Source organism: Eubalaena glacialis, chromosome 1 (assembly GCF_028564815.1).
Source record: "Eubalaena glacialis isolate mEubGla1 chromosome 1, mEubGla1.1.hap2.+ XY, whole genome shotgun sequence".
Lineage (NCBI taxonomy): Eukaryota > Metazoa > Chordata > Mammalia > Artiodactyla > Balaenidae > Eubalaena > Eubalaena glacialis.
Window position 1 is genome coordinate 208,582,232 of NC_083716.1, and position 72,089 is coordinate 208,654,320.

A 72,089-nucleotide genomic window follows, 5' to 3' on the forward strand; every position below is an offset into this window, starting at 1 on the left:
ATGACTTATTGCAATGGTATATTCTGGGTGTCAGATCCTTCTACAGAACCACATGATGGAAGATTCCACAGGACTGTGGTATTTTGTTTACCAACAAGACCAGTTATCAACCTGTTCCAAGTCTGGACAGAGATGTCTGACCAGCATCTGCTGCTGTGACAGGACTCAGGCTCTATGAGACCACAAGCCTTTTTAATGAGCAGGTCCTTTGGGATTCCAGAGTGCTCCTCCTGAGAAAGAATCTGTGGCTTACAGCTCTTTCAGCTGTTATCCACTGTTGTAATAGTAGTGTAGAGGCAAGGTGTGGAAGAGAGGGCATGTTCTATATTCTTCTAGTCAAATCGCAGTATTTCAGTGGGTCTGTGTCTTGAAACTGTGACCTTCACAAGTGTTTCTCCAGAGGTCTAGCTTTTATCCCCCTGCATCCTACTCCTTTCCAATCTATTGCCTTGAAGCTCTGATCCTCTTTGACTTTGTATTTTTCCTTCTTTAAGTGAGGCAGGAAGGCTAGAGGGGATTGGGAGGGGAGGAATGCTCTTCCCCAGGGTGGGGATAAGGCTCTGGCAAAGTCTTTCCCTTAGAGAGTAGGACTCTGCTATGGAGAAGGCTCTGGTGTGTTTCACAGTAATGACTCTTTTCCTCCCTAGAGCCTAGACAGTATCTTTCTCAGATCTTCATTATGAAAACCTGGTGGGGTTCCTAGAAGGAAAGCCTATCAAGGTGTGGAGCCTCTAAGACTCTGACCCCTGGGAATTTCTCACTCTCACATTATTCCACACTCAGCCTCTAGCAATCCATCGAAATTACCATTTAAGTGTTCCTACCAGTTTATGGCTCCAGCAGCTTCTGTTCTTGATGATTCAGCAGATCACAGCTGTGTCTCTCTGGATGCCCCCATCTCTACAGAGTTCAGGATGGCAGTTTGCCCTGCAACCTGAGTTCCCTGAAAGGAACAAGAAAAGTCATCGATTTTCCATTTGTACAGTTTTTTCTTGTCATAAGAATAATAGTAATGACTTCCAAACTCTGTACATATTGTAGTTGAGGCCAGAGGTCACAAGTGAACTCCAGTTTGCCAGTTCCTTCTTGGTCCTCCAACCCTTAGCCCCTTTCTTGTTATCAAGCAGCAGGAAGGAAAAGTACATGGCCACAGCCTTCACACCCCATGCTAATGACTTATTGGGTCCCTGGGAGGCAGACACTTTGGTGGAGTCAGTCAAATGTTGCTTCTCAGCTTAACATTCTGTCCTCACTAGGGCATACACCAAGTCATCATCAATCCTCTTAAATTCCCTTCAGCACTTGCCAAGTCACATCACTTTATTAATGAGGCAAAACATCTTCTACTGTAGCACCAATTCTGTCTGATAGCAATTTACCCCCAAATCACTCCTCTCTCTCCCCTTTCACCACAGTCTTCAGTTTGGTAAGTTTCTCTGCCATTTTTGTTAATACACAGCTCTAGGCTTATAAAGAAATACAACAGCACAGATCACAGAGGGACCAAGTCCGAATATTTTACCTTCATGGTTGATCAGCAAGATACATATGACTTGAGAGTATTTGGGAGAAGTGTGATGTCTGGGATGCCTTGAAATGATATGAACTGCCAATCATACTCAAGGGTATATTTAGCCCTTAGACCATGCAGGTGCCCTCACTCATGATTCATTCAAACAACTTATAGGATGTGCAGTTTTTAAAGGAGCAATCTATTGCCGACATATTGGTGAAAAGGGAAGGTGAAATCAAATTGAAATTTACTGCAGATGAAATGCAGTCTTAATCATTGTAGACTTGTCAATTAACTACAGTGGTTGAAGGATAACTCTTTCAGTGTGTGTGATTTGAGCAGGATCCTACTGATACGTTCAAAGCTCATATGCTCTAGAGCATGGGACAATTTTTTTTTCATATCTTTGAGGTCAGTAGGTTGATGGCTAACCCATTTTTCAACTATTATGAATGCTGGAAGAATGTGAAAAGAAGTGGAGAAGAACAATTTTTTAATATTTTTAAGCACTAGTTTCTCCCTGCTCTCCTCTTTTTTATTTAAAAGGTTAATTTTAATCATTTTTCAAGGATTTTTTTGTATCTGGGTAAGAATGAAGTTTGAAATGCTAAACCATCAGGAGCAGAGTAACTGTTTAAAGTTATTGTGGCTGTATTTCATACTAGCATGTTTCATATGGAGAAGAAAATACTGCTCAGGTTTCTTTATTTGCCACAAAGTGAAAAGTTGAATTATACCCATGATGATAATAATCTGAACTAACATACAGCTTACACAGTGTATGATTAGGAATCCAATTCTGGCTTACTATATGAGGAGCAGTTATATCCTAAACTAGGATATGAGTGTTATCTGTCCTCCTTCAAACCCACTCTAGAAAGCGAATCACACTAGAACTTGCTGGTTCCCCATTACAAGCCATTGGGCAGACTTGTGAGTTATAGTGTGACTTGTGAATAAATTATATTATCTTGGTAATGCTCTCTAATTGTCCCATACCTAACCATTGAATCTTCTGCCTACGTAGTGAGTGCTTTGCCTTTTCATTAGACCATGAAATTGGTTTGGGTTCAAGGATGAGAAAGAACAATGGCTTAGACTGAGTTCTAATCTTCTTTTCATAAATGTTCTTAGCAAAACAAGGGAAGGATGGAGGTGATTGCCTATGATTCTCCATTTCACCCACGTTTATCACGGAAACATGAAGTTGGTAGTCTTGGCTATGTGGGTGGAGTGAGAAGCCCACCAGGGCAGAACAGCAGAGACTGCCAAGTTTCCACCCAGAAACCACCTGTCACCATGCAAAGCAATGATTCTGATACTCAGGACTAATAGAGAATTTAAGTCTTGAAATTCTTATTGTGCCTGAACTGGAGTAAATTGCTCCTTAACTGCAGCTGTACCGGAGAAGCCATGAATTTCCCATGTATATCCACTTGGAGACATTCCGTGAATGCCATAACCATTCACAATAGGCAGGTAGTGGTTTCAAGGAGGAGTTCGGCTTGGCTCCTCTCAGCTAGTTAAGCTCCATCCAAGCATATTCTGTTCTTGAGAGTGTCTGACTTCAAGTTGCTGCCAACTGTGGGGACTCTTCCAGAGATCTCACCTTAGAAAGGACGTGTTTCCTCAATAGCATTAACTTCCGAATGTCTTCATTAATGTCTTGGCATGTCTCTGGGTAAACATGTAGCTCACCTCCATGCAGAAGTAGACTGGCTTCCCACTGGGCATGGGCGACATCTTGGTCACCCCTTCAAAATCCTCTTGGTTCCAACCCGTGCTGTGGCGGTTTTGGCCACCTTCAGGGAGTTGTGACTGGACAGTACTGGACAGCCCTGCCCTTCAAGCCTGTGCCAAGTACTTCCCATTGTTTTGCCTTGAGGCCTCTCTGATTTTGCAGCATGGAAATCTCAGAAACTGGCTCTGCATATTTATCCTGGAAGTGCAGGCCATGCATGAGGCCAATCTCAGCAGCTGGGGGACAGGTGCCATTGACACATGCTTCCCTCCTGAGCCCCTGGATAGAGGGTCTGAGTCACATTCATGAGGACCTTCAGATGGTCTTGGTGGGATCAAACACCAATTGCCCATAGTCATTTCAATGGCACTTCCTCACACTGACTTTCTTTCTTTCCCTGTTTTACTCTCTCTGCCTTGCACTTCAGCTTCCTGAGGTCACATTCAGAAATAAACTACCTGCAAGCGAGCTTTTGTCTCTTGGCTTTCAGGGAAAGCCAAGCTCAGATACATTGATACAAAAGATTAAGTTGGGCTTTTTAAGTCTCATACTAAGATGTCAGCATTGCCACTTCTGTATCTTCTATTTTCTGGAGGGTAAGGCTCTCCTTTCAATCCCATTGGGTTGTCTGCCATAGAACCCTTGTGAAAATCTTCTGAAAGAAATAACCTACAAGAGGTGGTTGAGAGGAAATAACCTTGACAGGGAGAAACTAAGGGGTATGATGACTGTATCAGGATCCTGAGGGAAAACAGATGGCATACTCAGATCAGAATAATTCAAGGATGGCTTATAGACAAAGGGACTCATTCCAAAGGTGTGGGCAGGACGGAGGGAAAGCAGCAGGAACCCGGGGTTAGCAGCTGACAGTATCCTTAGCGTTGCGTTGCCAGATGAAATACAGGATGACCTGTTAAATTTGAATATCAGATAAACAATGAATAATCTCTGAGTGTAAATATGACCCCAAATATTGCATATATTGCAGTATATATTTGTTTACCTGACTTTCGTGTTTAACTGACCATCCTATACTGGTCTTCGTTAAATGTAGCAACCTTATCTTAGACTCAAGGGAAGAGAGAACATTAGAGAAGCCGCAAGAGTCATGTAGAACAGGCTGTTCTGGGAGGAGTAAGCTTCGATCTAAGGATTCAGGCAATTCAAGCAAACTCACAGGGAGGAAACTGGAGAATAAAAACTGTGATCTCAGTCTCTCCTCTCCCTCTGATCTTTTGCCCAGGCTCACCACTGGCTGAACCCAATCAGAAACCAGAGGGCAGGGGAGCCTGTGAACATGAACCAATAGATCAGCCTCTGGGCATGGGGCCGGGTGAAAAGGGTGGCTAGAGCATCTGGAGGGGCAAGTGGGAGAGATATAGCTCAGTGGCCATTCTTCCTGCTCTAAGTGGACCTTCTCCAAGACTTATCTCTGATCCAAGTGAAATCTCAGGAAGTGACATTCTTAGACTGGGAGCCAAGCTACCTGATTATAATAATTCCCCCCCCCCACCCAGCTACTCCTTTTCATGATTCTTCTCCCTTTGTCTCAATAGCGATGGTTTTGTTAATTCTGTACCTTTTATGATAAAAGCCTTAAGTCTTCTGTGGGGAGTATGTGGGTATGAATACAATAAAAATAGTTTCCTCACTCTTGGAGCTCTTCTAAAGCGAAGGATCTGCCCAGTGTCATCATTCTGCAAGTTCTTTTTCCCTTTAATTCTTTAACTTTAATCCTTTTATTACCTGTGGATTTTGCTTGCAGATCATATGAAATACCAGACCTTTAACATTTGTAAATGATACATTGAGAGCCATCTGAAAATGCTCATGTTTGAAATGACTTCTGTAATCTATAGCTTCCTCCGCATGGAGCATATGGTGGCTCTGCTCATGTCATGGTTCAGAAACATTAGCATAATTTTAATTTTCTAACTAGGAAACTTCATTTTATTCCCTTATGAGGCCTCTTAATATTTTCTTTATTACTGTCACTAGCACTGGCATTTGCCTTTTTTTTTCAGAGTGGTTTTTGTGAAGAAATAGCTGATTCACTTTGTTATACAGCAGAAACTAACACAACATTGTAAGCAGCTATACTCCAATAAAGATGTTTAAAAAAATAAAATAAAACAGAAATAAAGACAGAGAAAGACATATATTCAAGTAACAATGCAAATAAAGAATTAATGTTAATATATAAAAAAAAAGAAAGAAACAATGTTTTAGTCATATCATGAGTGAGTTACTGCCTGAGCAGAGGACAGCAAAGTGGCACTGGAGTCAGATGCCAGAGTCCCAGACTAGCTAAATGACTCAGTTCTCCTCAGAGGATGTGATTCGAAATTCACACTTTAGAACATTCAAAAATAATAACATGCTGAGGAACTTCCCAGGTCACTTTTCAATTGTTGAAACTGACTGTTAGACACTAAAATGTCAGGCATCCTTAATGAGACCCATAGTTTGTGGAGGATTTACTATGTACAGGTTCCCAGTCTAAGTATTTTGCATGTATCATCTCATTTGACACCCACAACAACCCTGTGAATTAGGTGCTATTATTACCCTTATTTTGTAGATATGGAAACTAAGGTGTTGAGAAGTTAAGTAACTTGCCAAAGGCCCACGGCCAGTATAATAAGAATATTGCTCTTTATTTCTTTTTCACATAAAAGAAACCTAGCAAGAGGCAGACCAGAGCTATTAGTGGTAGCTCCTGAGTGATTTCAGGGACTCCAGATCTAAAATTTCTGTGCTTCATCTGAGCACAGCACTTCGACCTCATGGTCACCTCATGGTCCAAAATGGCTGTTGAAATTCCAGCCATCACATACACATACATTGGAACCCAGAAGCAGGACAAAAGCCAGAAGGGCAAAAAATAAGCCACTTATCCTACTTAAATCTTGGCTAAAGTTTAGTGCCAGGCCACGCACTATTCCCATGGCCTCACCTAGCCACTAGGGTGGCTTAAGGAAATAGTCTTTTATTCTAGAGGATGATATGCCCAGATAAAAATTTGTGGTGTTCTATTCAAGGAGAAATAGAAGAACAGATATGGGGGTGGGCAACCACCCTCTTTGCTACGGTGGTTGCCTGGGTGTAAACCCTGATGACCTGAATGTAGAGGAGCCCCACTCTTTTGTCTGCCATTTTCTAATATGCCAAAATCCCTTGCCATGGTATTTTCCTCAGTAAAGCATCCGTCTTTTCTCTCAGTGTCTCATACACCAATCATAAGCATGGAGAGGGTAAGGGCTTTGATAAAGGCTAACTTCTTAGTTGAATGGGAATTCTGGCAGATGACCAGTGAGGGCTTGGGGTAGGGGCTGGGATAATAAGGAGGTGAAAGCCTGAAAGACCTGCCTGGCTATGTCTTTGTAGAAGAAAAAAGCCTTAAATCTCAGGCCCACTGGACCTCAAAGAAACCAAGCACATTAAGGCCTATCATTTTTCCATCTTCTTTTATATTAATCGTTCCCTTAAATAAACAAATTCTCAAAAGAAAATATAACATGCAGAAATTTCACAAAACCCATGCTGGCAATGGTTATGAAAATTCTATCAGCAAAAGCACATTTGATTAATCATATACATGCGTGAATATTCTCTTATACCATCTGTTTAGAAGATGAAAAATGTATTCTGCTGGTAGTTTGGCATAAAGTATATTTATAGAAAGATTTTATTTATAGTCTGCCAGTGAATTCTGAGCCTGCCATGACATAGCTTTCATAACTAGGTAGGCTGAAACGTTCAAATATTAATGCCAACAACATTCTTATCATTAAAACATGAAAGTTAAAATGTTTTCATATTCAGTTCATATTTTGGAGTCAGTGGCTGCAGACTGAACAATCTATTTGGAACTCAGTTTAAAAAATATTAAAATAGAATTCTCTAGCCTTGGTTAATCTCTGTGATTGATGGTATCTAAATGATTCTGGTTAGCCAATTTTATTTTCTGGCTATCCAGCATTAAGAAACATAAGGCTTATCTCAAAAAATATTTCCATGGAATGGAATATATACAAGTAATCACTGATTTTGAGTGATGAAGAGACCACGTTATAGGAACTGCAAAGTGATCTAGTCAATGGGGAGAACTCTTCAGAGTGAAATTGAGACATTGGATCTTTGGCTTTAACATATTACAAGCAGAGAGATGATTAAAATATAACACTAGAGGCTCTTAAAAAAAAAAAAATGCCCTAACCCATTGTCACATCCTTATTCAAGCACATATTGCATACTGCAATTGCACTTGATTGTATTTTAAATTTGAATGATGCCCGTGTAAGCTAATGAACCACTGGAGGCAAAAGAAAACCCCGTTGCTTTTGTGGGTTTTATTAGAAACAGAGGGGGTAGTTAGACTCTAGGGATATTCTGGGAGGTAGTTATCCTGTTCGTCTTGGGTACCTGCCTCAAGTATCACTGATACATAGAAAAACTGTCCCCAAGTAGACTTTTTGTGGTTTCTATTGTTTTGAAATATTTTTATAATAACCCACAGGATGAGTCAGATCTGCAGTAGATGAATTAATACTGAGATATGAGAGGTCAAGAATAGAAAAAGTGGACATTTCTTATTTTCAACAAAATCAGGTCTTTTCAAGCAATAAGCCCAATGAACAAAAATACTTTCACAAATAACAATATGAGGGAAATAAGCTTTATGCTGTATCCAAATCTAACCATTTTTAACCTCCAGAAGATTTAAGGCAGATCCACATGGGCTTCTGGAAAAAAAGAAAAAAGAAAAAACATTTGCCTTATTTAAAATGGGAAAAAATCTTATTCATGGAAAGTCTCTTCTCTAAGAATACTGAATTGCATTCATAAAATAATATCCTGTCCCATTTGCACATAGCAACTAACTAACAGGCACAGTTCTCCAGGTGTTTGTCCGCAGTCTGGTAGGAAAGGAGATTCTGACACATGTAAAGAGGGATTCCTTCTGGCCCTGTTAGGAAAAGAGCCTAATGATTGATAGAGTAGAGGCAAGCATAGAAGGCATGGCCGTGGGCAACGTCAAATACTCCTCGAAGAATCTCAGTAGCAGGACCTGGGAGCCCATGTTGAGACAGGTCCTGCCAGAACAGAGGTGGACTTGACTTGGTGAGCACTGTGGGAGACACTTCAGTCCTCTTGTCTGATCTTGCCCAGACTTAAAGGGACAAACATTTTGTCCCTGCTGGGATCTGCAGGGCCCTTCCCTGGATAAATACCTCCCCATGAGCACCATGCCCAAGAGGTCAGCTTAGCTTAAACTTAGTCCTTTGCTTCACTTGCTGAGATATTTGCAAAAGAGCCAGAGATGAAATGATGACTAGGGATAGTGACAGATATTTATTGGATACGGTCATATCTCGGACCCTAGGCTGAACACTTCGTTATCTCATTTAATCCTCACAACCACTCTTCGTGGGATGTTTGAAGGGAATTTTTGGTCCAAAATAGGAGCAGATGCCTTTCAGTTTCCAAGCTGATAAGTAAATTCTTTTCATATGACTGAGCAGGAGGTTCAGAATTTTGAGACAGATAATAAATAGTCACAAGGCTTTTTCACAGCAAACTTCCTTTACTTTGACTAGAGATCATATTACATAATAAGACACTACATGACCTGGTTTTTCAGCTTTCTGATGGAGACAAGCCTCTCCTTAAGTGACGAAGGTTTCCAAGGCTGTCTGTCACCACCTCCGCCACCACCGAACACCCATTCTCTCTTAGGGAGATCAGGCAAAAATACGTTTGTCCACAAGCACCGTGTATAAAGCGCAGTCACAGTTTCCCTTCCTTGAGGTGACCTGCTTCCCTGCAACATCTAAGAAGACTGACACTGATGGAACCAAGCTGCAACTTCTCACTTGGGGCACTGAGAGGTTGCTATAGAGCAGCAAGGATGCAAAACTTGGCAATTATCTCATGATAATTCAAAAGAAAGATAAAGAATGCCTTATGCCATCCTATGGTCTGTTCTGGTTCCCTTATTTTAATACTGTTTTACTGAAATGGAATGGTTTAAGCTCCGCTTTTCTTAGGATAGCTTTGTAAATTTGATGTGTTCAAAGATGTAGAAATAATTATTACATAACAAATGACCAAAAAGTAGCCCTGGCCTGTGTCCAGAGGACTGACCCAGGTTCCTTAGCACAGGAAGATACTCTGACCATGCCTGTTTTATAGATGTGGAGACTGGACCAGAAAGCTTAAAGTAACTTGGCTGGGATGTAAGTAATTAGAAAGTGGCAGAGGAGAAAGTGAGAACTCAGGTTATATAGTTTTAAAACTGGTTCTTTGATCTACTAGAGTATATGGTCTCTTGGAAGCCAATACGCTTACATCTTTATCTTGACCAGTCCCAAGAAAATAAGAAATTAGAGACAAGAAATATATACAGGTGGCTCTTAAGTCTGCAGTTCTGCTAAGGATTTGGGTAGAGGCAAACTTCATTCTACAGTATTAGACTAGAACCCCAGAGAGTCTGTTGCCAGCAACTGTTGGAATGAATCAGGTAAAATGCTCTGAAAATCTCTTCAGTGGTCTGGGATGGTTCATTAGTCAGTTCGTTTTCTTTCAAGGAAACTCTGAAAAGGATTCCTTAACTTGGGGGCTGAGGGTGGAGATGCTAACTAAACATATTACCTGTCTTCTATAAAAATATCCTCAAAGCTCATGATCCTGGAATTAAAATTAGGCAGAAAACTGGACCGAGTTCAAAGAACTCTAAGACAGAGGATTAGCAGTTTGTCAAAAGTGAATAGCAAGGAAAGAGTGACATTACTGAACGTGCACAGTTAGATTAAACCATAGTATAAGACAGGGAATGAGAGCAAGATAGATGCAGACTTTTGAGATTTGTGATCCTCAAGTTCAGCTAGAAGGGGTTGGATGGCAAACATTCCATCAGAGTAACAGCGTGGATTTAATCATCAAAAATTGTTCTTGACCGTGAGCTATATGAAAGCCAGGGACCCACTGCTTCATCAAAATGGCATTACCTTGGAAAACACGCTGTAAATAAAAAGCAGGAGCAAAGCAGGCTATACTTACAAATGTCAATATATGTGAGTTTGTGCCAGAAACATTGCAACAAGTTTGTTGGCCACATTCTAGCAAAACCCAATTGTCCTTTGAGGTAGATTCCACTGGAAGCACCGAGTATCTAAATATTCTTTTCTTAGTTTCCCACTGCTCCCTTCCTCTTTCTTTTCCCTCTGCCTTGTTCTTTCTTCCTCAAGAGGGCACCAACACACCATCCCTGGAAAGGGAGCCGCTACCTGTGGGTCTCACACTGACTGTTGAAAACATCTCTCTACAGGGAAGAACCTGGTTACAGACCGGTAAACCAATAACAAGACTTCCTATTTTAGTTTCAAATATCTCTAAAAACAAACTGCATTTTGTTTAAACCCAGACTGGTCATTAAACAAAAAAAGCTGGCGTATCTGGGAGAGGAAAACTGTGAGACTGGTCATGGTCTCAAAATGGAAGAGATAAAGTTCAGCTGAACGCCAACAATTACACAGGACTGTACATTCACACTTGCAGGATATTTTTCTTACATCTTGGTGGGAGCATGAAAAGAGACCTTATTTTGTATGTGGGATTGGTATACAAAGCAGCAAACACACAGTAGCAACAAGCAGTCCCTGTTAAAATTCAGGCGGTGGACACGTCAGAGGTTTGCCAGAGAAAGCTTCATGTTCTGTTAAACACATAGCACACACTTTTATTTTGGTCAAGGAATTTTCTATACAAAATGGTGCATCACCCCTTAAACGTGCTGCATTCTTCCAACATACACTTTCACACATAATAACATGCTTCTTTTCTCCTAATCCTTACTATTAAATCTAGACTTGGGTGGTAAAATCCGTAAATAGCATGATATTGTGTCATATTTTCTGTACTTATTTGACTGGTGTGAAGCACGGTTGCCTAGAGTTTTTTTTTTTTTAAGTTGTGGAGCTAGTGATCATATTGTAGGAGTCACTGTTTATAAAGTCTATTTACATAGTTTACTGCTTTGATCAAATAAAATTTATAGTAATTTAAATCTAACATTTAATGATACACATAATCATTATTGTGCTACAAGGTCATTAGGCATAAATGGTAAGCAGTTTGCATAATTAACATTATTTTATCCAGCAGAGCCAGATTTTGGTGTTTTATTCCTCATTCTACCTTGACTCTGGTTATTGATATGAAGTCGCTAGCAGTGCTATCATTTTTCTCTAAAATCCTGCCTTCTCCATGTCTCCTTTCTTTTGCCTTTTTTCGTCTTCTGTTCTTCTCTTTTTCTTTATCGTCGTAACAACTGGAGTCATCACTGGTACCATCGTCATCTTCCCCCACTCACTGACATACTCTGCTATCGCTTGTATTAGAGGAGCAAGGCTTTGGCTTTGACTCCCAACATTGGGGGATCCTTTGTTCCACATCCTCTATCCTCCTGTGCCCAGGGGTGAGGTTCTCAAGCCTTTGCTTTGTCTGCCAGTATTTAATCACTGGGATAATCTGTATTAATTTCCTGGGGGTACTGTAACAAATTATCACAAACTTGGCAGCTTAAAACAACATCAATTTATTCCCTTGTAGTTCCAGAGACTAGAGGTCCAAAATCAGAGTGTCAGCAGGACCATACTCTCTCTCTCTGAAGGCCCTAGAAGAGCCTCTTCCTAGTATTGACAAGGTTGCCCGCAATCCTTGGCCCCAGCCCTTGGTTTGCATTACTCCAGTCTCTCCTCCATTGTCACATGGTGTTTTCCCTGTGTGTGTCTGTGTCCAAATTTCCCTCTTATGACACCAGTCCTATTGGATTTTAAGACCCATCCTAATCCATGACCTCATCTTAACTTGATTACATCAGCAAAGGCCCTATTGCCAAATAAGGTCACATGCATAGGTTCTGGGTAGACTTGAACTTTTTGGGGGACACTAGCCCAGAACATGCCCCAGTCCTATTCCACACCCTTCCTGAGGGGTTTTATGATCTGCTTTCCTCTCCTACTCTCCATTTGATTTGCTGCCATGTTTCTATACCCAATCAATATTTAATTTAATATTTATCAATATAATAGCTATTTGTTAAAAGAATAATGTTCCAGAAGCATGCTCTCTAGGAGGTTTGAAGTTACAATAGCTCCAGGGTCTGAGACTGTTGATTCCCTGTAAAGGTGAGGATAGTGACAGTACTAGTGTATGGACAGAGGGGAACCTAGGCCAATGAGGAGCCACGGGAGAATGGGGGAAATGTGGGGCTGCGGGAGTAGGGCTGAATAGTTGGGAGTCTTAGAGCAAAAAGTTGAAAAGAAAACAATTGACTTCAAGGATTGGGGAGGGAGGAGTAGTCAGGGTCGCTGGCACACAATTCGAGGTCCAGGAGCTGCACACAGAGTTGATGGAAAGCGTGCTGTAGGAGATAGTGTGAGACAGAGATCTCAAACCATTGTTACGTTCTTACCCATTTCCTAACACTCACCGCTTTCCCACCAAGAAAAATCTCAACTAAATTAAAAGCAACTAACTTCTTGCTCTTTTTAATGGGAAAGAAAAAAAAAGTTAAAAGCCAAATATGACCAGGACAATTAAATCTGGATATAGAAGTGCACATGCTAATGGTGGCTCCTTTGTTCTTCTATCTGGGAAGAAGATAAAAAGTGGGGTCTCTAGGAGAGATGGCAGACCCCTGATGGAAGAAAGGGAGAGAATGAAGAGGAAGCTTGGGGCTTCGAGGTTTCTAGAGAGCCTGCCCTGCTTATCTCTATCTCTACAGGGACAGGAAGAGAAGTGTTTCATATTTAGAGCAGCTGGGCTGACCTACATCTCAGCAGGTGTTTCCTGCAAAAGGGTCTTCCAGATAATTATTACCAAATCATACAGCCAGTGTGGCAAAACTCATGGGTGACACATGGATGTTACAGAATAATTATCCTTTTTATTTTTAATGGCTTGGAGCCACATTCATTCTGGTTGTTATAGAAGACCCTTCAAATGACATATGTCAGCTGATGAAAAGAAAATCCTACTAAGTCATATTTTAAGGCCAGAGCAGAAATTTTAGCCAACCGGATGTTCTGGGCAGGGCTCAAGGTAACCTGCAGCCAGCTTGCATAGACTCAGCTTGTTAGACCAGAGTAAGCCTGAGAATACTGCTGATCCAGTCCCCTCTTCCACCACTGAGAAAGCAGAGGCTTAGAGAGAGGAAGTGGTTTGTCCAGAAGTCACACAGGTGCTTCAAGGCAAAGCCTGGGCTCAAACCCGGTCTCCTCAGACAAATGCTTCTCCCATTCCACTGTGCTCTAAAATTTTCACAGCCACCTTAAAATCAACTATTATCTCCCATTCTGCCAGAATGATGGAGGGCTTTGGATGTTTTCAAGCCAAGGCAACATATAAACTCAAAAAGAAAATGAAAAGAAGAACATTTGTGTATTCCTTTATCACATGTTTATTGTGCACTGATTTTGTGCCAGATACTGTGTCCAGCACTGAGCCATTATTTGAGCATCTGATTCAAAGACACATAGTGTACTACTGAGGATCACCATTTCAATTTTGATCAGCATTCTTGCTTTTAGCATTATTTTATTAACTCAACAAAGTATTTTCTACAAGTCCAATTGCCCTCAAATAAATAATCTCCTATTTGATAGCAGTGGGTGAGGAGAAGGCAGGGTGATGGGTGTTGGTGAGGTCACTGATAATAGGTTGTAAAGCCTAAGGTTGATGTGAGAAATTCTGAAGGCCAATGGGACTAAAGTTATAACATTTGATCACTTGATGATATGGGCACATAGTATGGGTACATACTCTCTGCAACACATTTCATCCCAGCTTATATTCTTGCAGAGAAAGATACATATTTGGACTAAAAGGTAAATGTTATTTGAGGGTAAATCATTCCCTTGACTCTCTATTCCTTCTTCCCGCCTCTAGTTCTGAATTACGGGTATGTATATTGAGCAGGGGAACAAGATAATTAGTTAAAACATTGATGATGGCCTAGCGTAGTAGAGCTGAATTTTATGTGTTTTCTTTGCAACTTATGCCTACATTGCTTAGAGGTTCTTTCTTTTCCCAGCAAGATATTTGGGAGTCACTTTCATGCTTTCCTCTTTGCCATCTCCTGTCTATCACCGAGTCCCATAGATTCTTCCTTTAAAGTAGCTGAAAAGCTGTTTTTAATCTCTGTGTCTACTGTTGTGACCATAGATCAAGCCATTGTCTCCACAATGAAAGAGAATTCAGTGATCTCCCTGTTCCAGGTTTTGTTCCTGCACTAACCTCTGGACACAAGTGATGTCTTCATAAAACATGTGTCATGATAGCATTGTTTATACAGTTGTGTCCTGTATGCCACCCAAAATTGGGTTGCCTCCATGACTAGAAATGTGCTCATAATATGGCTGAATATTTGAATCATCGTGTCATTTGTTCTCAAGAATCTACAATGGCCTTCCCTTGCTTTTTGGATCAACCAGAATCTAAGCATTCATAACTTCTATATAATTTTATTCTACTATACTCTCCTTAATCTTCTCTTCCTATCAGATTTGCCACCATATTGATTCACCTCTGCCCATGCACTATTCTTTTTTAATGGATTTTTGCTTTTGATTATATGGTTCTTGCTCCCAATGTCCAACCTCTTTCCATCCAGACATTGTTTCATCTATTCTAATCTAAATTTACTTTAAAATACATTCCAAGCACCAGCTCCTTCATGATGCCATTTGTAGTCACTCTAGTAAATAATGATTTCAGCCTTTCTGGACTTCCCATACGACTTCCTAAGAATCATGAACTGTAGAACCTCATGGTATTCAACGTAAGAATTATATACTATCTTATATAATTTTGCAGTTGTTTTCATGCATATTTAATTCATAAAATAGAAATCCTAATATCTCCCTTGAAGGATTGCCATATTAAATGTAAAGTGCTTTGAACTGTGTTTGGCATATAGTTGACTCTTGATGAGTTTCCATCTCCTTCCCTTCCCCTTTATCAGAGGGTTGGAGTTATAGCTGATAATATTATATCCTTCACAGCAGGAAGTAAACCCAAGCATATAGTAGTTCTTAATCAATACTTATTGACTAGAGCATGGTAGACCTGCAGACCCACACCCATCAATTCTGATATCAAATGTGTACATTTATATACTCTTGGTTTATAATATTGTCAATTTCTTAAATCAATATTCTAAAATTATATCTAGTAATCCATTGCTGCAAACTTTCATCTTACCCCATTTATTGGTACTTCAAGTTAAATATTATTCTGAAACATATACAGACTGAAACACAGACTGCAATTCTCTCTCTCGATGGTATAGCATTGCCCTTTTCTTTGAAACATGTGAATACCGCAAGCCAGACAGCCTTGCTGAAAAGTGCACATTTCCTATTTTTATGTATGCCTTACTTTTCTGTTGGCAGCAGAGGAAACCAGAGCTCTAGAAATGAGGGAGTTGGCTGAATTGAGTCCAATTTTCCAATTCTCAGAACCCTTGTCTGGAGAGCTGCCCTTCTGAGGGAGTGGTCAGTTATTACTCTTGATTTCAAGAGCAGCCTTGTTCTACTCAGATGTTCTTTCACAGACCTTTTTAGTCACTAAAATTAAGACATTTGTTTCTGTCTTCCCAGACATTGTTTATAGTTCTCAACTGCTGGCCAGGGTGTACAATTACTCCCTGGAATAAAAGTACTCTAAATCATATTTATTTCACTTTCAGCTACTATCCAGGAAAGCTTGTTTGAGCTTCCTGTGTAGGGGTAAGATTCACACTACGCACAATTATCCTCAGCCATGTACCTTCTGCAAATAATCCCCAGTTTGGCAATAGTTGTCTCCTCAAGCAATATTTCTTTGCTGGGAGGTATTGTACAATAAAGCAGATCTTTTCAAAGAATTCTAATCAGCTGAATCTAAGACAACATTTTATTTATTTCAAATGGTCAGCGGTGTTCCAAATGCCCCTGCAAATTAGATTAGAAATTATCCAGTTGATGTGTAAACATCCCACTAATTTACTTAGTGTCTGGCTCTTTTATTTGATATTCAGGAATTTAAATAATTTAAGGTTGTTTAGCTCTCAGTTCAACTTTTGCTTTCTGGATATTTACTTGAAACTTCCCAGTATTTATTTAAGGCTATTAGAAATGCTGGGGGAGGATTTTTTTTTTTTTTTTTACTGCCCTGGAGGCTGGTACAGCCATGGTGTAGCATTTGTAAAGATAATGTGGCAGTGGGTTTACAACAGTCTTGCCTGCTCGGTGTGTCTCGGAATTTCTTCTGTCATGAACCCATCCAAGCTGTTCAGCTCTGTTGAGAGATTATCACCAGTGCCACGGGACTGGCAGCTTTGAACAAAACTAAGACAAACAAATTCCTTTACAGCATTCCCAGTCTCTCATTTTTCAATTTTATTTATTTTTTTCCTCCATGGTTTGGAGCTTTGGAGTCAAATACATCTAGACTCTTCCACTTTCCAGCCATTAGGTCTTTGGGAAATTACTCTGTTTGAGCCTCAGTTTCCTATCTGCAAAATGGAAATAAGAAATGCCTTTCTTGAAAGATGATTGCAGGGACCAAATGATACAATGACGTAGGAGAGCATCTAGCAAGATTTTGGGTTAATTTACTCTCAAAACAATCCCATCTTCTTGTATATTTACCAGAAACCTCTCCTTATTTCGAGATATGACAATTTGTACCCCAAAAGCATGATTTCCCTTCTCTTCTTTTCAGCACCGTGAAACTTCATTCTTGAGCTCCCTTGCTCTGTCATAACCCATTCCAAAGGAACTGAAACTCATCAGACTAAAGTCTAAGTTACTGATAACAACATAAGTTCTTAATCGGTAAATGGGAATGTTGACCCAATTGTGTCTCCCAGAGCTTTAAGCCAAAGGAGTACCTGAATACCTATGAAATTACAAGCATTAGATTGTAGATTATTTCGATCAGTAATTGAGTGCCCACTCTGTGCCAGGAGCTGTTTTAGCTGTTGGGAATATTGCAGTGAACAAAAGGAATGAAGATTCGTGGTAGTCCTTTGGCTAACCTCTCTGAGGTAAGAGCTATGATGGTTAATTTGACCATATCCAAGGTGACTAATAAAGAAATAGCAACACAATAGAATGAAGGAAAAACTTAGAACAAAGAAGCCCAGTCCTGCCTGGAGATAACTTTACATTTTCTCCCCTCCTTGCATCCCCACACCCCTGGCCTTCCCCCTAAACTCTTTGCAGCCTTACAAATAGCTCTTCTGCAGCCAGATGGGGTTAAGGACTACATTTACAGTTAAAATGCTCAAAATATAGCTGGTGGTGATGGGGGATTTGGTTTATTAGTTCATTTTTATGTATGAAAGAAACTGTAGTTAAAAAAAATTTCAGTGTTCATCTTTTTTCAATTTGGGTCTAAGAGACTTTTGGCATTAAAACTTTTTCACTTTCAAATGTTCCAACTCTAGCTGCATTTATGTGATGCCAAACCAACTAGTTGAAAAATTACAAGTATGGGAAATTAGCCAACTCTTTTGTCTACAAACTGCCAACCAACCAGGTTGCCCGATATGTTTTTCTTCACTGAATTGTCCCATCATTCAACTGAATTGACTGACAATGGCCTGTGAGAGCCATACAAAGCACAAATTCTGTTTTGTATAATTCAAAATATTGATTCATTGTCCTCTGTTAGAATATGCTCATTGTAGAACATACAGATAATACAGAAAATATAAGAAAACAAAAATCACCCAAAGTCTCATCATACACAAATATTGATCCTTGGAGGATTTTTCATGAATATATACATATATTAGAAAACCGGAATGCTGCTCTAAGCATGATTTTCATCCAGATTTTTCTCTTTTCACTTAATACATATTATAAATATTCTTGAAAATCATAAATTTTTTGCACACTGTTCCCATACATGGATGTAACCATCATTTATTTAACCAATCCTCTATGGGTGGGCATTGGGGTTATTGCCAATTTTGACTACTATAAAAAATTCTGCAATAAACTTTTAAAAATATAAATCTTGGTATGTGTCTCTGATTATTACTTTAGTTTAAAATTTTAGAATTAGAATACCTACAAGTTCTTAATCCACATTGCCATGACTTCTCACCAGCAAAGTTATATAGCAAAAAGTTATAGCAAATTTACATCCCTACACATAAGCTGTTTATAAGAATGCCCTCTCCATTCTCTTGCCAATTTTTAATCTTTGCCGGTTTGATAGTTGAGAAAAACGCTATTCCCTTGTTTTAATTTACATTTCTTAAACTGTTAATGAGAATTAACATTTAAAATTTTTCTTGGGCATTATGTATTTTTTGTGATCATCCTTGTTTCTAAATGCCTTCTCTTCAAAATAAGGAAAAGCAAATAGCAATAGACTAAAATGATGTTTTTATGTTTCCATCTCCAGAAAATCAATGAAAGCACTTGCATCATATTTTTCTCTTCTTCAGATGGACATGAAAAATGTAACTTTTGACTCATTTGCCCTTATAGGAATTATAATTGGATTTAAAAGCTTAATCCCTGTTAAGAAATTTTAATAAAGTGCTAGAGTTGAGCTGAAGAAGTTTAAAAAGATAAATTTTCTGCCAAGAGGGTGCTGGTTTTGAGGCCCTCTTGGATGACATGTGGATTCAAATGGTATTCATGTCTGATGGCCATACTGGGATTAACTTTTGAATGCCACTTCCTATTACCTCCCCAGAACGGCTGGTGGAAAGCTATCGAAGCTTGAAGATACTCTTTGGCTGCCTCCTTGAAGTCATTAGCAGAAGTTCCATCTTCTGCAAGTGGTTATTCTAGAAATTATATAAGGCAAAATTAACAATTATGCTTAGTTACTTTCACTCATGTGTTCATTAAAATCCAGTGTTGTCAGCCCATTTATTATCATGGAGTCATAACCCTGATATGGTTATTTCCTTCCATTCTGACTAACTTTCCTCTCCTTTGTGCCAAAATAAGCAGATCCCATGCTCATCTATAAAAATCAAAATCCTGTGATAGCTCTAAAAGAACAAACTATATCGCTTTGATAGAGCTTTTCTTGAGATTTCATTTTATTTTTCAAATGTATTTTTTCTACTTCTCTATAAATTTTACACAAGAAAAAGTATCAAAATCAGCACATGGCTACTATGTCTGCGCCGAGGCCCAATAAATAACCATGTCAGCCAGTCCTAATGTGGAAAAATGGAAAACCAGATCCTGTTAACAAAAGGAAAATTCTATTTTTTCATACATGGTATTGCTCTTACTCCTGGCCCAGTGAGAAACAAGCACTTTCCTTTTCTCGGTATTTATTACATGAATGTGTTCCCAATAGAGGTGTTTCAATCTTTATAGTAAGGGCACAAATCTGTCACCATGCTAATTTCACTCAAAGGTTTGTCTCTGCAGAAGCAAATTGGTACCATCTTCCATCTTCTTCTCTCTCTTAAACTAGTTCATATTGAGATGGAGGTCTTTCTTAACAGCCTCCAACTCAGACCACAAATAGACAGGACCCTCCTTTTTTGACAGGACTTAGTCAACAGGCTCCACCAGACCAGCAGGAAAGTGAGAAGGAAATATGAGAGGAAAAAGTGGTGAAAGGACACCCAATTTTAGCTAGCTCTGTCTTTTTGAGATTTCTTTGGTCATCTCCCCTTACCTCTGAGCTATTGTACATTTTATGTATTCCTTTTTTCATACACTATAGGAATAATTTCCTTTAATAGAACAGGAACTTTTATGACAAAGGAAAGTTAAAGAATTATTCCTCTGGGCAGGAAAGAACTTTGCCACCACTATATTTTCCCCAACATTTCAAATATTCAAAACATTCAAACATTCAAAAATTATCCAACATACATTAAAGTTGAACAAATTTTACAGTGAACTTTCATACACTTACCAGCTAGTTTTCCCATTAGCATTTACTCCACTTCATTGCTATCTATCCATCTATCTAAGCCCCTGTTCATCTGTTAATCATCTTATTTTTTGACGCATGTCAAAACAAATTGCAGATATCAGTATGTGTATGTCTGCATAAATATAAGCCTGAATATAATTAAGTAGAGTTTGCCATTTGTTTAGTTTTTTTCATTTGATATAAAATATACATACAATGAAATGAGCAAATATTAAATATACATTTGTGGATTATTTCAAATGCATATACTTGTGCAACCCCAATTCCTGTCAAGATATAGAAAATTATCATTCCAGAACATTTCCTATTTTGCTCCTGTCCCTGGACAACTACTGTTCAGAGTTTTTTTTTTTTCTATCATAGATTTGTTTTGTCTGTTATAAAATGTCATATAAAAGGGCTAATAGGGGCTTCCCTGGTGGCGCAGTGGTTGAGAATCTGCCTGCCAATGCAGGGGACACGGGTTCGAGCCCTGGTCCAGGAAGATCCCACATGCATCCCCGCGGAGCAACTAGGCCCATGAGCCACAACTACTGAGCCTGAGTGTCTGGAGCCTGTGCTCCCAAAAAGAGAGGCCGCGATAGTGAGAGGCCCGCGCACCGCGATGAAGAGTGGCCCCCGCTTGCCGCAACTAGAGAAAGCCCTTGCACAGAAACGAAGACCCAACACAGCCAAAAATAAATAAATAAATTAATTAAAAAAAAAAAAAAAAAGGGCTAATAGGGTATGTTCTATTTTGTGTAGGGCTTCTTTCACTCAGCATTATGTTTTTGAGATTCATCCAACAACTGGTAGTCTGTTCTTTTTTATTGTTAGGTAGTAATTCATTATATGCCACAGTCTATTTATCTGTTCTCCTATTGATGGATATTTGGGCTGCTTCCAGTTTTTGGCTGTTATGAGTAAAGTTGCTATGAACATCCTTGTAACGTAGTTTGTAAACATATGGTTTTGCTTCCTTTGGGTAGATACCTAGGGGTGGCCTTTTTGGGTCACAGAAAAGGTGCATATTTAAATTTATAAAGAAACTGCCAGATCATTTTCCAAAGTGGTTGTCCCATTTTACATTATCACCAATGAAAGGTGAGAGTTCCAGGTGCTCCACAGCCTCACCAACCTTTGGTGTTGTCATTCTTTTAAATTTTGGCTATTTTCTTGGGTGTGGACACCACTGTTTTTTAATGCATGTCTTTCTCAGCTTAACATCAGTACTATTGATGGTCAAAGTTTTTAGCTATCTTCTATCACCTTAGAAAACCAGTGGCCCATTAGTTTTTCAGAAACTACATATCTTTCTTGCTTTTTGGTACTGAGGTGATGAACCCAGAGCAGAACACAAGATACATAAGCAAACAACAAAGCGTGGTAATATTAACAAATTGACAGAAGCCTGATAACCCTACTAGCTACCATCGCACAGAGAGCATAATATGCATTGTGTACTCTGCTAAACCACTTATAGAAGCTTTTATCATTTATTTTTTTCAGTGGTCTTGTGAGGTAAGTATACTATGCCTTATGACAAATGAAGAAACTGAAGATCAAAAGGCTAAAAGCAAACAAACAAAGAAAACCCCCCTCTTGCCCATGGTCACACTGCTACCAAGAAGCTTGCCTAACTCACAAAGAAAGAAGGGATTTAAAAGGCCAACTAAAAATACTATTTAACTTACATAATAAATAAGAAGTATATATTTTCTACCCCTGGTAAAGACATTCATAATTTCAGTGATCCTCAAAAGGGCAAGTAGAGGAAAGAAAGTGTTTTCTCAGCATTATCTGTGGCATTCACACAGCCCTGAGTTTAATTCATTATCAGACCTCAGCATAACCCCTTAATGGGTTATTCAGCTTTCATATAGTTCATTATCTTCTACTTTCCCTTGTTTGCTTCACAGATGGAATACTTTACAATGTCTGTGAAAAATTTTCCATCTGGATTAGATCAACCTCAAATGGAAGTCAAAGAAGAGGTACATGCTCCTGTGCATCCACTGGGATCATCAGGATAGGAAGACTTTTCCAAAAACAACACAAGTTTGGTTTCATAAATTGGACAACAGGGAGAAGTAGTACAATGAATAATAATCGCTTATGTGTTTTGCCTTTGGTAGCTTCAGATAGGGTCTTCCTCGGCTATTATGGGACCTTTGTAAGGTGGCTGTGGTGACAGCCAATGGGCTGTCAGTTGGATACTGCTTTCAAGTATTTTTTCCCTTCATCTGCGCACATTCCATATTTATCTTGTTGTCATTCTCCTCTAAGTGATTCCTGGTGACACACTGCCTTTTAATGGCACTTGTATTTACCTTCATTCATTTTACTCTCACAATGGCTCTTTAGGGGGGAATAAGAAAGGAGATTGAGATGCAGAAACTTCATTCATTCATTTATTCAACATTTAAAAATCCCTATTATGTCAGGCAGTTACTGAGCTGAAAAAGATGATCTTTTTCTTTAGAAAGCTTACAGTTAGGGACAGAGACAAGTATATTAATAGATAATTAACTACAGATGTGAAAAGTGCTGTAAAAGATTTAAATAAAGAGTGTCAGGGAGGCAGAGAAGGATGGATGATCAAGGTTAGGTTACCTCCTATTGGTAGCAAGGTCTGAATAGAGATACCAAGTGGTCTGATTCTTTGATTAATGCTTCTTTCATGAACAAAAATAAAGTTTACTTTTTATAAATTAATTTTTTAAACTATACAGGCTGCTCTCAAAAATATTTAAGGAGGCTTACAAAAATGTACATGTAAGACAAATTATTTGTACATGGATTTTTAACCTTTTCAAAGTGGATTCATGACACTATGCCTTCAAACAAACCTGAAAGGTATTTTTCTTTTCTCATTTTCTTACATTTTTCCCCCACTAGACTGAACACAAGGATGGCTAAGTCTATCCCATGATGTCAAGATGCTTGGGAAAGTTTGATACCAATTCTTACCCTCCCCCTAACAGCTAACATGCAAAAAGTGTGGGAGTCCCTATCGGCCAACAGGCATATGTCTCACTGCCCCTCAGCTTTGTCTAATCTTGATCCACACATCCCCTCCCCTCGATTCCAAGACTCTTCAGTTTTCAAAAGTTGTCATCAAATAGTCTTTACTGTTTACTTTATTTCTAATGTCTTTCCAGGGCAGGCTGGAGGGTGGATAGGGTGAGGGGAGAGGTGACGAAGAGCCATTCCTTTTTCCAGTAGGACCCCGGGGACCATTTCATATGTAATCGTTTTCATAATCCTTCACTGGAATGGCTTCAGCTACTTGGAATTTTCCTTTCAAATTTAGTAGCAATCTAGTTTCTACTGCTTGGGATATGGTATCCACGAAAGGAGCAAGAGGAGGAGAGGGCGGAGAGAGGTGGGGAGAGGAGGACAAGGAGACAGAAGGAGAAGGACCAGCACACACTCTGAAAAAGGGGAAACAAGAGTAGGAATTCAGTGTAGTAAAATCTCATGACAATTTTGGATGAGAGTTGGACATGGTACTTAATCTGTTGGACTAAATTAAACCAAATGAGAACAAGCTATTACTGAGCTTTTAAGTAAAATGTTCAATTTTTGTTGTCCTTTACCACTTTCCTTAGAAGACAAATGCATTAAAAATAGCTCCTCTTTTCTTAAAGGAAGTGACTGTTTTATTTTCCGGTTCAGTCTTCCATCCATCTTCACTTTCTATCTGTCTCAGAGCTTTGAGAAATGTCTTGCTGCCTAGAAAAACCCATTTCTTCAACTTGCCATCAGTTTTCCCATTCCATTCATTTAGGCTTCAGCCACTTGAGTTATGGGAAGCTATTGTAGCCTTTTAACTGTCGTATCAGACAAACTCCAATTCCAGTAGTAAACTATGTGCTAGATTCACTCTTTACATTCACGGAAAATCATTAAAAAAAAAATGGTGTTTGGAACACTTTGCTGGCGCTTCAAGCTCCATTTCTGGTATGTTTCAACAAAAATCTGTCTGTGGAGTCTTCTTCTCTTCTCACACCTCCCTTTTCCCTTCCCCCTTAAGAAAGCTGGAGAACCTGTAAATTAAATTAATGCTTGATGTAATTTCTTGTAATACAAGACATAGGCTCCAGCACTAACTATCCTTTAAAGGAAAAAACAGCTCATGGCCCCTGGATGTGGAGTTACACCCTTGAATTATGAGTCTTGATCATTGCTGAGTGGATCACTTTGGAGCCAGAAATCAGGGTGGTAGCAGGAGAAAGGAGCTGGCAACTGAACGGGAGAGAGTTTTGCTGGGAGTGAGTGCCAGAACAGTGTTTAAGAAAAGCAGAAATGTAGTGGGCCAAGGGAAGGACCAGTATGCTACGTGGACAGAACTGAGAAGCCAGGAGAGAGTTGACTGTTCTGGGCTAGACTTTAGCCTGCCATGTGGCTGAATCTTTAATTGAACACTTAATTTCCAATGTTATTGATAAATAGAAAATCCCAGGGTGATTGTGCTTTTCAAGAGATGATGCAAACCACAGTCTTTGAGATGTCAAGCAAGCAAATAAGCTGACAAGGTGAAGGAAATCTATCTGTGGGATGGGTTAAAAGCAATCTGTATACATTTGTAGTTCTGTGCTTACACCTCTTTTTAAATTCATTTCTAATCTCTTAGGTCTGGAAATGAAGCCTACATGTGAGACTTTCCTGTATTGATTTACCTGTTTATCCTGATTTAGGTCAGGTCAGATTGCTGTGGGAATAGGATTTATCTGGTGGCAGATTATTATAGTTTCTATTGCTTCCTGACTCAGCTTAAATACACATCCAGAAACATTCATTTAAGTTACTGTGGTTAGCTCTCCTAAACTTCCAGGGACTTTGGGTTTGAGTGGATCCAACATTTGAATAAAGGGTCAAACTGGTGGGCTAGCTTTCTTTTGAAATATTCTCAAACTCCATTTTTCTGCTCAAGGCAAGATATAGTCATATGGAATATCTACTGTGTCCTTGTTACCCAAACAGCCGAGAGTAATAAATCAGACCACTCAGTGAGGTATGTGTACGGCTGGGAGGCAGGGATCAGATGGGCACAGGGAATTCTTGGGATAGTAGTGAATCTTTAATCCATTTTAATTTACATTCTTCTCTAGAGATTATTTGTTTTATAAAGACAAAGGTGCTACAGAAAAGGATAAGAAGAATAAACAATGACATTATCATTAAGGAATAGAGAAATGTAAGTTTCTAAAGTACTAACGAAGGGAGGAAAATTGGGAAAATAATGGATTTACTGTGCAACCAGCACAAGAACTGGTCTGCAGTGTTTCAAGTACGGAGAAGCTTCATTCATGTATACCCCAGAGCAGGATTTCTCAACCTCAGGACTACTGACACTTTGGACTGGATACTTCTTTGCTGGGATGGGGGTGGAGGGCTGTTCTATGTACTGTAGGATGTTTAGCAGCATCCTTGACTTCTACCCACTGGTTGCTAGTAGCACCTCCTACCCTAGTTGTGACAACCCAAACTGTCTCCAGACATTACCAATTTCCCCTTGGAGAGCAAAAGAACTGCTGTTTGAGAACCAGTGCACTGGAGCAATCACTAAGACTAGTCTAGAAATTAAATAATTAGACTTTTATTTGATGTATCTCAAGCAAAATGTAATGACAGACAAAATGTAGCGGAAAAGGCACAGGTTTTAAAGTCAGGCAAATAAGGGTTCCAAGCTAAATTTATTTTATCTAAGTCACAGAGTTTATCAAATGAGAGACACTGAAGATTGCAGAATGTGAAAGAATTGAATAGGAGAAAAAAAGGGAATGCAACAAATGTTCAGTATTAAAAAGTGGATACACTTTTTTTAAAAAGTTCCATTCTTGTGTTTCTGCAAGAATGCTTGTATGTGTGTTTGTGCGTGTGTGTGTGTGTGTGTGTGTGTGTATGTGTGTGGTTTACCTGAGCTTTTAGAATATAAAATCATTCATAGAGTGAATCACTTAGGTCTGTTAGTTTATTTGGATTATGAATTAATTACCTACCATGTACCATGCACTGTGATAGGCCCTAGGGATCCAATGATTGGAAAACAGATTTGGTCCTTGCCTGCCTAGTAATCCTAACAAATTTCCTGGTGGGCCATTGATGTCGTCTAGCAGAATTGGGGAGTGCACAAACTAGGTGTAGCACATATGGGTGTTGGGAAAGGCAATCTGCATGGGCTCTGAGTGTTCCTGCACATTCCTTTTAACTTTGCCAAGAATGCAAGGCCCTGACCCATCTTCACTAGGGCCATTTCTCAGGGTTATATCTGCAGCAAGGAACCTTCAGGGATGAGGCAATGTGTCCCTCTAGGACAAGGAGCAGCCTTGCTTATTGTTTGCTATAATACAAGTTCCCAATCTCCTGTAAAGCAATTCACTGTGTGCACGGCATTCACCTGTGTGCTTCCATGTTGCCTGCATGGGACTTGAGGCAAGGGGACTGGACACAAACCTGATTCTCATGCTGCTTGCTGTGCCATGTTTAGTATAGTCCTTTGTTTCTGACCCAGGAGTCTCTTGTCTTCTTCCAACAGTTATTTAAACATTAATAATAAGCTAACATTAAGTATTAGTAAGGGTAACTTATTATCTTGTAGGGAGAGTAAAATCAAATCCCACATCCTGACAACGGGACCCAGGAAACAGGGGCTTTAAAACATCAGCAAGTGGGCTTCCCTGGTGGCGCAGTGGTTGAGAATCTGCCTGCCAATGCAGGGGACACGGGTTCGAGCCCTGGTCTGGGAAGATCCCACATGCCACGGAGCAACTGGGCCCGTGAGCCACAACTACTGAGCCTGCGCGTCTGGAGCCTGTGCTCCGCAACAAGAGAGGCCGCGATTAGTGAGAGGCCCGCGCACCGCGATGAAGAGTGGCCCCCGCTTGCCACAACTAGAGAAAGCCCTCGCACAGAAATGAAGACCCAACACAGCCGTAAATTAATTAATTAATTAATTAATTTTAAAAAAAATCAGCAAGTAAAGGAGGTGAATATGAAGAGAGATGTCCATGTTTCCTCTGTGCAACAAGACTAAGGAACAACCAGTCCCAAATGAAGCAGTAGAGCATGGCTTCAGGAATGATCTCTTTAAGAAAAAAAATGAAAAGAGGTTCCTGGATGTGTTTACACATAAAGAAGGAGATTTACAGTACTGATGAACAGTTTGAGCGTGAAGTATTTCTAGACTCCAAGAGATTTCAAGAATTCTCAGTTAACTGAAGTGATTCAACCTTAGAGCAAAGACCACATTAAAGACGTTACCATTCCACCTAAGCCTCTGGGTGCCAATGGTTTCCAGTTAGCCACCACGAGTTAAGAAAGAGAAACAGGGGATATAAAGAAGTCAGGATTAAGGACTGTATCTAAAAAAGAACTTTGAATGAACATGGAAATGACTAGCAGCAAATAGGTTAGAAATCTAATAAATTTTTGAGGGGATTGTATTGTCATGATACCATAAACCTAGCCGCAAAAGACCTATGACTATTTGGTGAGTCTTGAAGCAACCCCCAAGCAGAAACTGTGTTTTAAAACCTACACAGTCCTCAAGAAAGACATACACGTCCACACTCATTTCAGGTGTGTCAGAGGAAAATAATAGGATAAAGAAGAATTGCCCAGAGGGCAGAATCAAGACGTATGGAAAACAATGGATAAAGGAGTTCTTTCCAGAGAACAGAATCAGGGTCTAAGCAAAGAATTTGCTAATACCCAGGAGCTGGAATCCCATCCACAGGATTCCATAATTGCTATGTACCAATGACTGCTCTGTGCCTTCTATTCTTTAGTTTTCCTGCTCTTTCATTGCCTATAGAGTGTGTGTATTGGGGGAGTGAGGGCAACAAATTACTTGCATTTTTAGGTCATAGTTTCTTAGACCTTGAGAAGTCATATCTGAACCCGACAGCAGACCGTGTATTATCTGAGGATCTTGATCTTTGATGGGGAAGCAGGGACTGCTAGTGCTCTGAGGTACTGCCCTAGTAGAAGGACTGATTATGTTTTATCTGTGGGAAGAAGAGTGAAATACATATATGTTAATTGGAATGACAGAGACAGCAATATGTTTCCCAAAACCCAACTCATTTTTAAATGTATGCTTTGAATTCTGACCAATAGGCTGTGAATGAAAATTGTGCATACCACTGCGAACCTATCTCATAGAAATGTTCCTCTCAATTGTCCAGGTTTCTCTCACTCTGGCTTGCCTGCAGATATAAAGAATCCAACAGGAAACTTTAAGGTCCAGGGGATAGAGGAGCACCAAGGTAGAAGGAGCCTAGGTCCTTGATTCACCCCAGAAAGGGTTTCCCACCAACTAGGAAAATCTGCTTTGAATTTCTTATTGGTAAGAAAAAACCTTCTGTTGTGTTAAACCACTGAGATTTGGAGTTTTCTTTGTTATAGCAGCTAGTAAACTTAATAAACAGAGGGGGAAAGTACAGCAATGATTAATACCAGGGAAAACAAAAAGTTGTACAAAAAAGGAACTGTAATCTTAGTATACTATGGAATTTAGCATGAATAATACTTGTATACTTATAATAAAGTAAATACTGATTATGGATTTAACCAAAATTTATGCTATAATTTCTTGAGAGGATAAGAGATAAAAGAGAAAGAGAAAGAAAAAGAGGAGATGGAGAGAGAGTCTGTTTGGCAGGAGAAGAGAGTACAAAAGAGTTAAATACTCATCTTCCTAAGTTGGAAATCTAAAAGGGAAAAATCCAGAAATAGCATGTTATTTAGAACTATGGAGACAAATATCAGAGCACACTCTTTTAAGAGGGAGGAAAGGAGATCAAGGGGAGAATCAGAGGGTGTATTTTTCACTAGAAGATTTGTAGGACTATTTGTTAAAATTATGTACGATACAACTTTTATAAAAATCAAAAGAATATAAAAGAAATAAAAAGCATGGTAAAGTAAAAGCCATTGCGGCTGGAGAAAAGCTGTGGGCTGTTGTATTCTAGAAACCAAGTAGAGAGCAAGTTTTGAGAAGAGGATGTTACCAGAGAGGGAAATGCTATTGAGATGTTAGGACTGAAAAGTGCCCGTTGGATTTAGTGTTAACGATGACCTCAGTGACAGGAGTGTTAATGTGGTAGGGTGGAGCACGAGGGAGGTGAAAAAATGGGTGAGTACCTTTGAAACTGCTTTAGAAAAAGTTAAGCTCTATGTATATAACATGATTTAGAGCATTCATTTTCTAAGATCCATGATCCATTTCTGCATATAAACCTCACATGGATGTGTAAAAAGGGAAAAGAAGATAAATGAGTTTACTTAACATTTACACAAATCTTCTGCCATACTTCTGAAACATAGAATTAAGGCGTTTTCTACAGTCCTGAAGCAAAACCAAAATCTGAGGCCCCAACTGCTTGGAAATCTGGGTTTGAATGGTCACACGGCTTCTGGTATGAATCTTCACTAGATGTTTCCATCTAGCAATTATTTCTTTTAAAGGAAGGCAAGATGGAGTTACTTGGAATGCATCGCTCTTAACAAATAAAATATGACTAGATACCAAAACACATCATCCATCTTCCCAGTAATTAGTCCTTACGAGTATTAGCTCTGATTGCTTTTCTTAGTAAAAACGATTTTGAATCACTTTCTATATTTTACACATACATCAGGAAAACAGAAGCTCAGGGAAATCCCTGCTTGACATGGAAACAAAGAAAATTAAAAATTCAAAGAAGAGGGTTTGCATATTTTCATAAGGAAAAAAAAAGTAGACCATAAATCCTCTTAGTATTGTTATAAAATATGATGCATTTCTGGTTGTTTCTAACAGGGAATTAAGGGATACACTTTTTCTTTTTCAAGTAAAATAGGGTTACTTCCCATTCTCAAGAATGGAAAAGTACAAAGTATATTTTAAAAAGAAAGGAGAACACATGTTTCTGTTAAGTGAGGATATAAAGGTAATCACCCTGGTTTAGAAAGTAGAATATTAAGAAGAGAGAGATTTCTAGAAATGAATTTGCAGAAGGAAGACGAGCTATTTTGGAAACATAACTGGGATGAATGTCTGTCTCTCCAGGTGGCCTGTTCCCTTAAGATAAATATTCTTGCTTTGGGTAACTCGTCTTTACTTAGATACCCTGAGAATCACTTTCTCTTATTTACCTTCAGGAAAAGTCCTACATTAGCTATGCTCCTGGGATAACTTCCTCATAAATTCTAGCGCAGTCTGAATGAGCACTCAGCCAGGAACAGGATAAGGCACTTTACATTCACACTTCCTTTGAATTCCATTAAATTATCCCAATTACCTAATGAGATAGGTACCACCATACTCATTTTTCAGTTAAGGAGTACAAGGCCAAAGGGTTTATAAGACTTTGTGCAAGTCAGAGTGTTTGTATTAGGTTGGCCAAAAAGTTCGTTTGGCTTTTTCTGTAAGATGTTACAGAAAAACCCGAATGAATTTTTGGCCAATCCAATAAATGGTAGAACCAGGATTCAAATCAGGCTTGGGGGCTCTGAAGCCCTGTGCACCAGAGCATCCTCAGTGTATCCAGGGGTGAGCCTTTCCCTCACTCCTGTGTGGTCCACATGTCTACGATTGCCATCTTGGAACACAGCAACCACCAACAACCATGCTTCATCTCTTTTCCTCATCTCTAATCAAACACTTGTCTCCACTTCCTGAAACTCTTTTGTGAAAAGAGTAATATTAGTTTATATTATCCCTTCAGCCACTGCCTGATGGACTGCGGCGGTCCCATGTTCTTCTGGAAGTATGATCTCTCCCATTTGTGTGTACAGTGTCCATCTCTTGCTTGTTGTTGTCAGTTGGATTGTCTTCCTCTCAAAATTCATACGTTGAAGTCCTACCCCCCAGAGCCTCAGAATGTGACCTTATTTGGAGATAAAGGGGGTCTTTACAGAGATAAACAAGTTAAAATGAGGTCATTAGTGTGGGCACTAATCAAATATGACTCACGTCCTTATGAAAAGGGAATATTTGGACACAAGGCATGGACACAAGGAGGACACCATGTCAAAATGAAGGCAGAGTTCAAGGTGATGTGTCTACCAGGCAAGGATGGTCAAAGATTGCCAGCAAACCACCAAACGCTAGGAGAGGATTATGAACATTTTTCTTCAGATCCTTCGGGAGGAACCAGCCCTTGACACCTTGACCTCAGACATCTGGGCTGCAGAACTCTGAGACAATAAATTTCTGTTGTTTAAACCACCCCATTTCTAGTACTTTGTTACGGCAGCCCTAGCAAACTAATAACATACCTGTCCAACATAGCAGCCATCTTCAAGGCCTTGACGTAATGAGAGAAGCCTCTGACTCTTCTTCCAAGGGCTCTCTCCCCCTTGGCCACACTCCCTGCCTTTCTGCCCACCTTCTTCTCATCTGTGCTGTTCCTCTAGACACACTGCACTCAAGACCTGGCACGTCTGCCACCTTGCCCTGTGCCCTGGAGAGAATTGTTTATGCAGCTCTTGCTCTTTCTTCCCCAGAGACTCTGTGTGTGTGTGTGTGTGTGTGTGTGTGTGTGTGTGCGCGCGTGCACGCACGCGTGCGCACACGTGAGATGAGGAGCTAAGCAGGAAATACTTGAGTGCTCCCTGGAGTGCATTGCTTCATCACTTTCTCTAATTTCAGTGGGACTGGAGCTTGGTCTTGAACCCTAGTCAACTTTGCTGGGGCTCTGACCACTAACCCAGTGTTCATAGACCTATTTCTGTCTCAGTCTGGATTCAGTTCCAGTACCCTCCAAGCCAACCACTAAGTCCTGCTTCATCTTTGATGGCTCCTTCTGGAGCTAATGTGTTGTAACCCAACTGCCTTTGATTTTCCCATGACCTTAAGGTTTGCCCCCACTGCTAGATCAACCTCTTAGATAGCAAAGCGAGTTTGATTGATATTAACACTAACAGTTAATATTTATTGAACTGTATTTTACATCTATTATCTTATTTAAAATCACACAACACCATGTGGTAGGTACTATCATTATCCCAATTATTTCATATTTTCATAATTAATATATCCCAATATTTCATATTCATTAATTCAACAAATATTTGTTGAGCACTTTCTGTTCTAGGCATTGGGGGGGACAGCAGTGGACAAACCCGGTAAAGGTCCTGCTCTCATGGAGATAACTGTCTATATTCCCTTACTAAATGGTTAACAAATATGTATGCATCAGATGGAGTGCTAGGAAATACAAGGAAAGGAGGTGGAGAGTGCTGGGGGAAGGGATGATGTTTTCTCTGGGAGAGTTGGGGAAGTCTCTCTAAAAAAGTGACATCTGAGCAGAGCTTTGAAGGAAGGGAGAGTGTTAGCCTGATAAATATCTAAAGAAAGAAAGTTCAAAGAGAGTGAATCGCTTCCTTAGCTTGTGCTAGGACCGGCAGGGCGGTCAGTGAGTCTGGAGTAGAGTGAGTAATGGGGAGAATGATAGGATTTGAGGTTAAAGAAATAGTAGGGGATCGTCTGGTAGGGTCTCATAGGTCACGGTGAGGATTTTAGATTTGACTCTGAGATGGAAAGTCACTGAAGCTGTTTGAGCAGAGGAATGACACATTATAACTTGGACTTAAAAAGAATATTCTAGATATTCTGAGGAGGAGGGACTGCTAAGGGACAAGGCTGGAAAACGAGGGACCATCTTGGAGGTTATTGTAAGAGCCCAAGTGAGAGAGGATGGTGGACTAGGGTGGAAGAAGTAGAGGATGTGGGAAGGGGTCACCTTGAGGATGTATTTCTAAGATTGAACCCACAGGATTTTGTTGACATACTGGATGTGCGATATGAGAGGAAGAGAAAAGTCATGTATGACTCCAAGCTGCTTTTGGTAGAAGGAAGTTTCCTTCTACTGAGTTGTGGAAAACTGGAAAGAGCAGCTTTGTGGGGATGGAAATAAAGAGTTTGGTTTTGGACATGTTAACTTTGTCATGTAAGTAGAGTTGTTAGGTGGGCAGCTGGATACACAAATCTGGAACTGAGACATAGAGAAGTTAAATAACTTACCCAAGGTCACACAGCTATTTATGGCAAGGTGGTGGTGACATTTGAACCTAGGCAGTCTGGCTCCTGCCTCTTAAATAATAAACCACATCCTGAGTCAGAATCCCACACCTTCCTTTATGCAATATTTCTATGTTGATGGGTACATTTCTTATGAGCCAGCCTATATCTCTAACCTATAAATCTCTAACCCCATTCCTGCAGCCCACTTGGTCTCAGTGTTCTCCTTTCTTGCTACAGAATGACTGTTGAAGTCAGTTTTCCTTCTAAAAATGAGTGTGATGATCCAGTAATGTTTATATGCTGCTATGCTGGAAAGGAAAATTGTTACAGATAAATTAAAATATCCCCTTCTTTTCTTACTCTTGGACACTGCTCCATTTAGTATATTTGCACTGAGTAGAATGAAGGAACAGAAATAACCCTGGGATCCCACAACACACCTGTTAGAATGGCCTACATCCAAAACACCAACGACACCAAATGCTGATGAGAATGCAGAGCAACAGAAATTCTTGTTCACTGTTGGTGGGAATACAAAAATGGTTCAGCCACTCTGGAAGACAATTTGGTGGTTTCTTACAAAACTAAACATACTCTTTTCGTACCACTTAGCAGTCATACTCTTTGGTATTTACCCACATAAAATGAAAACTTGTAAAATGAAAACTTATGTCCACACCAAAACCTGCACATGGATGTTTAGAGCAGCTTTATTCATAATTGCGAAAAACTTGGGAGCAGCAAGATGACTGTCAGTAAATGAAAGGATAAATAAACTGTGGTACATTTGGACAAGAGAATATTACTCAGTGCTAAAGAGAATGAAGGAACAGAAAAATTTCTCAGGAAGTCACTGGCTGACGTTGACACCTTGCTTCTGGACTATCTTACAATTCTGTATATTTTTATTTCTTTGGGCTTGTTTTATTTGGGCTAAAAGTAAGTGGTACAGAAGACAATAGCATTTATAAGAAATATTAAGAACAATGAAGCATCTTAGTTTGGGAGACATTCTGAATGATTGCTTTTATATCACATATCCATCGTAATAAAGAAAAATACTGTGAATAGTGCTGTTACTTGTATATAACTATTCATATAGAAGATATTTAACAAATGAATGACCATTTCTTATGCATTCCTATACCAGTGATTACCAGCAGCGACTTTAGAGGTCTTCCAGCCCGAGACCCTCATATGATATATGAGAAAACTGAGAAAACTGAGAATGGCAGGGCTGGGAGGAGGGTTCAGACGCCCTAAGCCACAGCTCTGCTCTGCCATAGGGATTACGACTGTCATTTGACTAGAAGCTGGGCCTGCTGCTTGCAGGACCTTGTTCCATTAATTCTCGGTCTATTCCTTTACCAGGCCTAGTGGCAGCTCTGAATATCATCACCACCTCCACGCTCCTGAAATCTTGCCACTCCTACAAGCTGTGGCCCATTTCACAGCTGTTCTGAATGGGGAAGTCCTACTGAAAACCACTATCTCCAAGTTGCTTTGTACATTTTCTCTGACCTGATCACGTGGCCGTCCCCCTGCTCTCCCGATCCATTCAGTTCATTATGTCATAAGTATTCAGAGGCTCCCCTTCATTTCCGTCCATCAAGAGTTAATGTTCTCTGAGAGAGTATGAACTGGACTTCTGCCCTATTACACTTAATGTGAAAAAGTGCCAGTGGAAATAAAAGAGCTCGTACATCTAAATGATTTAAATTAAGTAAAATAAAATTTTCCACTCTTGAATTAGGCCATTAAAACCATAGCTTAGTCTAAGTAAGTATTAATGAGCAATGTCACAAGGAGAGTATTAATTTTGCATTTCCTGACATAAAAATTTAAAACATGCAATTTTAGCTTTGCTTTAGGTAATATTTTATATTCCCTTGACTTTTATTTGGGGACACCAGAAATTAGGGTAAAAAAATAGGATAGGTTCAAAATTGGATGCACTGAGTCTTTATTTAGACATAGGCTACCGTCTCACCTAATGGTATATTGGGGGCTTAAACCAGACCTAGGATCATGTGGCATTTCACACCATCAAAGCAACAGTAGAGAAGGTATAAATGAACCAGACAGAGCTATTGGTTTAATAGAGTCAACATTTTTAAGTTTAATGAAGCATGGTTTAATAAATAAATATAGGCATGGGTACAAAGATTGTGTGACATCCTCAAAGCAATTGGGACCCCTAGTGGTTGGGGGGACAGCCTCTTGACATCCCAGTGCTAATGGGGTCCCAAAGTTGGTACAGTCTGGTATCCCTGCACTGGGACAGCCCTCCTGATCCTGATAAGTCATGTGTAAGACTCCGGGTCTAGGCGCTGCTGAGCTCTGGAGAATCCTTGAGACTGTGGGAAGACTGCCCTCACCAGTAAAGTTGCTTTGAGAAGTCTCATGATTTTCCTTTGGCTTTAGACACCACTAATCACATCAAATCAGAGGTGTAGCATTACACACCAGAGGCCTTTCCAGCCACCAGAGGACCCCAATCTAGCAATTGCCGTCTTGGAACAATGTCCATGTCCTTTAATCAGGCAATCCAATTAGCCACACACAAATTAGGAAGTCAATGTACCTAAAGCAATTTGCCTGCAAAAAACTTAAAACCTCCCATATGAATTTGCAATCAAGGAAAACCTTCTTCCTCTCTCATTTATTTTTTAAACTGAAAGTTGGACACAGGACAGAATCAGGCAAACATTTTTGACATTGAGTATTGCTTAAGAGATTCTAAAGTATCAGCTAACATTCTGTTTGAACCAGTCGTCAGTGAGAGAAGAACACAGAGGGTAAGATTGGTAGTTTAATTGCATCATGTTCCCTAACAAGAGATGGCAAATATTGTATTTGATAAAAAATAGAGGATGTCTTATTTCCATTGTTATCTAGTCTTGCAATGAAGGAGTGCTTGTCATATAGCCTGCAGCGCTGTCAGTCACAAAGGAGCAAAGTTAACCCTCGTTTTCCTGATCTCTGCAGCACCCAGCTTCTCTGAGAGCAAAATAATAACCAGGAGCCTGCATGGCAGAGCACTGATACTTGCTTATTTTTCCATTTAGCCCACGCATTGTTCTTCACCATGCACAAATCACCCTGAATTTAAAGATGTCTAAAAATTCTCCCATGCCCAACCCTTTATCAGAAAGGAAATTCTACTGCCTGCTTTACAGGGTTTCCCTATTTGGTTTATATAATTTTAGAGATGGAAGAGTTCTTAAAGTCAAGTACTATTTTACAGATGAAGATTCTGTGGCCCAGGAGGTAGAATGATGTGTTTAAGATTCCACAACTAGCTATTAGAAGACTCGAGATTAAGTTTCAGAGTGCCTGTCTCCACAGCCTGTGCTTTACAATACTACCATGAACCAAGTGGACGAGAAATTTCCAGGACCTGTATTTATAGACATCTCTATGAAGTATAAGGAAGAATTTTGCAAGGTCCCATGCAGGACGGCATCACAGCCTTAGGGAGATCTTTGAAAAGCAGAGAGAGTACTGATTTCCTCACTCAGGCAATCCAGATGTAGCCTGAATGTGTGTTCCAACAGGGGAGGAAACCATGTTCAGGAGAATGTCTGTCATGGAAAAGAGGGAAAGAGTGTGGGTAGCTCTGGAAACTCTGCAAACCCATATCAACCTTGGGCTAGAAGTGTGAGAATCTTGGAGTAGGCACCATCTCCTCACAGGACTGAGCCACGAATAGTGTCCAGGAATTGGCTATTCCAGAAGCTTCTCTGAGGCAAGCTGTGGTTTGCATGAAATATCTACATACCAAACACCCCAAAATAAAAAGATGAAAGATATACACCCTGTAATTATGTTGTACTGGATTTTCTCAACTAGGCTAAGGCTCAGAACTATGTTTCTCACAATTCCCTTGCCTATATCATTCCAAGCTAGAGTTGATCAAAACTTGCGTGATATTGGGAAAGCAGAAAAGAAACAGAAACTAATACTCTTGGAAGGTCATCATGGTCAAATACTGTGACCATCAAACAAAAGGGGCCCAGTGAGCCCTAGCCTCTCCTTTTTCTCAGCTCTGCATCCAGTTCGTCATCTGACTCCTGGCAATACTGACCAATAGTGGCCCCTGTTCTGCCACGAAGCACTTGACTGCAGACCCACAGAGGTGACAGCTACATTGAGGCAGTCGCCTCCCAGCAGTGGTCATTTTCATGGCTCTGTCCATGAGGTCTCCCATCAAGCTCCCATGCTGCTGGCCTGATATGCTTCCATCTCCTTCTCCATCTCCTCCTCCTCCATCTTTCCCTCTCTGGTGCAGATGTTGATAGCGGGGGAGGTTGTGAATATATTGCTGGGGGGAACATATGGGAAATTTCTGTACTTTCCACTCAGTTTTGCTGTGAGTCTAAAACTGCTCTAAAAAATAAAGTCTATATATAAAAATAAGAAAAGCTGTTCATTATACAGATTTTAAAGTTATAAAATAAAGAAGAGAATAGAAATTAGGCAGAGATAATCACTTGATATTTTGGGGTATTTCCATGACGTCTTTTTTCTATCCCTCCTCACCCCCAATTTGTTGGTAGTGTTTTGTTTTGTTTTACTTTTTACAAATTGGGGTCAGACTGTACATTCTCTTTTGCATCCTTCCTTTTTATTTAATATCGACTATTTTAATATCCTTAAACATACTTTAAAAGAACACTTGATCATATGACGTGGCATAATTCACTTAAGCAATTCCCTGTGGTTGGACAGTTAGGTTGTTTCCTTTTCTCCTTTTGCTGTTATAAATAATGTTATAATAAACATCCTTTTCCATAAATATATGTGTCTTTTTTTGTCATATCCTTGGGATAAATCCTGGGAAATGGAATTTCTGAGAAAAGGCATGACATTTTAAAGACTCTTCATATGTTGCCTTCTACAAAAGTGTATCCAGCTATACTTTCATCAGCAGTGAGTACAAGAGCCAGTTTTTAGCCAATTTATTTTCAAAATTGTTAGTTAGTGGACTACATTTACCTTGATTTTCACATGGTGGTATAAAACACTGGAAAAATAAGGCAAAAATAATATCTCCAAAACTCTAATCTATAAGAAAGAAGAGTCAGGCATATATTGTACTAATAATGGCCACTATTATTGTAACAATACTTTCATAAGGGTCCTTAAGTAGAGCGTGTCATAATAGGAAGATTGGCTATAACTTCAGAGGGTGGAGGTGACAAGGGTGAGAAGGAAGAGGAATTATTGATGAGTGGTCAGAAAAATCTGCAGTATCACAAACATTTCTGAGTTCACATTTCAGACAGCAGAGGTGTCATGCTAAGGAACCCCTGTGTATATTTAGCCCAGAAAAGAGAAGATGCAGCAGGCATGTGATATGTTCCTTAAGCATCTAAAGGGCTTTCATATGGCTGAGAGATTGGAGGTGACTCTGGCCAGATTGCAGATCTAGGACTTGTGGAGAAAGCACATGGATATGGATAGATTCAAACCCAGGAGAGCCCTTTCTAACGAGTAGAGCCATTGTTGAATGGAACGGACTTCCTGTGTGACTCAGAGGTCCTCATCAAAGGAGGCTTGGTGTAGAGGACAGATGACTAAAGGGGGCTCTGGTTGCCATGGAGATTGGCCTGGTTGACCTACTGGGTCTATGGGTTGTCTTAGCCAAAGAGAACTGTGACACTAGGAAGGAAAGCACATTTTCTTTAGGAAAATGAACTTTGTCTACTGAAAAGTTGGATTACCTGTACATATATGAGAAATCCTGAGACTAATAATACAAACTGCCAGTGGAGGTGATGACAACAGCTAGCATTTATTTTATGCTTATTACTTTTGAGGCACCGTTTTAAATTTACTATGATCATTGTCTCATTTTATTCTCAACCCTTGGGGTGGTATGGTAAATAGTAGAAGAAATAATGCCTCCTTCCCCCGCCCCCTCCCAGAACTGTCCAAGTCCTAATCCCTGGAACCTGAGAATATGTTAATTGATGTGGCAAAAGGAACTTTATAGCTGTGCTTAAGTTAAAAATCTTACATGGGGAGATTAACCTCGGTTATCTTGGTGGGCCCACATAATCACAAGTGACCTATAAATGAAAGAGGGAGACAAGAGGGTCAGAGTCAGATTAGAAGATGTGAGAACAAAAGCAGAGGTCAGAGTGACATGTTTGCAGTTTTGAAGATGGAAGGAGGCCAGGGAACCAAGGCATCTGGCAGCTTCTAGACTTGAAGAGAAATAAGGAAATGACCTCTCCCCTCAAGCCTTCAGAAGAAATGCAGCCCTGCAGACACTTTGTAGCCAAGTCAAACCTTTTTCTGACATATGACCTTGAGAACCATAAGATAATAAATAAATTGGTATTGTCTTAAGTCATTAAGTTTGTGGTGATTCGTTACAGCAACAATAGAAATCGAATCCAGGTGGTCACTATTACCTTCCCCAGTTTTCAGATGAAGAAACTGAGGCACAGATAGGTAAAGGAACTTTCCCAGGACCTTCAAACTGGTAAGCAGCAGTAAACTGGCCAGCTCTCAAAGTCTGTGCATCAAGATAACATTTCCATTTATGTCTTCCTTATGCTGAGCAATCTCAGGGCCTCAGCAACAAAGTCCTTATGAGATCTCTTGAATGCATTTTATAGTCAGATAAAGAATATAAACATAAGATTTTTTATGGGTCAGACCCAGATTAATCAAGTCCAGCCTTCTCTCTCTCTGTGGAATATACCACAAATCACCATAGTTCCTCTTAATCCATTTATGGATCTCGTATTCACGAATTTAAAAAAAAAAACAACTTTACTCTTGCTACATAAAATAGAACTCTCCTTTGATATACCTAAATGTGCCTCTCGCAAAGTCAGTATGTGTCTCCTAGTACCCTAGAATTTAGTGATCAGTGTTCAGTTTATCCACTATCATATTTACAGACTGAGGCCCTAATATTTAAGTCTTTCTTCATATAGTGTGCTCCCATGGCGAAATCAGTGTGGCTGTTCTACTCTGAGATATTTCTAGCTCTGTTTTTCAAGGACTTGGGGGAAAAAGTAAAACCAAGTGAACTGATGGTTTCTTAAGTTATGCTGGAAGTCGCTGGCAAAGCCAAGAACCAAGTCCAAGCCTTCTGTTTCTCGGTAAATTTCCCAACTCCCAGTTATAAGTGCTTTGTTCTAAAAATGTTCTTTTGGTTTAGTTGTTTGGCAATATGCTACTAAAGGAATCCAAGTCAAAAACACAAGTGTCAATAACCTCAGGATTCAACGGCTGAGCAGCACTTTCTGAAATGAATGGAAATTCATTTTGGGATATTGTGGTAAAATACCAAAGCATGATGGTGAGAAGGAGAATGTTTCTGCTGGTGAAGAAAGTCTGTGAAGACTGGCCAGGAAAATTCAAGGGAAGAGTGAAGACACTAAGTAACTGTTGTCCTCGTGTGCGGGGTAGTGTCTTAGGCATGCAGTAACTGAGAGTCCCCAGTCTTATATGAGGAAATATAGTTTTCATTTTCCTCCGTGTCTTGGCACTGCTTCTTCTTCCCTGCTGGCTGGGGGAGTTGGATTTCCTACAAATGAAGTGTTGAGTGAAGATGAGAAAGAACAGTATTGTTGCTGACAGGGATGTTTAAAAAATCGGTACTGTTTCATAAGTATTTATTGAGTGCCCACTATGTGCCAGTTACCAAGTTAGGTTCTGGGGAAATAGAGTGAATAAATCGTAGGTTTTGTCTATGTTAGATAGGCTCTTTAGTGGTTCACATAACTTAACAGTTTAGGGTACTGGTTGACCAGTCTTCAGGTGATGTCAATCAGGTCCTGGCTTCTCTTTTTTTTAGTTCCCTGACCAGGGATGGAACCAGGGCCCCCTGCAGTGGAAGCACAGAGTCCTAACCACTGGATCGCCAGGGAATTCCCCTAGCTTCTCTTTTTTTAATCTCTTACCTCTGCCTTCTAATATGTTGACTATTTTTAAGGAAGGATCTTGTGGTGCAAGATGGCTGCCACTGATCCAACACATCCTGTGAGAAAGATGCAGAACTTCATGTATCTCATTGGCTATTGTTGGGCCATATAGCCACTCCTGGGGAATGCAATGCTTTGATTGATTTAGTTCTAGTCCCATCCAAACCACATGGGCTCTACAGGAGGAAGTGGCTCTTCAGAAGGAAATTGGAATACTGTTACCATTGGATGTATGGATATTGAACCCGAGATTCCTATTTTACTCTCCTTGAGGAGCATACATTCTAGTAGACATCAGTTACTTTTCATTTCCACTGCCTTCCTACTGAAACTGTAAAGCATGAGGAGAGCAAGAGGAAAGAAGGATTCTAGTGATGAACAGCAACTTAGAGATCCATCAGTGGATCGCCAACTGCTGATTGGAGATTCCCCCAAGCGGATACACAACAAAGAGCATGATAATACTATAATTGAATCATCCCACCAAAACAGCATTGTGTCCACTAAGTAATGAAAGTCTAGCCCCTGTTTGTTCAAGTATCTCTGCCTGCTATCTTCTCCCTCACTGACTTCCCAACTCTTTAAAAATATCCACGTTTTGTTCCTTCCCCCACACTTCTGCCTCTCCCTCCCCTCCAGCTGTTAGTCAGACTGCATGCCTAAATTTTGTAGGACAGAATTTAACAAATTAGAGTGCATTGTTTGTTCTCCTGTTTTAATTCTTGAGAACATTTTGGGAGACAGGGTGTACAAAAGATCTGATGTGCCTCAGAGCTATAATATATTATCAGGTTTGAAATGTTAATAAGAGTTTATGGAAAGGATAGTTAAAAGAAATAGTGAACTTAAGTAGGAAAAAAAGCAAATTTTGAAGAGATGTGAAAGGTGCTCCCCTCCCCCAAATTGGTTACAGTTTAATAATAATGGGACAGTCCATCACGGAAAAGAAAGAACTATTTAAGATTCAACTGGGAGACTAGAGTCAACATTTTTTCCTAAAATCAAAAACCCCAAGGGCTGTTAAACTAGCCTTGGAGAAAAGTGTCAGTGGCCCAAAAAACAATACTAAGCACAAATGTGTGAAATGCATACATTGCTCCCTTCAATGAGGTATTCACTTCAAAGTGGAGAAGGAGACTGGAAACATTATTAAACATGGCAGGGTATAGATTGGAACTCATTTTAAGGTTAACACAAACTTTTTGACTGCCTTACTATTGTTGGATGCCTTATAGGTTTTGGCAAGTTTCAAAGCGTGGCTCATTAGAAGGAATGGAATGTGGGGATTTACTGGCTAATACTTGAGAGAAATCTCTCCTGGGAAACTGTGCTTTGCCCAGAAAGACAGTACTTTGATAGGAATCAGAATATTAACTTGTTCCAGCACCTTCTTTCATGACAATCACATTACCTTGATTTAAGTTGTACTCATTTCTTTCTAGGAGTTCCAACTGAGTTTTATGTGGAACATTATTTCTGTTTATCATCACAAATTCGCTTTGAGGAAAAGTAAGGGGTAGGTATTACTGTTCCCATTTTAAAGTTGGGGAAACAGAAGCTCAGAGAATGACTTAAATAAATACCACTGCTTTCATATGTAGGTGATAGCTTAATTCAGGTCCAAATATCCTCATCAATCTAAAGAAGCTGAACCAGCCCCCAAAAGCTATGTGATCATTCTTGAGACATTGCCGTTTAAGTTTATAAGAGAACTCAGAACTATCCCCTGCTTTAGAGGCCAGAAAGGAGAAATCTGTGCTAGCATCTTCCACAGCTGGATGTGCTGAATTTGTGTCTAGTTTTTCAACTCCTCACTGAATGAGACCATGATTTTGGTCTGATTTGTAAGTTGGCGTCTCCTTTTTGCCCCAGCCCAGTTTGAGCACTAACTCAGAACTCCAAACTCTTAGCTCCCTGATTTTTTGTTTCCTAGAGGAACAGGGGACCCTGAGAAGATACTTCAGAAGAGCCAAGAGTTCCCTCCTATTTGCTACCACTTTCTTCTCTCAACCCTCACGAAGCCTTGGTGCCCTGCTCTGCGACCCTCCCACCGAAAAGCTACCTGCCTAAGGTGCGGGTCAGATTGAAAAACATCGTCCCAGAACTCTGCCCACATCTTATATAGCCTGAGAGACTTAGCAGAATCACCTGTGGGCCAACTCAATGGCTGGCAATCACAAAGCAGCTGATTTCTATTAGGTCTTAAGTCACAACCAACAGAATCTGTAAATCAACCTTGACTACTCTTGAGAATCAACCCGTGGAGCTTTAAAAATATATCAAGGCCTGGGTCTTACTCTCTAATGACTGTAATTTAATTGGTCTGGGGGAAGACCTAGCTCTTAGTAGTTTTTTTTTTTTTTCCATTTTTTATTTTTTATTACATTTTTTAAGAGTAGTTTTAGGTTCGTAGCAGAATTGAAAGGAAGTTACAAAGATTTCCCATCTACTCCTCCAACATGCACAGCCTCCCCCATTATCAGTATCCCCCATCAGAATGGTACATTTGTTACTATCCATGAACCTACATTGACACATCATAATCACTCAAAGTCCATACTTTACATTAGGGTCCACTCTTGGTGTTGTACATTCTACAGGTTTGGACGAATGTATAATGATATATATCCTTTTTTATAGTATCATACTGAGAATTCTCATTGTCCTAAAAATCTTCTGTGCTCTACCTATTCATCTCTCCCCCACCCCAACCCCTGACTTTAGTATTTTTCAATGCTTCCTGGAGTTGAGAGCCATGTAAGTCTTGAATGTGAACCTATGCATCTGTGTCTACATCAACAGTCCCTTATGCTCTGTAGGTACAAGGGGCCATAATAAAATTGATAGCACCGCAGACCTGGTTCTATGCTAAGCCCCCTGCATGCACTCTGTTACTGCATTCTCTCCATATCTCCCTGGGACAGTTACTATTATTATCCTCATTTTACAGGTGAAAACACTGAAGCATACATAATGAGGCTAAACAAGTTGCCTAAGATCCTGCTTCTAGAAATGCCTCTGGCTCCACAGCTGAAGCACATCAACCCCTGGACTACAAAATATTTGTAGCCATGTAAGTTCTGTGCCTCTAAATTTAAACCTTTGTTGCTATTAGTATCCTTCTCCCAATGGTTGTAGACTCTTCAAGTCCAGACAGGAATATTGAGAAGACCCCAATCTAGAAACTTGGGAACAATTTTTTTTTATCTGCCATCATAGAAACAAAGCTATAGATGCTTCCAATCTATCTCCAGAGAAAACAAGACTTATTTACATATAAGTCCCTTTCTCCGTTGCAGTATTTCACAATCCACTCTCAGTTCTAGGTCCCTCCCACCACATGGTAAGAAGTAGAAACATTCATAGGAACAAATTTAATCTCTAGGGATTCATACAGTTTTCTGAGTTTTAATGTTTCTGTGGCATGTAGCATCTACCCAGAGCACTTGAAAAGTTTACGGGTGGACCCTGGCTTCCACTAACACCAAGGAGATCTTTATTGTCCCATTTGATTGATAGATGAAGGTGTAAGGTGACAGCGGGCTGGGTCATTACCTAATGTAGAATAACAAAGGGGAAGGAATCTTAACCCAAGAGCTTTGAATCCATCTGCCTGCTATACTGTTCCTTGTCAATGGCAGGTGGCGGTGTGCTGAGAAGTTCATGTAGGGGGAGCCCTAAGTCCACCTCTGTTGGGTACAGATTAAATCACCTGCTGTACCTCCACCAACATTTGTATATGAAACAGTTTGAATAGGCATTAAAACCAGGCTTACAGGAAAAAAAAGGGGAGTAGCCTGACACCAATAGATGAAGAAAGGGATAAGGGAACCTAATTTTTCCCTTGGGATAAGGAGTTGGGGATGGCTAGGGTATTGGGGCAGTTCATGGGCTGATTGTATTTAAATAGCCCTTTTTTTCAAAAACAAAACCTAGCACTTCCTCTTTCTTCTCCTGGAAATATTGACAATATTCTTTTTATCCCAACAGGTTAGGTCTCTCTATTCCTAATCCCAATTCCCAAAAGTGGGATCCTAGAATGCCCCCATTTTCTACACTAGAAGAGTTGCTTTGTGTCTAAATAACCCTAACTCAGTGGGGCCCGAAATACATGTAATCACAAATGGATGGTTTTTGTCATCAAATGCAGGATGATCATTCTGGTTTGCCCAAGGCTGCCAGTTTTTGCACTGTATATCTCACTTTTTGGGAAACACCTCAGTTCCAGGCAAACTGGGAGGGGTTGTGGGTCATCCCATAATGGCAACCTCCTTAATTTTATTATGGGGACTCCGTCGCAGAAGAGAATACTTGCTGCAATGTATTCACACATATTTGCTGCTTCCTTTTCCAGCCGTTATATAAATGCTCATGGAAACTTCCTCTGGTCCTGGAGGGATTTCAGGGGTTGTGCCTTTCTGACACATCTATGAATTAGGTGAGGAGAGAATGGTTTCCTACAGCTAGTACAGAGCCAGGGCTAATTTCAGGATAACCCACTCTCCTGTCTCCTGAGACATTTACGTGACCATGTGATTCTCGTGAATGCATTTGTGTTACCCAATGGAGTAAATACCCGTTAGTTCTTGGTGAATTTGAGTTCTCTCAGGCAGTTGTGAAAAACCTTAGCTGCATTGCGATTACAGGCAAATGCACTGGTGTTTCATCTCTTCCTAATGTAATGTGGAAATCACTGTTGATATTTAATGACAAGGCCTTTCCTGAGGAAGAGTGAAGAATGAGAAATTCCACTTTCCTCCCCAGCATCCTGATTTCCTTTCCTTCCTAAATATGTAATTCCACAAAGGTAATTTTTAAATCTCATTTCTGAGGCAAAGAGCATTGTTATAGTTAAGAGTCAAAATGCGACCAGTTGAAATCTGGTATTTTCCACTCAGAGAAAAAAGACAGACTATGGATTGGCCAAGAAATGAAAATTCCATTTTAATAAAATTCTTGTTTAAAAAAATCAATACCATTAGAGGTAATTACCGAGCATATTTCATTTTAATGTAAATTCTTTCATTCATGGCTAATTTCCTCTTGTTTTTGTGGTAAGGTGTAATCAGGACTTAATACTCATGCTTTCTTCTTATGAGACTAGACTAAGGCAACAGTTCTAAGAAAGGCCATTATAAGCCTCTACAACTTGATCCTCAGTGCTCAAGTTACTGATGTGAAGTGCAGCTGAATGTTAAAAACAGATGTAAGAGTACTAAACAAAGTTAAGGGTAAGCAATGAGGCGGGGTGATATAGTTGGGTCATTCATTTGATTGAGTCATTGAGTACGTGCGGGTACAGTGTGCTGAGCTCAGACCACACAGGATTACAAAGCTGAATAAGACATTGCTTGGCCCCAAGAAGCTTAGAGTAATGTGAGTACGTCCATGTTTATATAATGCAGGAATGGAAATAATACATCAGGTTTTAGAATTAAAGCCAATATTTTTGTTGTTGTGAAATGATTTTATGTTTAGAATCAATTTTACTATTAGGCATATTTTAAAGGTAAGTCCCTTGAAATATATCCCTATTGTGAAAATTGGCTTGCTTTGGGATGCTGGGGTGAAGGGTCCAGTAGATTCAGGGTGCAGGAGCAATGTTGGCATGCCACCTGACTCTGGCTCACCTCCGATTAGGCGATTAGTCCCACGTTATTTGAGTATCCAATTTACTTTTACATTTTAAAGTTGTAAAATGCATAATGATTTTTTTCACTTCCTAATTATGAATAATAAAAATTTAAGGGAATATAAAGTTTAACTTGTCTGTTAATTGAGGGGAAAGAGCCATGTTAAATCAGTCAAGAACAGAATGGGCACCGAAGAAACACAGAAGTAACTGCCCGTGAGGATCCCGTTTGCTATTTTAATTAGAGCCTGTCAATTAGAAGCGAATGACAGGGGGCAAGGAATCCTGATTGACGAAATCATCATCCCAAATTGAAGGGGAAGGTCACAAAGAACATGATGTCTCATTCGACTTCATCTTGAGGGTCTTATACACCGAAATTTCTGGAATCCTCTTTTAGACCTCATGAGACTAGACTGTTAATATGACCACTCAATTAACTCTGGGTATAATTAACTGCCTGCCTGGTCCTGCCTACAACCAAAGCTCTCTGTCAGCAAGATTAGCGCAGGGCTTCCCTGGTGGCTCAGTGGTTGGGAATCCGGGTGCAGGGGACACAGGTTCGAGCCCTGGTCTGGGAGGATCCCACATGCCGCGGAGCAGCTGGGCCTGTGCGCCGCAACTACTGAGGCCCGCGTGCCTGGAGCCTGTGCTCCGCAGCGGGTGGGGCCACCTCGGTGAGAAGCCCGTGCACCTCAATGAAGACCCAACGCAGCCAAAAATAAATAAATAAAATAAATTTTTTTAAAAAAGAAAAAAGATTAGTGCAGCTGGCACACGTGAGGGGGCTGACATTGCTTTCTCTCCTACATACTGAAGGAGGGGGACCAGGGAGAGGACATTACAAGTCATCACTACATAGAGGACATGGTTCCTCTATGATTTGTCCAGAGCAGGCAGGGGACCTGTGAGAATATTAGCTGCTGTTTGAACAAATTTCACAGTGCTATAGGCCAAGTTCAGCAGCTAGTTTGGCAGCTAAACTAGTCTAAGTCATAAAAGGAAGCCTTCTAAAGCACATTCAGTCACTGAGAAGCAGCCAACCCAGTTTCCAACCAGTCACCCCTCCTGCGAAGTTAGTAAGCAGGGCATCCGTCCTCCATCTTAACCAACAAGGCACAGATGCCAATCACCCCTCCTGTGAAGTTAGTAAGTAGGGCATCCTCCATCTTAACCAACAAGGCACAGATGCCAATCAGAGCCCAGCCTGGCTCCACTGAACACAGCTGTCAAGCCACCACTCTTCAAGCTCAGAACAAAGTAAAATCTTAATTTGCTGGCAGAATTTAAATTTTTATCCATCAAAATGTTTGCTTATTGAAATAATGCTCTGGCTGGAGGAATTGATGATTTCAATGACAATGTTTTTATGACAAGAGCCTCACTCTGCGTCTCATGCCCTTCTATCCCAAAACCCTTTTTCTAAGAGTATAACATGGAATGAGAAGCATCAGCTGTTAACAACATTAAATGGGAACCATTTGGAAATATCTAGATGAATGATGAACATTTTGAGGTCAGAGGTAAAAATGTTTGGAAAATGTTAAGAGAAACATAAACACACAAATGATTAGTATTTTTGTTTTTATTACTATCTTGGTCATTTACAGACGCAGTCAAGGCCTTTTAGTTATCAGGATAACTGAAAACATTCTAAAACAAAAATGGTTCAATGGTCATCTTAGTGGAAATAAATATGAAGATAGTATGTGTGTAAGAGTCCTATTCACTGAAGTGATTTTGTTTTTAAGTAGAGAAAGAGGGGAGAGAAAGAAGAGAGAGAGAGAGGATGAAATGAGCAATCAAATGATAGAATAAATCTATTTTAAAGCAAGAAGATGTGAAGATGTAACTTACTCAAGTAGTAGCTGATGGGAGAAATTTATATCATTTATCAAAATACCCAAACTCCACAGAGACCAACTGACTAAGGAGGGCTGGTGGAGTGATGTCTAGAAGTAAGACTATGAAAACTTAAGAAAATGTTCTTTTCTAAACATTTCCTCACAGGCACAGCAAATTCTGTTTGACTAATTTTTTTTTTTTTTTTCACTTGTTAGAATTCAACTGACCTGTAGGATGGATGGTGTTAAGGCAAAGCTCTGGAGTGTGACTGTCTCAGTACCAGTCCTGGTTCCATGCTTATCAGCTCTGTGACTCCAGGCAGATTACTGAACTTCTTTGTGCTTGCATTTTCTCACCTGTAGAATGGAGGTGATAATAATAGTCCCTATTCCATAGGGTTGACACTAGGATTCCATAGGCTAATATGTGTGAAGCATTTAGCACAGTTTCTAGCACATAGCAAGTCCTCCATAAATGTTAGCTTTTACTATTACTCAGTTTGGGACTGATGAAACCTTATAAATCCTGAAACTTGGGAGAAAGAAACAATGCCTATGGTGGTTGTGCAACTCTGCGAATATACTAAAAACATTGGATTGTACACCCTAAATGTGTGAGTTGTAGGGTATGTGAATCACATTTCAGTAAAGATGTTACAGAAAGAAAGCAAAGTAAGAAAAAGCTTTTCCTTTTTCTAATAAGAGTTTTCTTCTCTCGTGTGAATGTAGTGAAATGGTGGAGTCCTATTTCTTTAGAGAACAAATGTAATTTTCCTAAATCTGAATTTAATGTTTCCTTCATTTGTGAGGGATACCTGAGATTGAAGTAAATATTTTGAACCACCAGTGTCTGAAATAATGAAAATAAAGACATATACAATAGAATTGTGGGAAAAAAAGAGAGAACAAACAGAGGCTATTTAGTCAGAGCTTTTTATAATATAGCAAGGGAGTTAGTCACCATCAACTGTGTTTTGTTAGAGATTCAAAGGCAGGCAGGGCAATGGGAAAGCTTTATGGTGAAAAAAATGGAAGGCTTCAAGTATGCTCTGATTGGAGGTCACTGGCATGGGGAAGCTGGAGGTGGGCTACCTAGAAGCGGGGCATGTTATGTGCCTGGTTTAGGGAGTATATTTGGCTTTCTCTGGTTGATCCTAAATTGGAATGGAGGGGGGAAGGACAAGAAATGGGGAGCAGGCAGTTATTGACTAGTCCTGGCTCTTCCCGGCCTATTGCTGCACAAGTTAATGTATAGCTTTCAGGACCGATGGCTGCAGGGATTGTGGGTCAGCATTCTATTGCAATATATGGTTTGGCCAATGTCCAAATTGACACATATTTGGATAACAGGTCACATATTTGGCCAAGGATTCCTGCTAAAAAGGATGGGAAGTCTTAACAGAATTCTTTAACTATAACAATTTTCTATAGCTCCAAAGAATGGCGATAGGGCACATAAAAGGGATAGGTAGAGGAGAGGAATAAGGTAGAAAAAGAGAAAAATGCAAATCATCGAAGTTGCAGTTGAAGGTTTTAAAATTGAGTACAAGCACATTATTGCAAAGTAAGAACTTAAGCTGCTCTGCTGCCAAACCTTTTTCATCTTGTTTCAAATTGCCCCAGGTGGCCCCAGTTTCACCTTCTTTCCTCTTCCCTCTTGGACTGTATGGCTGACGCTCACAGAAACCTCCAGAAGCTTAAGCCAGGAAGTGGACTTAGTGGTCTTTGAGGATATAGCTGTGAAATTTACCCAGAGGGAGCAGGCTTTGCTGGCTCCTGCTCAAAGGAACCCCTGCAGAGATGTGATGCTGGAGAAAAGCTTCAAGAGTCTAGCCTCAGTAGATTGCATGATTCGACTTAAAACCATGAGTCCGTTGTTAGGCAGGATATTCATGGAGAAAAAGAGCCCAATGAACAGAAAATAGAAAGAATCACAAAGAATGATTCCTGGTTCTCCATCTTAGGAGAAAACTGAGAATATTATGTCATTAAAATTCAGCACAAGAACAAGGGAGATATTCAAGAAGTCATAAGGTGGTGAGCTTCTGCAAATGTAATGAATGCAATCTATGTGGAAAAAGCTTTAGCCATTTTCCACATCTTACTGTGCTAAAGTGTACCTCTACTGGAGTAAAATCCTATGAATTCAGTAAGTATGAAAATGTCTTTATGGATCATTTATCTCTTGAGACTCATGTCAGATCTCACCTGGACACAGGTAAGAAATGTGGACAAGCCTGCCATTGTATCTCATATTTAAGGACTTTTGTGAGGATTCATAATGGAGAGAAATGTTATAAATACAAAGAATGTGGAAAAGCCTGCTATTGTTCCTTATCTTTTGGGGCACATGTGAGAGCTCACATTGGAAAAGTTCGATATATATGTAAATAAAGAATGTGGGGAAGCCATTAGTCATTCTTCATACATGGCAGGCAGACTCTAAGATGTCCCCCAAGGACCACCACTTCCTGGTATTCATATCTTTGGGTAATTCCCTCCCTTGAGTTTGGGCTGGCCTAATGACTTACTTCTAATCAATAGAATGTAGCAAAGGGGATGTAATATCATCTTTATGTCCTGGTATCTTAGTCTATTTGGGCCACTATAACAAAATACCACAGACTAGGTAGCTTATAAACATCAAAAATTTATTTCTCATGGTTCTGAAGGCTGGAATTCCAAGACCAGGGTGCCAGCGTGGTTGGGTGAGGGTTCTCTTCTGGGTCACAGACTTGTTATTGTATCCTCACATGGTGGAAGGGAGAAGGCAGAAGGGCCAGGGATCTCTCTGGAGCCTCTCTTCTTATAAGGTGCTAATCTCATTCATGAGGGTTCCACCTTCATGATTTAAGCACTTCCCAAAGACCCCATCTCCTAATACCATCAGCTTTGGGGGTTAGGATTTCAACATATAAATTTGGGGGGACCACAAACATTCAGACCATAGCATCTGGCTACATGAGATTGTGACTTCTAACTTGCTAGCAGACTCTCTCCTTTGCCAGCTTTAATGAAATGAACTTCCATGTTGAAGAGACCAACTTGGCCAGAAATTAAGGGCTGCCTCTAGCCAATCGTCAGCAAGGAACAGACGCCTTCAGTCAAATAACCTGCAAGGACTGAATCCTGACAACAACCATGTGAGTTTATAAGCAGAACTCCCTCAGCTGAGCCTGAAGATGAGACCCCAGCCTTGGTTGATGCCTTGATTGCAGCTGTGAGAGACCCTGAGCAGAGGACTCAGTAAGTCATGCCCAGACGCCTGATCCACAGAAATTGTGAGAAAATAAATGTGTGTGGTTCTAAGAAGCTAAGTTTGTGGTTATTTGTTATACAGCAATAGGTAACTAATACATTGTCCCTCACTCAACATTTAAGAATTTACAATGGAGAGAAGCCTCATGAATGTAAAAATTGAGGGAAAGTCTTTCATGGGATTTCAAAATTCACTCTACACATGAGAACATACACTGGAGAAAAACTATCAAACGGCAAGAAGCATAGGCATTGTCCTATACACTTTCAGACATGTGAGAACTCACATCAGAGACAATACATGAAGATACGAAGTATGGGAAAGCCTTCACTAATTGTTTACATCTTACTGTACATGTGAGAAGTTGTACCATAGATAAACCATATAAATATAAGGAATTTGAGATTGTAGGAGGAAAACTTTTTTTCCAATTACCATCCTGGGTTCTCTGGCATGGGTCCTGTAAACTGGACTAACAAAGACAAATTAACAAGACAAAAACAAACAGGAATTTATTAGCATGTGACCTGTGCTTACACATGGGAGCACTCAGAGATGAGTAACTCAAAAGGGTGGTTAGAACTTGAGATTATGTAGCCCCTTAACAGAGTAACATCAAATTTTTAAAGGAGTGACTCAAAGGAGAACTTTGAGTTTCTAGGGGTGGTAAATTGTGAGAAGAAAAATACACAGGAAAACTAGTGGAAGATAAGGGTTAGTTAATAAAGTTTGTCGTGTGGATTCCTGTGATGACACCCCTGGGCTGATAAGGGTCTAAAGTGTCCAGTGGTGAAATTTTGTCCTTCCTGGTAGAAAGGACAGGGGTCACGTCTTTGAAAATTTACATTCTGCTTTTAGGCAAACAGTGGGAGGACAGAGAGATTGTCTTGTATCTGCTTCTTCTCCATTGCCGTTAGCTCAGAATAATCCTTATGCCAAAGTGGCGTATTTTGGGATGGCATATCCTGCTATGCTACAAGACTATCTATAAGACTTTTTCTAATCTTAGGCAATGTGTGAGATCTCCCACTACAGAGAGACCCTATAAATATGAACTATGTAGGAAAGCCTTCAGTTGTCCCTTATTCCTGGGACACATACAAGAACACCTCTGGAGAGAAAGCAGTGTGGGAAAAGCTTCATGCACAGCATTTCACTACTGTACACAAGAAAATACTAGGAGGGAAATTGTATAAAAGAAAATTCTTCTAAATATGGATTTCCTTTATCAGTAACTCACCCTTTAAAAATGGATTGCTAACTCATTAATTTCCACTTTTTATATTCAGATATATACATTACAGTGATAAATATCTCTCTAAGAACCTTTTTAGCTGTTGCATATAGGTTTTGATATGTAGTGTTTTGGTTATGTTTGGGTTATGTAGAGATTATTTTATTTCTATTAGAAAGTCTTTTGGACCCATGAGTGATTTAAAGTGTATCTTCCTCATTATCTCAATATGTTTAAAAAGTTTCAGATTATAAAAGAAGTACATATTCATTGTAGAAAATTTAAATTTTACATTGAAATATAAAGTAAAATTCACTCAGCATCCCCCACTGTTAATATTTTGGATTTTTTATTTTCAAACTTTCTGTGCAGAAAGTAAGGTTTTAAATGATTGTAGGGGGAGTGAATAACAGGGAGAGTTCATTGAAAGGGAGAGAAAGTCTTTTCTTTTATGGGTAAAATAAATTATCCCTTGTAGATGATGGTAGTAAATGGTAATAGAGGGCAGAGACTGAATATGTACAGTGAGACACACAGACTACATTCCTAGGATACTAAAAAAAAATCACAGGTTTTTAGTTATGTATCCCCTTGTGAAAGCAGTTTTGAATTTTTTACTTGTTTTAAAGGATGGAAATACCGCATCATTTTTCTTTCCTGTCATTGTAGTTCCTGCATCAGGATAAACAACTTACCCTTGCTTAGCCCTTCAGAAACCCTATTTCGGTCTAAGAAAGTGGAGTTCCAATCCCAAGTGTGGCAAATGTCTGTTATTCCTCCTTCTTAGTCAGTTTAGGGACCCATTTTAGATTAATAGTCCTCTCCATGCTTTGCAATTTAAAATAGTTTATTTTCTTTTCAAATTATAATAATGACAGAAAAATGCTAGTCTGTCGGCAGTTACTATAGCAACCAGGAACAACTTACTTCTTTTAAATGGGAAATAGACACTTAACTCTAAGTTTTTGCTTCATTTTTGGAAGCCAAAATGCAGTCATATGCTTTGTAAAGACTGCACTTCTGAATAGTATATGCCATAAATTGTGTGCGTTTGTGTGTGAGTGTGTGTGGTTTGGGTATGCATATGTATGCATAAATATTAATTCAAATCCATAAGAGACACCTATCGTAACTCTTTTTTGAACTAGTTTCTGAGAGAGACATGTGAAATTAATTGAGATGCAAACAATATCCAAGAGATAGATTTAACACATGGCTTCTCTTTATTATAATTTTTTTTTTTTTTTGAAACTTACAGGAAATGGTTCCTTCCCTTAGAGGACAAAATGCTGCTTGATAGCTTTGAGTCATGCAAACGCATTTTTTTTTCAGTGAAAAAGAATGAACCGAGATGACTACCAATATTTGCATTATTCAAGGCAGCCTGAACCAGAGCATGGAGGAGGTAGGTGGGTGGGGAAAAGTCAAGTATTTTTAATCAGGAACAAAATAAACATCAAGAGACAACCGGAAATGTAAGATAAATCTGGTAGCCAAGCATGTCCAACCCGAACCTGTAGATGAACAGGTTAGGTTCAGGAAAGTAATTTGGTTCTTGGAAAATACACTTTGAAATAGACAGCTTTATAATGTAGAATGATTGAAAGACTTTGAATCTCCAGGCAAATTCATAAAAATATTCCTGCTCTAAAAAAATTTCTGTTCAAATCTATCATGTCATTTTAAGGAGTGCTGCCTCCATAAATTCTGACTTTTATCAACAGCACTTCGGTAATGTTCAGAAAATAAACTTCACAGGAAAACCTCGGGTGTTCAATTAGTGTTAAACGTTTTAGGGCAGAAACTGAGATAATGAAATTATGAGGACAACGGCAGCTTAACGTTTTGTGGCTCACAAGAGATTTATGCATTCCAATATAACCTCGAGCTACGCATATGGCACCATAAAAAAAGAATGGATTCCTGACAGGGGAACACAGGGCAGGGAATTTGACCATACTTGTCTTAATACTAGTTCTTTGGCTTAACGGAAAGAATAAAAATACCCCTTACTTACTCTTGGTACAAATTCAGGCTTCACTCTCCCACCCCCCAGACCACCACCATTATTACTCAAAAACATTTGAATTGCGTATAGCTTCTTTCACAAGAATCATTTCCTCTTTAGTGCAAATTGCATTAGGCTCACAGGGGGTCCTGTGGGAATTGCTGGTCTAAAAAAAGTCAGTGGAGAAACGCTTGGCCTCTTCCCAAGCTCTGTACTAACAAGAGTGAGTGGTCACCCTCACACAAGTTTTTCAGAATTTCAGTGGGAGGTGAAAGTGCAAATCACTCGTGGTACCAGTCTTTATGTCAGAGGCATCTGGCTGTGCCCTCATCGTGCTTGCTGGTCCTGGCATGAACACACCCTTTTTGGGGGTGTGGGAGAGGGCCTTCTTGGAGCGCTCCTGTGGATCTTTCAGGATTTCTCTCAAGGCTCATTAAGTTGGAAGACGGTTAGGAAAATTGGAAAGCTTTCTGAAACATGGCCATGTCTGACTATTGGGGCATGCCCCAGCAGTCTGCAGAAATCAAAGTATTGAATGCAAAGAGGCTCATTCCTCGTGGGCTTCTCAAGCAATTTAACAGATTCCAAAAAAATAATTTGGAAACATTGGGTGGCTTTTGTTTTGCCAGCTGAAGTTTACTCTTCCAAGATTAAGGGTTTTGACCATAAGGTAGTGTATCACCTGGGTTTTAGAAGGCCATCCTTGGGTAGAAATTATCTCTTGGCTTCAATGACCTTTTGAGGCTGACTCTTTTGAATAACTGTTACTCTGCAAGGAGAAGTGCGTATTCATACATTGACATGATTATCGTCCATCATCCCAATACCAGCTCTTAGAGGGGCAGAGGAATTACAATTTAGCAGGGATGCATTCTCTGAAATTCCACATGGAATGAAGTGCAAGGAGGTTTGGAGTCAAGGAATCCTGGGTCTGCATCTGGCCCCACTACTTGATCTTGAGAATGTTATTTAACGTTTCTGAGCTTGTGTTCTCCTCTGTGAATGGGAATAATGACTACTTCCCCTGACTGTTGTAAGGATGAAATAAGAGAGTGTAAACGAAATGCTTGGCACAGTGCTTTGCACACAAGTAAAAGCCTAATAGATGGATCTTATTTTGTGAAACTCAGTTGAAAAGGTGTAAGCAGCTTTTGGCAGGAGAGAGCTCTCTTCAGGAGGCCCCTTTGTCTTGTCGCAAATCTTAAACCAGACACCTCCATGCTCTACTTATCTCTGGGCCAGGTACACCTTGCCTAATCTCTTAGTTCTTTCCATAGACCAAAGCAGTAGAAATGAAGAATAAGTAATTAACAGATGACCAGATCTCCTCCCTAGCTTCCCCTTCAGTAATCTCGTGGACAAACTGTGTGAACAAGATAACATCTAAAGAAAAATCACAAGGAGTCTACAAGCCTGCACACAGTGGGGGATTACGATGACTCTGACCCCCTATCTCAATGATTAACTGAGATTACTTCCTTGTTTTCCTTTAAAAGCTTTCATGCCTGAGCAGAATCTTGGGAGATGGTTTTTGGGGGACACTGAGTCCACCATCTCCCCAGATTGCCCGCATTCTGATTAAAGGCAACTTTCCTTTCTACCAGCTTTTGCGAGTATTGATTTTTTTTCAAGTGGCGAGAAGCTGGACCTGATTCGGTAACAAGGGCAATACTCTCTTTGGAACCAGTAGCTGGCAATTGCCTTTGGTGATGCCCATATCTTTAAAATCCGGGGAAGCGTTAGCAGTGCCCCTTTCATCACCCTCCTGGGTTCTTTTTCTTCCTAGTTGGGATGCATCCAGTATCCTGCTTCCAGTGTCAAGCTTTGGGAAAGGGGGGAAGAGGCATATAATTATAGACTTAAAAATAATTTCAAGGGGCCATTCTGCATCTAGAAATATAAAAATCAGTAATAATGGCTACCACTTATGGATTCCTTGCTATATCCTTGTCAACCTAAGTGCGTTAAATCTCACTTAAGCTTCACTACAACAAGATAAGTCTCACTTTACCCCCATTTTATAGATTAAGAAACTGAGGTATAGGGAGCAGCTCATGGACTCAAACCCAGGTCCATATGAGAGCACAGCTCACGCTCTCAATTGTGCTATAAAATTGCCCTGTAGCAATCTAGGTAGCTATCCATTCCCTCTGGAAATGCCTGTAAGGATGAGAGAGACAGTTTCAGTGTTCAGTCACCTTTGTAATCAAGAAGTCTTCTGCATAATCTAGCTGTGATTTTCATCCCCAAGTACTTCATTTGTTTTGATTGGTAGTCTTTTGAGACTGAAATAGAGAAAACATAGTGTGCTCCCGATCATAGCAACCATTTTCAACCAAGGTAAAGTTTAAGTCACCTGTTAGTTCTTTTTCCTACCGGTAAAATTCTCCCCAATACTTCAGTTACACATGGAGGAATGCAGGAGAATAGGAAAAGTGGGACCTGGAAGGAAAGGAGGCTAAACAAGGGTACACCAGCAATTCCCACAGGGTGATTTTGGCTCAACCCAGCACTGGGTCTGGAGTCAGTGTAGATCACACCTTGGGTGTCCTATCAGGGACCAGCTAACCTGGTGTGGGTGTATCTCCAGAACTGTCAGTCATTGGTTAAGTGTTGCCCCACTGAGGACATACATTTCCAAGAACTTCATGCTGTCCATGGAAACAAAGCAGGTTCCCTCAGCCTAAGGGCAGCCTTCAGACAAAGAGATGCAGGTGTTGGCAGCTGAGAGCTGTTATGCTTAAAAATGGAAAGAGGCCAGAGGGGTTATGGGCAGAGCACAGACAGCACCTGCCATACTGACTACAGACAGTCCCTGACTTAAGATGGTTTGACTTTACAATGATGCAAAAGCAAAGCACATTCAGTAGAAACTGTACTTGGAATTTTGGATTTTGACCTTTTCCCAGCTAGCAATTTGCAGTATATGATATAGCGATACACTCTCTCCTGACGCTGGGCAGCAGCAGACACAGCTCCCAGGCAGCCACGTGATCACGAGGGTAAACAACCAGTACACTTACAGCCATTCTGTACCCAGACAGCCATCTGTATTTCACTTTCAGCACAGTATTCAATAAATAACAGAAGCTATTCAACGCTTTATTATAAAATAGGCTTTGTGTTAGATGATTTTGCCCAACTGTAGGCTAATATAAGTGTCCTGAGCCCGTGTAAGGTAGACTAGGCTAAGCTATGATGTTCGGTGGATTAGGTGCATTAAATTCATTTTCAACTTACGGTATTTGCCATTAATCAGGACTTTCAACTTCATCAGGACATAACCCATTGTGAGCTAAGGAAGACGTGTAATGCTGAGGAAAGCACAAGGCTCTCTCCCCGGTGTGGGCATTTCACACTCTGTTAATGCTTCCCAGGGCCTCATTTGTTTTCCCTCCTCTCAAGCAAAGAGACAGAATCCTTCCTCTATTACAGAAGCAACAGAGTAGGGTTGAAAGACACAGGTTTGTGGCTGAACAGTTGGGTCATAATTGGCACTCCCTAGCTGTGTGATCTTGGGCAAGTTGCTTAAAGCCTCCTTAAATCTCGGTCTCCTCATCTGTTAGTGATCGAGTACTTGCCTCACAGGTGGGTTCTAAGGATGAGTTGAGATAATACATGTAAGGTGCCTAGCAGAGTGCCTGGCACATACAAAATGCATAGAAATGATAGCAGTCATACTACTTCTCTTCCCTTCTCCTCTCCACACTACCACGAAGGCGAGTAGATAGGATGCTTCCTTTAAATAATCACCAACACTACGAAATTAGGGAACACCATTATTAAGAGTCAGCTTCTGCATATCCATGTCAGAAATACATTACCCTACATGGAAACGAAAGATAACTGTTGGGCACATCTGTGTAACTTTAAAACTATATTGTTTTCTTGAATTGCGTCAAGATTGATCATTGAGCCCAGGATCAAACGCATTTCCAAAAGGTCACCTATATTCCTCAATGCTGCAGAGTGCTTATATTTGCAGGAGGGTAAATTCTACAACTCAGGGCTGCAGACTTGCAAAGATTCCTATAATTAGCTAAGTAGCTTCACGCTGCCACATGCCAGGGCCTCCACTAATGCAGGTCTGCACTCATCCTGAGCTGACTCTTCTTTTCCTCCATAGAGCATGGCTGTCAAGCTGTTCACAAAGTGTTTACTAATTTGAAAATAACAGCATGACCTTGTAATTGTTAGCAGCCTTATCGGTTAGCATCTTGTAGAGAAAAAACAAATGAAAATGTTACTTTGCAAGTGCTTGCCACGTTTAGAGGCAAGAAGGGAGGGGCTCCTACAGGCTATAGCCATTTTCAGTGGCTTTCACCCACTGGATCAAATCTTGACCCAGGGATCCAGGGGCCTAGCTTGGATAGAATCTAAAGTGCACCCTGTATTCCAAAGTACTCCTTCGAGAATAGATAAGAGGGACTTGCAAGGAACACCTCTGCTTGGTCAAATCCAAGATATTTGCATTAGAACGTGTTAATTGCTGTCTTTACTTTTTGTGCATATGATAAACTTATAATCCTGCACTGTATTAGAACAGACACCACACACACACACACACACACACACACACACACACCCCTCTTTTTTTACTCAGTGCACATTCAGTTTCTCCCTTCTATTTTACACGTGGGTCTTCCCAGGCATTTATCATATAAGCACATGCACGTGTATAGTGTATAAATGAGTACTGCAAAGCCATCTTGGTTTTATTATTCCCTCCTAGTATAGAGTCATCAGACTAGTCGCATGCTCTCATCTCACAAGTTTCTAAGATTACGCTCGCTTATGGCCCACTGTGGGGTCTCGGCATCTTCCTCGCTGTACACGTGTTCCTCTCATTAATGCTAATGAAAGCTATGCATGTGTGTTATGGGGAGAAAGAGCCCTCTGGATGCTCTCTCCCACATCCAGATTGAAAGGCTGGGCTGAAAAACAAAATATCGCTTTACTGTTTATTTTTATCACACCAGTTTTTATTAACCAGATCTCCTATGATGAGGTCCAGGCATCTCGGCAGCATGATTCTGCTGATGGAGAACATGTGTAGCTGATCTCCGTGTGCTCTGATCCGTAGGCCGGGCTTGGGAAAACGGGTGTGCCAACAAGACTTCTAAGCCTTCCACCTCCGCCGTGGATGTGGAATTGTAAAAATCAGTTTTAGATTATTTGACTCACACTGGGATTTATTCTATAACTGATGAGGATCGTAGTGACTTTTGGCTGGAAAACTGCAAAGGTCTTTATATGGCCTCAAAAATCCTCTCGGACTTTCACATCCTGAGCAGAACTGTTTCCAAAAGAAAATTGTAAAGTAATTAACCTTTCCCACTGATTGAATTTTTTAAACAAAAATTCTTTTCACTTTCTTCCCTTCTCTCCCCCTCCCAAAACCTCAAGTGACTCTCAAACAAGCCAGCCTTTTTGTAGTAGAAAATCTGAGCCTCAACATGGTCTCAAGGGTATAGATTATTAGCTCGTTCATCCAATTAGAGAAAATCAATAACTTCTTGATCTACCTCTATGGTCCCTGAACACTTACATATCATAATTCTACTCTTACTCAAGCTACTAGAGACATTTTGTATGTTGCTTTTCAAAGAAGACCCTTAAACAGCTACACATAATATGGAAAGAGATCCCTTTATAGTCAGGTGGGAGTTATTTGTTTTTGTCTCAATGTATGATTAAATATGATTAAAGATATTGTGTTGTAATAAGGTAACCTTGGAAAGTTGCCCTGGGGGAAACCGTAGCTGATGGATTCATTAGTTTAAAGTTGGGAAATGGATGCAGCTGCTAAGCTGAATTCAATGAGGGGAAAATGGAAACAGGGGGCAGGTGCAGGTCCCCACAGCAAGCTCTGTAGTTGTAGCTGAGCTGGGAGCTATTGGTGTAGTAGCTTCTTAGGAAAACTAAGAAAATAGCAGTCAAATGCCTAGACTTCATTGATTCAAAGTGATAAAATGGCAGCACTAACTTGACCATATAGAAGCTTGAGAAATAAATTCTGCATAGGAGCTTAGCACAATAAGGCAAGGATGACATAGTTTTATGTGTCTTCGAATCATCTGCACACAGATGTGTTGAAAGAGAGGCAACTGTGATGTACTAGGAGGTGTGCAGGGTTTGAGGGAGGTCAGGCTTGTTCACTTTTCAGCTTGCCCAGCAGAGTGCCTGGCTTTGGATGGTCTCATAGGCACTTCGTAGAGGACTTTGTGAAGCAGATGTTACGGTCCCTTTAGGTAGGAAGTGGTAGAGTTAGACCCCAAGAGATCTCAAGACACTAACTAAAGGGCATCAGAAACCAGAGGAAAGGATTATCTTGAGAACCAGACCTAGTAGCCAGGGTAAAGTAAGAGGCAGTGTGGAGCCCATCTGCGGGTCCCAGAAAGGAAGTCCCTCCGTCTCCTTTGCAGACAAGGGATCAAGGCAAATTTAAGAAGGAGACGAGCAGATTCAGAATCTATGCTATGGCAAATTCTGAATCCTGAGTGTGCTCTCCTTCTTCTCTTTTCTCAGACTACACTCACTCACTAGGTGGTTTCATCTTGTCTCATGGCTTCAGTACTACCTCTATACTGCTGTCTACGAGATTTATACCTCTAGCCTTGATCTCCCCATTGCCTGTGTGATGTTAACTTATAGAAAATAAGTTGTACAATGCCTAACAGGCATCTCAAAAATTTCTACATCCTAAACTGGACTCTTGATTCCAACGTCTCGCACCCCAAACCTATTCCTCACTAGGTCTTTCCAATTTCAGTAAATAGCACCAACATCCACCCAACTGCTTATGTAATTTGTAGTATCATTAATTCTTCTCTTTCCGCACCTCAACCATCCCCCCTTCCATTCAGTCTATCAGTAAGACCCGTGAGACGGGTCTCCAAAATACTATACATCAGTGGTTCCTAAACTTGTCTGCGCATTGGAATTGACAGCTGTGTCCTACCCTCAGTGACGGTGATCTAATTGGTCTGGGGTGTGGCCTGGGTTTTGAAAACGCTAAATGATCTACACCCCAGGTGACTGTAATGTGGAGACCAGTATGGGAACCTTGATGTATATTTCAAATCATATATACCACATTGCTTCATCTCCACTGCTTGGACAATTGCAGTACCTCCCAACTACTCACTCCATTTTTTCATTCTTTCCCTCCATCATCTACTTTATACACAGTAGCTAGAGTGTTCTTTTAGGAATGTGGGTCATATCAAGTCACCTCCCTGTTTAAAAGACCCAAGTGACTTTTCACTGCAGTTAAGAGTAAAATCAAAACTCTTTACTGAGTCTTCCAGGTCCTGTAGGATCTAGTTCCTTTGCTCTCTTCTGATCACACCCCTTTCCACCTTCTTTTCTTCATTCTGTGCTACAGCCACATGGGCCTTCTTTTTGGATTCTGTAACATGCAAGCTTATTCCTATCTCAGAGCTTCCGTATTTATTGTTTCTTCTGCTTTTAGCCTCTTCTCCCAAATTTTTGCACTTCTGGCTTCTTTGTCATTCAGGTTCCAGCCTTAATGTCATATCTTCAGAGAAAACCTATATAAAATAGTATGTTCCACTGCAATCATTCTCATATTTCCTTCTATTTCTTTACAGAACCAAAATAATGCATTTGTTTACTCTCTGTGTGTATGTATGTGTGGGTGTACAAGCATGTTTCTCTCCCTGTTAGATCAGAAGCTTCATGAAAGTGTAAACCTTATTTCTTTTGTTCACTCCTGTATTGTCAGGTTTTAGCCCCTGGACTGTAGTGGTTACTTATTAAATAGATGTTGACTATCTGACTATCTGAATGACTGAATATCTTATCCAGACAGTAGCATGATTAGCAAAAGATGGCTTTGTCCAGGAGCTTGTGTCATTGCAGATCTGTGATTCAAACAATGGTGCTAGGACTTGGTGCTTGTGACCAACAGTAAAATGGCAAGTTAAGGCCTAGAACCCAGATCTGGTTTCTATATTCTCTTTCCCTTAACTTCTTTTAGGAAATATCTTTAAATCCATTATTGGCCTCATGTGTGGACTCGAGTAGGAGACACAGTAATAGAAAGTAGTAGAAGAAATTAGCCAGAACAGTCTAGTTTATGCTGAGATAACAAACGGCACCAAAATTTTTAGTGACTTAACACTGAGCAGTGACTTAACAAGAAGGTTTCTTATGCATGCAAAGTCTGCTGTGGGTCTGGGAAACTCCCCAGGAAGCTGTTTTCTTTCTGGGACGGCTCAGCATTCCAGACTGCTTTGTTCTTAAGACCACTCCCTATCAACATGGTCACAAAGGAGTAGCTAGACAATTGTACACAAATTTACACATCGAGTACAATTCTTAAGTTCATATCCACTGGCCCAAACAAGTCACATGACATTCCCAGAGGAGAGAAGAATTGTAAACCTTGGTGAGTAGTAGGAATGTCTACTACAGAAGGTACAGATCAAGGCGGTACAAAGAAAAGAAACAACTAGGAAGCATTTTTAATGCATGAGTCTGGTGTTGGGTACTGTCTCCACTTCTGGTCAGTTTTAGGAATATAATGGTGAAACTAGACTTCCAAAACCGGATAAACATAACAGAAACAAGAAACTCCAGCAGAAATAATTTGATCTGAGAATAATCATCCCACTCATTTCCCCATTACTTCTCACACTCTGTGGCAAGAAGAATTAAAACACTGTAGCTGGGGCACAGGTTCGATCCCTGGTCGGGGAACTAACATCCCACAAGCCGTGAGGCACGGCCAAAATAAATAAAATTAAAACAAAACAAACAAACAAACAAAAACACTGTAGCACAGGGAACTATATTCAATATCTTGTAATAACCTATAACGGAAAAGAATTTTTAAAAAGAAAATATATATGTATAATCATATATATGTATGTATAATCAAATCACTTTGCTCCACACCTGAAACTCACACAATATTGTAACTCAACTATACTTTATAAAAAGAGAAAATAAAATAAACTAAAACAAAACAAAAAAAGAAAAAAAAGAAAAGAAGAATTAAGATACTAAGATTATAACTGCTTTGTCCTTAGGAGATCCAGTAAGTCATCCTTTGTGATGGGATGATATTTGACGTAGAAATTCGCTTTGTATCCATTGGTTTACTGTGGCAAGCTTTCCCCATAGGGTATATTATATACAGCAGAAAAACAAACCAAATGGACTCTGTCAGACTTCTCAAACAAGTCCCAGACCTTTGTGGCCTCAAAATTGAATTATTACAATGTTTGTTATCAGGGCCTCCCTTGATCCATCGGCTGGTAATTCAGGGTGTAGTTTGACAGTCTCCTAATTGGTGTGTCATATAGAGCCTGTTATATCTGTATTTGAAGACTGTATTTACTGTCATCTTGCTTCAGGTGCAATTCAACTCAATAACTTTGATCTTTCAACTCACTCAAACAATTTTGTAGGCTACTTTCTTCTTAGGTTTCCACTAAAATAGTGAAATAAACAAAAAAAAAACACTTGGCTGTAAATGCTAACCTGGAAAACTTAGGATGTCTTTGAATCCAAATAGATAATATTGGAGTCATGATTTTCAAAAAGAAGTCCCAATTTTAACCTTTCTCATGGCTCAGTACAAATTTCTCTGTTCCCTTAGGCTCACATAATGACTATATCAGAAAAATTTCACTTGGCGACTTACTTTAAAGATACTTTGTAGTTCTAGACAAAAAGAGAAGAAAATAATGACAGGGATGGTTTCCACTCTTTGGTAGTATTAGCATTTGTGGTCACAGGAAGGGCATTTAGTAAATTAATTCAGCCATTCTGTCAATGCTGTCATGAGAAGGAGCGATTTCCAGCATTCAGCTTTGCCCCAGGAACATGTCCCTCATCCAGCAAGATGTGTTCCACCCAGTATTTGTGTTGTAATTATAAAAGGCTAGGTTGAGCTATGGTGTCTAGAATATTCTGCTAGACTTCAATATCTACCTGGATGTTTCACAGGCACATCAAACACTGCAGGATGCTTCTCCTTGTGCATATCCTATCAATTTCCTATTCCCTATTGCAGTGAACTGTAAGATCCCTTGTGCCTAACACATTGCTCCCCACATCTTTATGGAATGAATGAATACATATTTGGATGATATAAAAACTCTTTGATATGTATAAGCATTTACTTTGGTAATATTAACAGTATTATTTTCATGTGCAGACTGGCAGATCAAGATGGTCTAAAGTTACTTTCTTGGCTTTTTTCTCAGCAGCCTCCCCTCTTAAATATGTCTCTACTTGCAATTGTTTGAGTGATCTGTCAATGCATGGTAGGCATGCATTCCTGTATTTCTTTTATAGCTTCCTACTCCAGGAGAAGAACTGTATTTTCTCTATAGAATAGAGAAAATTCTCATACTGGTGTTGTGTAGGGCCAAACATAGTAAGCACAGGCACTCAGGACATGTTTTTCTGCTGGATGGTATATTTTGAAATGTATTTTTAAAAATACATCTATAAATATGCATAAATGTATACTTTCTGAAGCCTAGTTTTTAGGTATATATTTACACATTTATAACTTACCTTATTTTAGAAAGAGTATAAGGTCACTGAACAAGATATATGTGTGTATTATAACATTCAATTCAATTAAAAATAAATAGTTGAGAAAATCAGAGTAATAGAAAAATAAGGGCCATTAGAAAAAAAAGGGTAACTGCATCAAAGAATCTAGGGTACAAAAATGTATCACGAGTTCCTACTTATTTGCTCTAAGCTCTCTGGTAGGCAATACATAAATCAGAACTCCATGTTTAAACTCTATGAGATAAAACTAGGTGCTCAGGCATGGCTCAGCTATTCCTAAAGCCTGAAAGAAATTTGTCACATAGGTCCTCATAGAGAGGACACCTGTGATGCAGTAGATAACACCTTAAACAATGTCCTCATAGGAAATACAGTGAGCTTCACAGGACTGCTTCTGGTGATGTCCCTCAGTACAGGCTGATGACACTGAAGTCAATGTGAAAGCAATTCTACAGAGGAACAGTGTGATGAGGTCCAGGGACACAGCTCTCTGCCATCTAGCTGAATTTCAAGATATATTTTCAGAGGGTCAGAGTCATGGGTGGACATCCATAAATTGTTTCTTTCGATTAAGCTTCGGGTAACTATTGGTGGAAATATACATCTGAGTTCAAGATGATACCGTTATTGATAGGGGGATGCCCTAGGAGCCACAGGCTCCTGAGGTCTCAGGAAATGTCGTAAAGACAGAGACTAATCAGACACAGAGATTCGAGGAAACCCGCTGGCTGTTGGAGATCCTCCAGTATCAAGTAAAAGCCATGACTCAAATATAGCTCTAACTTGTTTATGTAAAAGAAAATTCAATATAGTTTCCACTTAAAAACTTTTAAACTTTTTTTTTATTGTTAAGGGACATGCGTAAGTCCTAAGCATATGCCCTGAAAGTTAAAGGGTAGTAATAAAAAATGTCTAAAAATGGAAAACCTGCTTTTCAATAAATGGTAACTTCTTATTAATTCTGAGATCAAAATTCCTAAACTGAAAGATGACTTCAGCATCTGTAGACTCACAATAGAACCCCAAAGATTCATATGCAATTAAACAATCTCATCTCTGAAGCAATGACCCAGAAGAAAAGTGTGTCTGTCTTCAGTAAACAGGTAGTATTTAGAATATACTTCCAGTGCAGTTTACATGCATAAATAAGAAAGAAAAGAATCCTGGAGCATATACCAGTGGTGTTTGGATGGCTACATAAAGAATTCAGCAACCATGCCCTGTCCATTGTGTAAGTGGTTGACTGGGGAATCAGAAAGAGCAGACCGACAGGGTTCATGGCAACGGGGAGAGCGTTGGTGTCATTTATATTGGCCTTGCTGAATCTACACAGAGCTCTTCCTTAGTACTTAGGGTTTTAAAAATCTGTCAGATGGCACCACAGCAGGTTAATGTGGTGGCATGTTCTGGAGGCATTCATTTGGTTTGTTCCCCCCTGCTAAATAAGTGGAAAAACGTGAATTTTAGTAATTAATAGGCACTTACCCTTCTTTCGTCATACTGTCAGCTTCGGTTGGTTTCTGTCTTGCCATTAACATGTCTAATGCATATGTCAAGTGGAAGGCTGACATGCTAGTGGCAAACAGAATATTATGTGGAGGCGGCAATGTGTTAAAACAATTGAGCGAGCAAGCACTAAAGTTTGCCACTCAGGCCATATGTTGCAGTGTTTAATTTCCCGTAGTGGAGAAACATGGTTGTCAGAGAAAAAGATGATGAATACATTTACTTTGGGCAACTTATTACAATGAAGAATGACTTTCCAGAGGAAGAAAACAGAAGAATTAGGCTTGCATGGAGAGCATATGGGAGGCATTCAGACGTAGGCAAGGATAACGGGACTGCGCGCTTTCAAGTGAAAGACATTTAATCAATGCATGTGGCTGGTGTTGACATATGGAAGTGAGAAATGGGTTTTGATTTGGAAGACAGCAAGAAGGTCAACGGTAGTACAGGTGGTTACAGAATGATTGATAATTTGAGTAACTAACAGAGAAAGACTATGTGACTCTTTCAGTTGGGCAACAGACTCCAGAGAACAATGTAATTTAGAAAAATACAGAACATGAGATGATCCAGGGCAGGTCACCTGGCTACAAGAAGAGATGACAGACAGAAGAAGCTGATGGTCGAATGGTAATAAAAGGGATGCACTGGGGAAGGAGCAGTTGGCAGAGGCTCTAGGTGGGCAAATCAGAAATGGCTGAGGCTGGGATTGAACCTTGTCCACACCAAGGAGGGAATGAGGGCAAACAATCTTCCCAGGCTGAAGTTGGTACAACTTTGATTTGCTCCCCTACAGCTGACCTGGAGACTCAGAAATTCTACTTAAAGTTAGAGAAAACCATCATCTGCCGATATCAAAGTCTTGCTGCGGGGGCATGAAACACAAACTAAATATTGTTTGTAAATTTTCTTCCCTGCAACAAGGATTTCTAGGTAAACCCATAGATTCACTTTCTTTTCTTGGTTCCAAAAATACATAGGGTAGAGCTCTTAAATTACCTTTATCTGAGTTATATTTAATCCCATCCTTCCAGAAATGAAAGGTTAGCTCATGAACTTGGTGAAGCAACAGATGATTTAGTATTTAATTCCTGCAGTCTCCATTTGTTTTTTTGTTACTTGGTTAGGGACATGGCCTTGGAAAGATAATGTTTCGAGAAAAGCGATTTTGATCACTAATGATTATTACAAAGAATATGTAATGACCAGATCCTACTCAAAATACCACAACTAACTACACCCTAGAAATAGTGTGCTCACAAAGATTATATAAATCAGTGCCTCATAATGGTTCATTTAAAGTGTGATTAGGGTAATGGATTTAACAGTCAAAGGCAGCACATTGTTCTTTTCTCAACTGAAAGCACTTCCTAGACACTTAAAGTGTTGATTTAGCTAACAAGATCTTTCTTTTCTTAAAAACTTCCACTTCTCATGGGTCAAAAAAGTTAGAAGTCTTCCTTCAGATGTTTCAAGAATAAAACATTAAAATAAAGGCTGAACATAAGCAGCTGCTTTCACACTAGTTTAGTGTGAGAAGGTGAGGAGGGAGGACAAAAAGGAACTATTGAAAATGGAGGACGGGGATTTTAAAAATTGGTATTTACCTCTAAGTCAGAGAGTAGCCTATCTGATTCTACATTTTGCCTGTGTATGCTCTTTTAGTCCTTACATTTTTCTGAAGATTAAGCTTTAGCCAAGGACAGCCTGCAAGTTGCAGATGGGATTGATTAAATTCTGAGAGGGAGTCTAAATTGACCTAACATAAATTACCCCTGAAATCAAAGAGTAAGAATGAGTAATTAGGGATGGGGCCTGAAATAAAGATAATTAAATTTGACTACCAGTTAGTTCTCTTGTAGAGAAGTCCTTACAGCGGTGAACAAAGAGTGCCTCAGTTTCCTCTATCAGCGATTGAGCAAAAACACTTCCCTTTCTCATCAAGGGCTGTGAGGCTCACTTACTGCCTGAAACCTACTTGGAAATCTTCACACAAAAGGTGCTATGGATGAGAAATGAAATGTTAGCATCCAATAGCATGTAGGTCTCACTCTCTTTATGCCTTTTCAAGTGTCTACCACTTCTTCTTTCAGCCTTTTGTCCTGCCACCCTGAGTCCGTTGACTAATTCTCTAATGTCTAAAGATTGCAGATAAGGTGAGCACGGACATGGAGCTGCCATTACACTCCTTAAAAATTACCTAAATCATATTTTTATCTAAACATGTGCTGTACTCTTGGGAGTTTGATGAGTGATACAGAAAGTAGCAGGCCAAAACAATAACCAGAAAAATCATCAGAACCTGTATGATTTAAAAATTGGTAATATGAGCTTCATAAATGACATGGGTGGATCATTATCATTGTTAAAGTTGCATGGACTATCACATCCAATATGAGGAAGGAACAATAAGAAAGTCAGTCCAGTCACTGTAGGATCTGAGGAGAGCAGGCTAGCCGGGGACTACGGTGAACTGGCAAATTCAGATCTGATTTTTTTTTCAAGAAAGGCTGGAAGCATGGATTTTGATGTAAACTCTCCAAAAATTTAAATGTTGTTGACAATTAAATTATAACATGGTGTGTCAAACAAAATATGTATGGAGGCCACATGTGGCCTCTAGATCACTTGTTTACCACTTTTGATTTGGAAAATGTTCCATGCCACAATAATGTACTTTTCAGATAAATGCTCAGAACTGTGTGCTCTCTCTTACCTTTTGGAGCAAAAGAGCTCTTTTTTTAAGTGCCTATAGCTGAAATTCTCCCCATGTTTAGAACCGTCCAGTTCAAAAACAATAACTCCTGGAGACCAACCATGTGCCAAACACTATCAGGCGTACAGTGAGCCCCATCCTCAAAGTGCTCACAGAATAGGAGACAGGATCAAACAAGTTCACTAATGTCCGCAGCATAAGGAGGAGAGAAACAAGTGCTGAAACAGCAGCACAGACCAAGTGCCATGGGCTCCAAGGAGAGAGTAAGTGATGCAGTTGTGGATTCCAGGGAAGAGACTTCAGGGAATGTGCAGCCTGAAATAAGCCATGAGGGTAGATGGGGTTTTGACACATGGAGATGCTGGAGGAGGGCATTTCCGGCAACAGCTTGAGCGAGGGCATGGATGTGGGAGAGGGTGGGGCACAGTTAAGGAAGCATGCAAAGCCAAGTTTGTCTGGAGCATAAGGTAAGTGTGGGAGATTTGCAGAGACAAAAGCTGAGCACAGCGGCGGGCTCCATATTGTGGAGAGCTTTGAATGCTCGGGTCGGGTATATATACCAATAGTGTAGGTAATAAGGGGCAAATGAAGGAGATTGAATTGGATAGACTTGGGGCTTGTCAGTTTCTGCTTACCTGAGCCCATCTACCTACAGATACTGAAGACTGTCCACTGGCACGACTGCACTGAGGTCTTGAGCTAATCTTGCCCAGGTGGGCTGTGTCTTATGAGCTCATTCCCACCAGTGAGTGAGGTCTAAAATTAGGTTGACTTTCCTAACTCTAGCATTCATGATGTCCCTTGGGTATCCATCTTCCCCCCAACACAGACTGAGATGCTCAGTCCATGAGATGGCATTTTCTCCCATGTTCCTGATGTATACCAAGGACTGGAATTCAGCCTTGAACCCTAATGAGCCTGCCTAGAGTTTTAACCAAACCTCCTTGATGCTTGCTGACTTCCTTTTCATGACTGAGTGTGAGAGGAATGCATTGTGCTCCATTTTATCTCAGGAATTATCTGGAAACCATCTCTAATTTGTGGGGACTACTCCTCCTCCTCACAAAGCAAGAAGCCTTCACCATCTGCTTGGCATACCCAAGATTCAGAGACTCCCGTAACTGTGGCCTTTCTGCCCTTGGAGGCTGCAATTTGGATGGCTGGCTACTCTCTTTGGGGCCATATACCTTGCATTCACATCTTACCTCTTTCCTGCCAGCTTTTCAAATTTCAATTAATTTAAATAAAATCAAGCTAAAAATACAACTTCTCAGTTGCTGTAGTCACATTGGAAGTTCTCAATAGCCACAAGTGGTTACCAACTGCTGTATTGGACAGGACAACCAGAGAATGTTTCAGTCACCACAGAAAGTCCTATTGGACAGCCCTGAAAGCACTGCTTTGTTTCATTAACCAAATGGGCTCAGTTCTGAACTCCGGTGATGTAATTATAGATGCACACACATTCATGCACAAACACACGCTGAGCCTGAAAGCTTTCCCATCAGCTCTTAGCTGCTTGAAATGGAATAGGAGGACAGAAAAAGAAGGCAATGCTGTTCAAGGCACTGGTATGAACACCCAGGCACAGATATTTGGCTTGAAAAAGTAATCATAATGGAATGTAAACTAATAAAACTAAGAAGAAAAATAAAACAGAAAGGAAAAGAATGTAGTGATATGCTGTATAATACTAGAGCATTAATAAAAAGCCATCAATGTAAATCACAGGAAATTATTACAACCTTAGATAAGTATAAGCAAGGCCCATTTTTGGAATAACGTTTCAAATTATATTGTATTATACACAATAAAAGATATTGTGGAACTTTACAAAGAGGTGCCATTGAGAGAAACCAAAAATGCCTTCAGCCTGTATACATCTTGTTTGCTCATAAAAATCAAGGATATTGAGTTTTTGAATTCTGTACCAATGGAGATTTAGTGTGCTTGCACTTGAGATATCATAATGAAGTGAAAGTTGTCGATATGGGTCCTAGAGTCTTTTCATGCTAATTGGGGACCTCCTGCCCTGACTCCAAATAGAAGAGATCCTGGACGAGAACGTGGATTCCATGAAGCAAAGATCTAGTGGGTCCTATCCTCATGCATCCCCAGGGTCTAGTACAGCACCTGCGACACAGCAGATTGTAAATAAACAATTG